The following is a 62,465-nucleotide window of genomic DNA, read 5'->3' as shown; positions in this document are numbered from 1 at the left end:
TCGAAAGTTTATTTAACTCGGTTTCGTACACTAAAAAGTACATTTTTTAAAACGAAAGTTAAAACAGAGAATGTGATTACGAGATAATAACCAAATCAAACTGTAAAAAAAACAGTCAAAGGCTCATTAAATTAAGGGAGAAATTTCCCACATCTACAGTCTGGTACCTGAAACGACAAATATACCGGTTCAGCGAAATGGGCATCACGTCTGCCCACTTTATTTTGCTTTGTTTTGCTTGTGTCCATGTTTAAAAAATCGTTTAATTCGTGTGTTCTGTAATTAAATCTGCTGATTGTAATCTCTTAAAAATAGTAAGAAAAATTAAGAACACATGCTGAACATTTTGAAAATGATTGTTTTAGGATTTATCAATTAATTTCGACATTACTGTAACGGTATGACTTATTGCATATGATAATAGAAGATGTGGTATGATTGCCAATGAGACAGTCATCCACCAAATGCCAAGCAACAATTTTGATGCATCTTATTTCCAGAAAATTTAACACGAGAAATACCTCTTTCGGTGGAAACAGAAATAAAACTTGTAAAGGAAAAGTCAGGCTTTTAACGCTACGTTGCGGAAATATATGTGGAGATTATTTTTGCCTGCCACATTTAATTTTTTTCTCGATAGACATTACTGTTCCATTATTCTATTTTGTAAGCTGTTGTTTTGTGGCATGCTGCAGCATGCCCTGTGGTTTGAGGGTTTCCTCGTCGTTCATTAAAGACCCATGAGTGGCCTTGAGCTGACATTTTTATCTCGGTTGTGGTGATGTCTTTTTGACATATTCACGATATCCATTCTCGTTATATTAATAATTGTTTATCCTGCCCAAAAGCTCTTGGTGTTCAAAAATAAACTTATTCGCAAACTAGAAGCAATGCATTTGCACCCGAGTATAAGACTAGTGTGAGGACTTTAGAAATTTGATCCTGACCATTTTAAGCGAAAATAGGGATTGTTCGATTTATATACCTTTATTAGTATCCCTTGATTCACATGTGCTATTCGATACAAAATACCGTTTAATTACTTTTTAATACTATTCATGTAAAGTTTAGTCTAAATCCATTGGCAGGCTTTTCGGACGAAGATACAGACAAAGGCTTTAATTCCTATCTAAAGTATTTAGAAACCAAAAACGATCATACAAGATGTTGAAATGTCAAGCTCTGCTGGTCGATTTTAAATTACGTGTGGTACAAACTCTGATTTTAGGGCCATACTACGCCACACATTAACGCCACACATTACTTCTACAATGTAAGAGGTAGGAATTGCGTTCCTCCAAAGTATGGCACCAAGTCAGAAAATAGCTTGCCAGACAACCTCCAGCACCGCTGGAGTACGCCACACATCAACCCATATATTTTAACTACTAAAATGCCAAATACCGAAACTTAAATAAGTCAACATTTACAATCATATTTTTTTTTCTAAATTATGTAGAAGAATACCCAGGCTTCGTGTCTAGAAACAAAACATGTCAATCAATCATTGTTATGAAGTTTTGTTCGAGGCATAATACTTAGACCATCGGTATGGGTTAATCCATTTTTTGTATCAACAGTCAAGTTCACATTAGAATTTCAAATTTTGAGAGTATATTTTGATTTTTTTAAACGATTTTAAACTTAAAGGTGTTTAATTTGTTTGTACGTACTCGTTACTTTGTTTATCGTAATAAATCTTTTGACAAACGAAACGATTAATATGTATCGAGTTCGAAATTTGTCTATTTTATTTTGTTCTCACCAAAGCCAAAAGCTGACGACTACTTCCGTTTGTACACCGGCTGGAAAATGAACACAGTTTTATCCAGATTGAATACGGTTTTCGCCTTCACGCTTAGCGTGATGGCTGGTTTAACATTTTGCTGTTTTCTCACGACGTTTTTCAATGACCACAAAGCATCAGTATATTTAGGGACTGGACGAGTGATCGTGTTAGTATTTTTATTTACAAAATGTTTTCAATATGGTTCGATCTTCCTGCACGCTGATCGCGTTATCAGATTGTCTTCCCTCCGATATTAAAGTTTCTGGGTTATTTGCAGGAGTGTGGCTTATGATAATGAGAAGTTTTGACAACATTAGTGGGATTTTTCTATTATTAACTTGGACTGTATATCGGGATTTTAAGGAATACAGTAAATGGTAAACTTGTATGCTCCCTTCTACACTCTTGTAGGGAGCGTAAATGGCTGTATAATCAATTGGGGCCTGCATACTTATGGGCTGAAAAAAAAACCATCAATATATGGTCTGTACATGTAAAATTGGGAGCTTAAAAACAGTATAATGGCTGCTTCATTTTCGTATACTTGGTAAAGCGATTGAGGACCACACCAGTCTAGGAATCAAACTAGCTTCAATGATTAAATACAAATTGAACCTGAGCCTTTTCTAAGATAGAGATGGTCAAAACATGTCACCTGAATGTTTACGAAAATTATGTAATCAATATCGAACTATTCAATCTAAAGACATTTGGGACCATGACAACCCATAGTTCTTTACTGGAGCTGGTAATTTCGGCCCATACATATTTCAGACCAATACAAGTCGTTTCAGCCATACTACCACTTCAGCCATGGTCACTTAGACAATAGTTGTCTCGGTCACTATATTTCGTCCATACATTTTAAAGTATTGTCCTCAGCTTTAAATATTACACCAAAAAGGAGCCCAACATGTTAATCCCTTTCACTGTTACAGCCCAAGGATACAGAGTCCTCTTAAGTATATGTAAGAGGTATATTATTTTGCTCCACATATCATTCTTTACAAAGATTTGACGTTTATTTATCATCGATTCTGTATAACATAAAACACTTTTTAATGTATTACATAATGAAATCAATTAAATGTTAATTTACTTATGATATATCAAATGAATACATATTGAAAACCATGGCCAAAATGACTATGGCCGAAATGGACTATGGCCTTAACGTTCTATGGTTGAGATGACTAGAAAGCTTTTAGACCATGACAATAGGAGAATGTATAAGTACAAAAAAAACATAAATCATTACACATTTTACCAATTGCAAAAATGATGAGAGGATGTGGGCGTTTGAATTCACATGTTTCTTTGGGGGCATTTAAGGTTTCACCTTCCTCATATTAAAAAAGAATATTATACCATACTGGTCAGGGACTAGAAAGACTTTGTCGTTTTCAAGACAGAAGCAATTCTCATCAATCTGCTCAATTTTGAGAATAAAATATCAGCAATCTGTTAAGACTTTTTTCTTAAATTTTGGGCATGAACTTATTTCACAGGAGCAGAAAATCGATTGGCAAGAACTACTCCTCGACCAGTGCATTTATATGTAATGTTGAGCTGATTTGTATATGTTAGCTAAACACCTCAATGATGTATTTATATGATTTGCATGGGGAGGCCCTCCTTCTTCATTACAACAAAGTCAGAATTTGTGATTGCACCAGAATGAGGTACATTTTTTTAACTGGAAAAAAATGGTTGAACCAGTATATCCCAGTCAGTTTGCCCTATTTTTTTTTTTTTTTTTTGCCCTATTAGCCATGAATCTGTCTGTCCTATTGATTTATAATATGAGGAAGGCAATATCTTTATGTGCAAGCTAAGCAGTTGGTAGGTTCCCCCTTAGATAAAGTGGATTCATGTCATTAACTAGCTTTGTTAAATTTGGTTATAGTGCTTGCCTTTGGCCACTATCCCCAAGTCATGGGCTAGTAAAAATTGATTTGGGCTTGTGAAATGATGTGTACATTTCTTGTTGAATCCTATACAGTCTTCTATTAATCGGGCTAGTCATGGAGAAATTTGAAGGAACGAACTGATTAAGGATATTTTCATCTGTAGGGGCTGGCAAAAGATATCCAAATTTTTGGGAATGCACTCTGCTGTGCGCTTTGCCAATGTCACAATTTGTGATTTTTTATTTGATCTGTTTACAAAAATAACCAGTTGGTGATTTTCTTGGCACCTAGGTTTTGTATATTAAAATTGACAGGAAATTTGTCAGCAATGGATATTTTCTCCAATTAAACAATAGTGTTGACACCTAGTAGGCCAGGTGACCTTGACTCACAATATCCGCATGGGAGGTGTCAATCATATGTAAATGTAATATTGGACCAATCAAAGCTTTTATCATCTGGTCAAAGGTAAACACAATCATGGCCATGTGCAATGAAATTTTATCTCTTCAAAAAAGAATCAAATTTGTTGAAAATTTATCAATAAAAAATCAAATTATGTTTTAAGATAAATTTAATTAGAACACAAAGGACAAAGGTCAATATGTTTTAAAATCAGGGACTACATTGTATATGAGCAAAGTAATATGCAGTCTATGATAGAAGAAAAACACTCATTTCTGGAGTAGTACGTTATTATTTTGCATATAAAAAGTGTCAAATGGTTTTAGATCCTGACTAAGACTGGAGCTAAAAACCTGCTTTATACATGCATCAAGAGTGAATCTTGGGTACATGTATGTCATGAATGAAGTGGTTATTTTGATGAATTGACAAAGGTAACTCATCAGTGGATTAAATACCATCATATTTTAAATACACTGTAATTAGAATAATTTTTTGGCACATATTTTGGCGCTAATGTCTGAAAATTGGCAAAAAAGGTTGGCAGCTGTTGATTTTTCTGGCCACAGAATTTTGGAAGCCAGAGCAGCCCCTGAGTGCCAGATTTTACCACATCCGAAATAAGTTTTTGAAAAATGTCCAAGGAGTTCCAAAAAAAATACGTCTTTGAAACCTTTTGTGTAGTGGATGTTTTGACTACATTTACATTTTGAAGCTTCAGTAGGTAGATGTGGTGTTTTGCTTTGACAAAAGTTTCTGATGAGGTCAATATATGAATTTTTAGACAAATTTCTATACATCAAAGAGCGAGCTTCAGTCGCTTTATATGAGAAAAGTATGAAGTACTTAATTTGCTTTGAGGTAGATACAAAGTACATAAATGTATCATGTGCACCCATTGAGGCAAGTAAGCAGTAAAATTTTGACCAAATGCGATATGGAGTCTTTGATATTTCTAACTGAGTAAGAATAATTTAAGTATATGTTGTTGAAACAGTGGAATAATTATTTCTTTATATGGATTTTCCTCTGTGTCTGCCCCCTGCATACAAAATTTCCATGGATAAAAGTTTCAAGATGACATTGTGAGTTAAAATAATGTAGGCTTGGAAAATCCAACAAACTCACCATACAATTAACATTGTAGTTCCATCTCATTAATAAAAACGAGAAATATGCTCCCTTAAAAGTTTTGGGGATTTATCTGTTTCTCTTTTCTAAGCCGTAAGTGTGGATTCCTAGGGGTCAAGGCTTGCACATCCCATAAAATTTGGAAAACTTCTTTTGCATGAAATTTGAATTTTCACAAATTTTACCACAAAAAGACTTTCTTGCCTGGCAATGCTCATCCTTTAATTCTAGTTATATACAAACTTTACACCACCTATAATGAAATCTTGGTACCACCCCTGGTTTGAAATGCATGTAGGACAGTCCATGGAGGCCAGAGGACCACATTGAATTTTGTTTTTTTGTATTTGGCTATGTTTGTGAAAAAGAAGTGCTAAATTCTGTGAAAAATTAAGGTCCATACAAAATGTACGTCACCTATAAAGAAATTGTGGATCCATCCCTGGTTTGACTTAAGTCAAGCCCCAGGGGGACAGTGGACCACATTGAATAGGTTTTATGGATTTAGGTCTTTCTGTTGGTAGTGCTCCATGTCATTGTCCAGTTGATTTCCAATAGAAACAAGGTCAACACTAGAATAAAACAACCTGTGCATGCTTAAAATACTCTCATTTGCTTACATTTTGTGTATACATGTAGTTCATTGTGGATTGTGGTCCTTGAAATTGAAATTCATATTTAAAACTGAAATTTTAAAGATCCCTAAATATTATACTTTTTAAGAAATGATATACTTGAAACAGGAGAAATTGACAATAAAAATAAAAAAAAGATACATGTATCTCTATGTTCTGTCTACTTTTAGTGGATCTTCATACTTTTAAAAGTTTACAGTTTAAAGAGAAATGAACTGATTATTATTTATTGTGTGATTTTTTTTTCAGAAAGAATGTACCTGACTATAGTGCTGGGAGAGAAAAGAATGATTTAGGATTTGTTGTTTTTGATATGCAAGCTGATATCCTTTTACAATAATTGGTAAAATGATTTTCCCTGCTTACATGTGCAATGTACATGTATCTTGATTGGTTATTCATATAACAAACCTTCCCCATGATTTATGGATTTGTTAGTTTAAGGCCAATATACATTTTTGTAACAAGTATCCTAGAAATTCATCCCCTCCTGACCTAATTTTTCACCCTGAATAATTTCTCAAATTGACAGTATTTTTCACTTGAATTTATAAAATAATAAAATTCGCCCATCCATCCCAAATTTCGAAAAATTTTGGATAAGAATCTAGGAATTTTTTTATGATGGCCTTAATGATCAGGCCGGAATTATAAAGGTGAATCTCCGTTTCTGATTGAAGTAAGACAGTAGGGCAGCAATTCATTTGGGAGACAAATTTGTTTTACTTAATGTATAACTCAAAGGCAATTCTTTTACATGTATATAATAAACATTGTATGAACTTTTTATCTTATTTTTTCCTTAACTCTATCCACATCTTTCAAAAATTTTTAACTGGAATGTGAAACAGCTGTTTTTATACTTAACAGCAGAATATGAATCTAAAGATCATGTAAGTATTCCTTACAATGAATTAGGACAAAATCATATAAATATTGTGACGGTGTTTATAAATAGATAAATTCTATAACTTAAATCTTAATCCTTCTCCAGCCAAAAATCACAACACTTTTCTCTCATTATTCCCCCTCTCAGCAAGTGGGTGATTTATTGGAATCACCATGTCTATCCGTCTGAATTTTTGTAGCAAGTATCGTGGCTCCCAATGGATGAATTGATTTCAAATTCGGTGTGTGGCTTTGTATAGATGGGGCATATGTTGTAAGATATTTTAGTTGCTCTCCATTATTAATTTCCTGTTTTGTGGGACTTTGCCATTTTTCAGTATATGGAATGATAGAGAAAATTTTCACCACAAAAATCTTGTCTCCCAATGTATGTATTGATTTTTAAATTTGGTGTGTTGTTTCACACAGATAGGGCATGCATGTTAGTTGTAAGCTTTTTTGGATGCTCTCCAATTAAAGCTTGTTGTATGGGTGGGTATATACATAGCACGACACGGCATGCAACTTCATGTTTGGTATATACGACACGGCATGCAACTTCATGTTTGGTATATACGACACGGCATGCAACTTCATGTTTGGTATATACGACACGGCATGCAACTTCATGTTTGGTATATACGACACGGCATGCAACTTCATGTTTGGTATATACGACACAGCCTGCAACTTCATTTTTGGTATATACGACACGGCATGCAACTTCATGTTTGGTATACACGACACGGCATGCAACTTCATGTTTTATTTTGGGAAATCTCAGTTTAGCTACGATATAACATAACCACACATATTAGATTTGTGTAAAGAATTAAATGAAAAAAAACCCAATTAGTCAATCTAGTTATGAGTTAGTTTTATTTTTATCAGACTACAGTTGAATTGTGGTTGTATTATGTTATGTCTTATGATATTGCCATTGTCATTGTTGTTATTTTTTATACTTCCTCGAAAAAAAGCATGCCAGTTACTAAACAATGTATCTCTATTTATGCCATTATATGCACCTCACTGACAGTTTTAAGTGTAAAAATTTCAGTTAAATGGTTTTTTGTGAGTGTGTGTGTATGTGTGTGTGTGTTTATATTTTAGAAAAGTTAAACCAGAAACTGCCTAATGGCGTAAAAAATTTGTTCACAATGACATACCTATTTCATAAAATGTACTGGTATATACCAGTAGCAAGGGGAGATAATTTCTAAGTTAATGATTTACCTGATACAAATCATTTCTTTTTTTTTTCAGTTATTAAACCAGGTAGTTATATGGGATAAGATCATCAAGAGAGGAGAGAATGCTCTGCTAGATTACAGAAGTAGTAATACCAAATATTATTTCTGGGATTATGGAAATGGATTAAAGTAAGTATTGGTAAATGTACATGGAATAGGCTAAATCTTTCTGGTATTTATACGACCTACTTGAAAAGCGGGAAGTATATAGTGATCATGCAGTCTGTTTGTCTGTCCCAGTACCATAACATATTCCTATAAGCAGTTTGAGATGAGTTTTAGTTCCCTATTATTTTCTTCTTACCCTTAATATTTTATGGCCATTTTGGCTTGCATGGGAAAAGTAAAATAATTTCTCTACCTACCTATCATAGTCTTCTTGCTAGAATCAGGAGAAAGGACTATTTTTTTTAGCTCACCTGGCCATAGGCCAGTTGAGCTATTGCCATCACTTGGTGTCTGTTGTTTTTGTCTTTAACAGATTTTCTTAACTCGTCTCCTTTGAAACTATGGGACTAATAAGAACAAAACTTGGTATAAATGTTCTTTGGGTATTCTGCATGGAACTAATTTGGGGTTTTTGATCAGTCAAAAAATTTGGCTACCATTACTAAAAATAGAACACAGGGGTCAAAAAAAGTTTTAGCATATATCTCCAAAACCATTCAGTTTAGCCAAAATTTGACAGAACATAAATGTTCAGCATGACAAGATTTTTTTGTCAACATTTCTTTGATTTTTTTTTAATGTTATTTCTATCAAAAATCTTCTCCTCTGACACTTTTTGACTAATTAGAACAAACCTTGGTCTTAATGTTTCTAGGTATTCTGCATAGAAGTGATGTGTTAATTTTTGACCAGTCAAAAAACATGGCCATTGTTACTAAAAATAGAACATAGGGGTCAGACAGGTTTTTCTCACTTATCTCCAAAACAGTTTTGCCAAATTGATCCTTTTGATAAGGCCTAGAAAAGTCTGCTATTGATCAAAGATGGATGACTCTTTCTTAGAGTTATTGCCCTTGAAAGTGAAAAATGAGGGTTTTTTTTATACCTTTTAGTCGATATCTTGAAAACTATGATAGATAAAGAGAAGGTTTCAATTGCTAAAATGATCTTAATGATAAGGCCTTCAAAAGTCTGTATTGAATCAAAGATGTCAGATAACTTCTTGTTAGAGTTATAGCCCATGACAGGTGAAAAAAATGTTTTTAGCAGTTTTCAACTTATATCTTGAAAAATATAATAGATAGAAAGGAACTTTCAATTGTTGAAATGATCCTTATGATGCATTCTTCCTAAGTCATCTTTTGAGTCATAATTGTTGGGCAACTCCTTGTTAAAGTTATAGCCCTTGAAAGGTGAAAATTGAACCAGGTGATGATTCAGGCTCCTGGTAGCCTCTTGTTTTGTTTTTTTTTCCTTAAGGGTTTGCATATTTGAGGAATCAAAATGTGTAGCCTGCATTGATATTGGTTTTTTTTTTACAGAGGGAATAAGAATGTCACCTTATCTCTGTCATGGAATGTGATACCCAATGCTGGAACACTACCAAAGATAATGGGTGAAGGACATCACAGAATCAAATTCCCAGATGAATACCAGTCTACTAAATACTAAATACATATTGTAAACATACTAATTTTCATGGTGTACTAATTTTCGCTATTTTTACAGTGGACAGAAAACCAGGGAAAATATTACAAGCATAATTGATTTTCAACACTATACAATGCTAATCATTTTTTTGAAACCACAAAAATTGATACCCATGAATATATACAATTGACAGAATCAGAGAAAATTAGCAACCCTGAAAATTAATACATTTACAGTATATGAAAAGTGCTGGAAACTTTGTTATCTCTAGTCTGATTGAAATAAAATCATTGGTTAAAGTGCTTACTTTAGATCTAGTAATCATCAATGCTTCTCACATTTTATCCTTGACTATTAAGTATTAGACCATATGAAATAAACAGCTGCTCTAAAGCACATAATACATGTATATCTATTTTTTGTGCTTGGTGTTTTTAAAGTACCATAACTCTAAAACATTAATTGGGAAAACGAATGATAGACTGAAGAGAGCCTTGTTTTTCATGGCAACAACATTGTCCAAGCAAAATTTAATTCTTTAAAGTATCTTCAATCCTTCAATGAATACTTTATTATATGGTCAGTTGAAAATATGCTGAAAGATGAAATATAATTAATGACCTTATTTCAATCAGAAAGTCTAATCTCATTTGTGTTCATTTTAAGGGGTTAGATAGGCTTTAAACATCGGATGTAAATTGAAGTCTATCTCACTAATAATTTGTATATTTTGGAGATTTTGCCGCCCCAAAGCATTATAATGCAGCATAACATTAGTTTTTTTTGACAAATATTCATAAAAGTTTTACAAATTCTGGAGAGGTAACTAAAACATAATTAATAAAGTAGAAGAGTGAAATAGTTCTATTTTGAATACATGTAATACATAAAATGTACATCCTGAACTATATATAAAAAAGATGCACATGCAACTCACAAAAGGTGAGGTGGATGAAGTAATATTTAAACCAATTGATGTGTTAGGTGCAATTGTACTTTGTATTGTTGATCTATAGATGTAATTATGTCATGAAGTACTATATTTTTTGGTTTTCTTTTGGCAGTTTGGTTCATAATATTACCAGATTCCATGGCTGAATGTAATCAATGCAAATCTGTATGATCAAACTGTTCATGTAAAAGTTGTTTTTAAGAAGAAATTAATGCTAAAAGTGGATGTCATACAACTTGTCATGCAAAGTAGGCTCATAATAGTGACATGCAGGGGCTATGAGCCATATGGCCATTGAAGCCAAAATAGCCTGTTCAAGTTGTAGGATTTTACATAGATTGTTAATGAATGGTCCATTAACATCTTGAATACTTGTAATAAATGCTAAAAATGGCCCACTTGCAACAATTTTTTCCCAACCACTGTATGCAATATTATTGAATTGCTTGTATATTGCACCACCTTGTAAGCTTGTGGATAATGAATTAATGCATCTTTTGTTCCACATGTCAAATCCTTTTTATACCTTTGAAGTTAGTGCATTATTTCACACATTTACGTCATGGTTATATGTGATTTTGTGACTAATTGTGAAGTGCCAATTCAGCAATCCTTTTATAGCAGCAAATCATTTATTCATTTACAGTGGTAAGTATCAGTTGGTAAAGTTTTCTTAATCTCAGTGGTAGAATGAGAGAGGAAGTGCTGGATGTAAAAACATTAGGAAGTGTCTGTCTATGTCTGAATTTATGTTGTTAGAATACTATCATCTTACACTAATCACATTGTAAAAAATAGTTTAATCATGTAGTATTTTATGTCATTTGAATGGAATTTCATGTTGAAGTAGTCCGTTATTCTCTATAATTACATCCCATTTTTACTAGTTTTGGTATTTGTAGATTGCAAGGTCTACCAAAAAGTTTAGCCGAGTCTAATTATCTGATTTTATTGTTGTAATGAATTATGTCAGAAATTTGCTTTGTTTTAATTTCGTTAGGACTATTGTTAACATTTTGTAATTATGTTTTTTTTTAACCTTTAGACGAAAGAAACACTCCGAACTATGTTTTCTATTCTAAGAATGGACATATTTTAGGGACTATATTCATTATGGAAATATATTTAAAATGTACATACATGTATGTATTGTTAAAAAGATATGTTTTAAGATGTGTAAACTCCTTTTAATTTTGAATGACACTGAACTTAATTGATCTTTTCTGTTAGATAACATACATTGTAATTTGCAACTTCAACAATTTTCCATTGATATTTTCTATCTCAGTCTATATGTGTTATACTAAAAAAAAATTAGGAGTTGCCTAAGACAATGCAACATCAAATTCACTATGACATTACCAATAAATTTGATACAAGATTCTTATTTTATTTTAGTTGCAAATTGGTTCTGGTGTGATGTGAAAATGTAAGAGTTGACATTATGTAGTATTATGTAGAACTCTAAAACAATGTAAACTACTTTCAAGGTAACAAAGCATCAGTATTAAAGGCAAAATCTCACATTTATTTAGTAAATAGTTGATCATCAATTACTTAAATACCATAACAATTAAGCTTATCAAGGGATAAAATACAAGAAAATTACATTATAATATTTCCATGTGTTCTGATATGAAGGAAAAACAAGTAAATTTGTGCTGTGAAAAATATCTTATATAAATATGTATGGTTGGTGGTTGTCTGAAAAGTATGCTGGATAAAATTTGAAACATGTTTTGACTTTTTTTGTATTTTGAAAGAATGAATTGGAACTCATTATAATCCACATTGACAAGATAAATGGGAGTACATACATGTACCTGTTTTTCTTACATGTGAACTTGACAAAATTTTTTCTCTGCAGATGTCTTAATATGTTGAATATTGGTACATATATGTACACCCCTTCAGGGTCAATTGTTCTTTTCATAGTTAGGATCTTTATTTCAAAAGTCTTGCTGCAATATGTATTTTCAATCAACCAATAGTATTTTGTGTGACAAAAAATTGTTATCTTTGATTAATAACGGATATTTTGGAAATTGTAATGAGTATTTAAGTTATTGAAAATAATATGAAAAAAGTTTAATGACCCCAATTTTTCTTTTAAGGTTCTGTAAGCATGTCAAATTGGTGTTCTCACAACACAACACTTTTTATATGATTGCTAAAAATTGCAGTCATATAATTTTGTTGGCTTTGTTGCCGTGAGCTTTGGTAAATATTTCATTTCTGTGCAATAACTTTAAGTGTAGTGGACCAAACTTAATGAAATTTGATATATGTTTACTTGCTGCTTGAGGTAGCTAGCTATTTAAAATGGGGTCACTGGCCCCTACTATATTGCAATAAAAGAGCCAAAGGGGTAAAATAAGTGTTTATTTAAAATTGTTAAAGGTTTACTTCTCAGTCAATTTTGAATGTTCCAAACTTGGTATAAATGTTCCTTATGATATTCTGCATAGAACTGTTGTGGGGATTTTTAATCCGCCAAAAACATGACCGCTGTTACTACAAATAAATAGAGGATCATACTGATTTGATTTGCATATATCTCCAAAACTGATAGATTTAGTCAAATTCTGATGTAGGTAAAAGTGTTAATCACGATGAGATCTATCAGTTGTCTGATTTTCGTATGAATCTGTTATGCCAAAATTGGAGTTTATTCGACATTTTTTCTATATTTAATGTTTTATCTTCAAACATCTCTTCCTCTGACACAACCAGACCAATTGGAACCAAACTGTGTATGAATGCTGCACAGAACTGATGTGGGGATGCTGGATCTGTCGGAAACATGGCTCCCGATATAGGGGTCAGACAGAAGTTGAAAAACATGGCCACCGTTGCTAAAATATAACAGGATCGGACAGAAGTTTTTCACATGTATCTCCAAAGCTGTTAGGTGCAGCTAAATTCTGACATAGGGTAAAATGTTCAGCATGATGAAATCTATCTGTGATGAAATTTGGTAAGGTATATAAGAGTTATTGATATTTAAATGTTTTTACTTTAAAAAGAAAAATCGATTTTTATTTTAAAGAAAAAAACATGAGGCTTTTACGTATACAAAAATAGAATGTTACTTACGGAACCAGGTGAGCGATTTGGACTCTTAAGAGCCTTTAGTTTAAATCTGTATTGAGATTATTGCACCGTCGTTCACGCTAAGGGTTTTTCATCCTTAGGATCCAAATACTTTCACCGATTTATTTCTCGAACTTCCCTCCTGTTTCTGAACAATACCCAGAATATAATCCATAAATAATTCCTTCAATATATGTTTTCAGGCATTTATTCAGCTTAATAATATATTGCTCAAAATACAATAAAGAGCTAGTATATAAATTCAATAGGGATTGAGGGACTTCTTTTTGGCCTTGAAAGTTGTTCAGTAAAAAGAAACGCTTTAAGGAAATTCAGATATTGCAAAATATGTAAAAGGACATTCAATGTGTTGAGCATGTTCTATTTAACACAATTCTCAGTCAAAATCTTCATTTCATAATTGATGAACAGGAAGTGGAAAGCAGTATTTTTTAACCAAGTAAAATTGGTGGGGAAATTCAAATTCATAAAAAGTGGGGGTTTTTTTGTTTTAAATATTATGTACACCTTATTTTTTTTATGCAAAATGTTTGAATGTGATTGCAAATTAATTTTAGGCAGGTTTAAAAATTGTAAAACGGTGATATGAAACAAAAATGGTTAATAATTGGATATTGCTTTCTATTGATCTACAGGTCATATCCATACCTGTTAACCACTCATGTAAAGGGGGTATTAACTCCTACAAATTCAATGAAAAATGTAGAATATCCCACATAAAAATGTAAGATTTTAGGGACTTCATTTTCTGTGGAATGTACGAAATAATTGAATATTAACATAAATTTTGCCTTTACACAAAAAATCTCCCAAGTAAAACAGTGTCAATGAGGGATAATCTTTCACATCAACTGTTCAATTGGTTAACAGGTATGCATATCCGAAATCTATGAAATACAAATGTATTTACATTCACTTTAAACATTTAAAAAATCAGTTCTTAATTGTATAGAGAATGCAATACAGTTTTATTTTTCGTCATATAATTTTCAAAATAGATTGTGTTAGCTACTGTTTTCAGAGGAATTAAACGCTCCCACTGCTAACTTCTTAAAGATTGTTCAATATATATAAAAAATTAATTTCTGTATGTATTGTGTATTAAATGCCTATAATTAAACCATAAACAGGTAGATATGGTTAATATGTACTTGATACAAATGTCTTTGTGTTAATATTTTTAAATTTTAGGTAGAAATCTACATTATCAACATTTAATATCCATCTGCTGTACATAGAAATTACAACATGCGGATAGTGCACAAGTATTTGACAATAATGATGTGAAGTTATTAAGAAAATATTTTAAAGAGACCTGTGACAAGTTATCATACATAAAAGTGATTTTATCAAATTATTTCAATGAATGCATTTAAGTAACAACGACAAAAAAAATTAAGAAATAGTTTGATTTATCACTGTTTCTACTTTATCTGTAGACAGACGGTAGTTAGACAAAAATATGAATAACAAAGAATGTATTAAAAATATTGATATACTGTACAAGTGTTTCAGTGATTAACTTCTCACCAGTAGCACTAAAATGTAATACATAGGAAGTTCTCAATCCAAAAAATAAATGGTATGCAAGAAGTATTCAAAACCAAAATTATTAAAGTAGGAAGCCAATTCCCTCACTTAGATGTTTTACCATGTCCAATACAAGGAATGAAGCCTCTAGTCATCTTTATCTGACGTAACTGATGTATAGTTTATACAATGTTGTCTAAGTTGAAATTTAGAAGACACATTACATGTCACGCGCTTGATATCATTGCATCGGTATGTCTTTGTATTTACTTCACTGTACCGTTGTATTTACTTCACTGTGTCGTTGTATTTACTTCACCGTGCATTTTGTAGCATACTGTAAAAATTAAGTCAAATCACATGTTATGAAAGAAACCAATTTCCCCCAATATTTTGTAAAGAAGTATCGAAAGTTAAAAGGAGAACTAAATTGTATTCAGTGTTACGGTTACGCATGTAAAATTTAGACAGTTTTGAATTTAAAACCACGAAAATCTTAATCAAGCTGATGACCATATTTATCTTGCATATATTTAGATTAAAATATACGTTTTTAAATTATTTTATTTAGTTATTGTTGAAACCCTCTATTGTTTACCATATGTCGCACATCCTATATCTCACTACTAGGCTTTTATCGTATATCCAATATCGCACACACTTGATGTGAAGTTTATACGGGAAGTTTATATACATATATGTTCATGACCTGTCCAACTCTGTATCGCATTCCGTATTACCCTTAACCTTTATAACCTCCTCTCGGGGTGATATAGGAGTCTCGGGTTGAAATTGCATATTATTGAGATTTTTTGCATGTTATATTCAGTATAAACGTTTGTAACATATTGACATTTAATCGATGAGCTTCTTATGCATGATGTGTGAACCTACAAAGGAGAATAAATCTTATTGAGCAAGGTATATATGTAATAACTAAGTAGATTTAAGGTACAGACTTAACAAGAATAGCCGAGTTTACCAAATTGATGTTAATTTCTTTTACATTTGCAAAAAAGGGTGTACGATTTCACTGAAAAAATTGAATCATCTTTATTCATATTCATTTATTCATCTTTATTCTATTTATAGAACGTTTATCTAGATCATTTAAAGATTTACATAACGTTTTGCAACGTGGATATGGCTTGCCACGTCCAAAGAATTTATTTTTTACACAATGGATACTGATAATTGTAAATGTAAAACCTCTTTTGTGAATGGCATTGGTTAATTACTCGTACATGCAGTAATCTGGTGAATTACTTGAAGTGTTCATTGTTGCCACTGTTCTTAGTTGTGATCCACATGGTCAAGCTTAGTAACAATAGTAACGAAAAGTTTTATATACTGTTGTGATCCATATACATAAGCACTATACAATCTTGTTTTCATTTGATGACACTATTCATAGCATTGCCCCTCCTTCTCTCTAGGAAGTTCTTGAAATTAGAATTAAATAATAAAAAAAAATAACTTTGTTTGTGCTGTTTTATTTGGAGATTAAAATATACATCAGATTCGAATCATTTGTTTGCATGAAATCTTGCATCATGCGTTGCCGAGAAGAAACCGATCAGTCATCACTTTGTAGTTAAGTGGAGATTTGGATACAGGTCATTTAGGTTCAAAGTGGTGTTGACCAAGATGGGACAGTGTTACGTTGATCGAAGAGCGATTAGATTGAGGGTAAATCTTTGAAGTGAAAATAGCATCTCGTTTAGGATATTATCGAATCGTTGTGAATCTCAGAGGCCCTGGTTGTATTTCGTGAAGATATTGGAAACAAAAAGGAAACAAATGCTGATTTCAGTGAACAATATTAATTTTAAGTCGTATCAAATTTAAATTTGAATTTACTGCATTGAAATTTTCATGGTTGTTTGCCAAATCGCGTTTTTCATTATTTATATTGCTTTTATGCACTCTTAATTTCGATTTATTTCTTGATCCACCACTATGATGAAAGTCAGGACATAATAAGATATTGCCGAATTTTATGGAAATAGTTACTAATTAGTATTACGTAATTCAATAATTGTAAATAAGCTCTCTTTTACGTCAAGAACGTTCCATAATTTACTTTAACGGTTTGGCTTAAAGGTTTTTTTATCATGTTGCTTATGTTTTTTATGGTAATAATACTTAAATTATTAAAAAGAGAAATGAAGGTTATAGCGGTAATCAAAAGAATGCAATCCAGGGACAAAGACCAGACATGGAAAACAGACATACACAACAAAGAACATAAAGTAACTAAAATCATACATACAAAGTAACAAAAGTAAATGAGCATCTCGGACTCCACTAAAAACTGGGAGCATGGACCAGGTGCACCGGTAGGGTATACAAATTCTTGATTCAGTAAAAATGATCAAAACATACTTTATCTATTTATTTTCATTAAGATTATCAATTGAAGCAATTAAAATATCATTAACACAGACACACACACGTACTCACACATGGACATATTTGTAACATAACCTTGGTAGTCACATATTAATTCAGTTAAACAAAATATTGAATGCAAGGGCTTTCAGTATTTTGTTTTCCTAGAAGACGTATGGATAGTTGTTTTTACCGAACTGAAAATCTTTTCTTTGTTGTTAAGGACCTCGAACTATTTTATGATTTTTTGGTAGTCTATTCAAAGTGACAACGTCGTAGTACATGTTAAAATGCCGCTGAAGAATTATACTCACTACAGATTTGTCGAATCTGTGACATTGATGTAGTCTCTGACTCCGTCCACAATACAAAACAGCATTTGGGTTAGAATGAGACATACAGTTTTCTGACAAAGCACATGCTATCCATGGTTGTATGACAAACTTCCATGTAAAAGCTGTTTTCCATATTGTTATGAAAGTAGCTTCAAGTTGAAAAAATTCAAATTTACACACTGATTCACCCAATAAGTGAAAAGTTTGAGATTTAGTGTGCGTAAAAGAACGACATTCACAGCCAAGCTTTTGAACTAATACATCAACATCTTAAAGAAAATATCTGTTGATTATTTTGTTCCATGAAAAATCACTGATGAATCTGCCCACATTACAAAATTATATTCTTTAAGCATGGTATATATAAACAGAGGCTTCCGTACGTAGTTTCGTAAAATAGAGTCGAACTTTGGATATTTTTTTAATACGAACGTACGAATTTCACAGTTGCAGAATGCTTTTAATTCTTCTCTCTGTACTTTTTTCAAGCCTAATTCATAGAACTCTAGCTTCATTTCTCTATAGTTCGATATGAGATGTGTTTGTGCGCTTTTTATCATCTTCGCTGCCCCTGCGAAATGATTGGACGAAGCAGCTGTATCTAAAACAGGGTATTCTGCTTTACTTGGAAAAATTGGCTCCTCAAACATATTGACGGAAACCTCTTTTTCATTTTATGAATGACAAAATAATTTGACACAAATCTCATGTTATCCTCTATTGTAGGTAGAAAATGTTGATTACACGTTTTGTTGAAATGATACTTGTAGGGTTTTATGTTAAGATCAGATATAATGTTTCTATATTATTGTCCCCATTTCGATTCCTGGACTTCATCACGTTAGAACCAAACTTTATTCTATACCTCTCACTCTACTACACTCCCTTTACAAAACAAGTCTTGACACTCCTGTTTCTGACCCCACCTCATCATTATACAGACTTGTTGCCATCATTTTGGATATTGGTTTCCACAGACTCTTTAAACCAGTTTGTGTGAAAAGTCAAGATGAAGAAAAACGATCATTTCTTCCACTACCGTTTGTGTATTTAGGTATAGATGCAATTAATTTGGCTAACATACTCCATCACAAAAACGGTACCAAAAAAATTCCCCCATATTTCAAAGACAAATCCATACCAATTATTTCATATTTCTATACTTCACCCATCGCATCCAAAATTTTCAATTATAAAAGGCTATTGCAGAATCTTGAGATTGAGGACTTCAAGGCTAAACCACCTGACTGTTCTTGCAAAACCTCTACATTCAAATACGGTCCTTCTGGTCACGTCGTTACGGGAGATTTAACCATTATCGAAAACGAATCTCTGCGTAATATCCTTTCTATAGGTCCCAAGTACTGTGAACCACGCTCCATAAATTGGAATTATAACTTTAAAGTTCTTATGGATGCCGTCGAGGACTATGCAAGAAATGGATAAAACGAGAACAAGAAGACATTGATTCTCTATCAGAGTGGTTAAAGGCCGTGATGTCTTTAATTTTGGAACGAATGAAAGTTTTAAGTAGGTCAATGAGTGTCAAGACATCAGTTTTCAAAGACCCCGATGAAGCAAAAACATTGTCTACTATACATGGCAAATATGTTGTCGTACCAGCAGACAAAGCCCAAAACAACATTGTTTTTGTCTGCAAAACGTTTTATATCCAATGTTTATTATCAGAGGTAGACGTAGAAAATAATAGCAGTGATAAGACCTACACTGCTACCACTCTCTCCAAAAAAGAGATTGCGGAAAACCATAAATCTGTGCTATTCTCTTTTGGTCTCTCTACCAAGGACGATGACTGTGATTTACTGTCTATGTACTGGATTCCTAAACTACACAAGATCCATACAAACAACGTTTCAAAACTGGATCTGCAAAATGTACCATCAAACCTCTTTCAAAACTTTTAACTTCTATACTCACAACTGTCAATGAGGGTCTACAGTCCTACCACAATACTTGTTACTCCCGTAGTGGTATTATTTCAATGTGGATCCTGAAAAATTCGAAAGATCTTTTGGAGACAATCAGTTCAAGACTATTATCTGAATATAATAGCATTAACCTATGATTTTTCAACACTGTATACTTCTATTCCCCATACTTAAAAAATCCCGACTTAAAAACATTATACATCGTTGTTTTTCCAAAAAAGATGGTACACCTAGATACAAATATATAGTTCTTGGTAGAGATTCCTTATCCTTTGTAAGAAATTATTCCAAATCATCTTCCAAATATACAGAGGAAGATGTTTACAAAATGCTGGAATTTTTAATCGACAACATATTTGTCCAGTGTGGTGGACGTGTCCTTCAACAAACGGTCGGCATTCCAATGGGAACAAATTGTGCTCCTTTACTTGCTGACCTATTCCTTCACTCTTATGAGGTTGACTTTATAGCTGATCTGATCAGCAAGAAAGAATATCGTTTGGCTAGATCCTTCAATCTCAGTTTCCGCTATATAGATGACGAATCATCTTTAAACAATCCTAATTTCGGGGATTTGATACATCGCATCTACCCAAAAGAACTTGAGGTAAAGGATACTACAGACACTGTGAAGTCAGCCTCATATCTTGACCTACACTTAGAAATCGATGGTAAAGGAAAACTATTGACCAAACTTTACGATAAACGTGATGACTTTTCATTCAGAATTGTTAACTTTCCTTTCATCTGTGGCAACATCCCTTCGGCTCCTGCGTATGGAGTGTTCATATCACAACTCATACGTTATGCCAGAGCTTGCCGAAACTATGCAGACTTTTTGTATCGCGCTAGAACTCTAACAAATAGGCTTCTGGAGCAGGGTTATGTTGCTACAAGATTGAAGTCATCACTAAGAAGTTTTATGGTCGTTATCATGAACACGTGAATCGTTATGGTGTATCCATCAGTACCATGGGAACTGATTTATTCAACGGGTCATAGTTTTCCTTTCCTCGTTTGTCTACCCCGGACTTGACTTTTTATGAGCAACTCGGCGGGTGTTTCTAGAAAAGCAGAGGACGCTTACCCTACCGGTGCACCTGGTCCATGCTCCCAGTTTTTAGTGGAGTCTGAGTTGCTCATTTACTTTTGTTACTTTTTATGTATGATTTTATTTACTTTATGTTCTTTGTTGTGTATGTCTGTTTTCCATGTCTGGTCTTTGTCCCTGGATTACATTCTTTTGATTACCGCTATAACCTTGGTTCCCTTGATTACTCTTTCTGTAATATTAAAATTCACAACAGCTTTTGAAGTTATGTAAAACCATACGATAAACATCATCAATTTAAAAATCAGTTTTATTGAACAAATTGTCCTAGCCATGTCAAAAACTTTCCCCTGTAATGTAATAAAAAATTACGTTATCTTAGCCGCATGTAAATGAAATACAAAGCCAATGATTTACAAAAAATCGTACAATTTTTATATAAGTTTTAGCGTACGCGTTTCGGGGGATTTTTATATATTTTATAAAATATGAAAAAATGTTATGTCGAAAATATAAATTGAAATTTTGTCAAATATTTAGAGGTACTGGTTTTGTAGAGTATCAGCTGTGATAAACGATTGCACTTATAATTAATGATTCAACATCGATTTATTGATTTTTTTTTCGCATATATCATGAGAATTTAATAATAATATTACACAATTGAATAAACTTTTGATTTTTTTTATTTTGGTTTTCAGCTTACAAAATAAATTAAAGCTTGGCAAATTAAATTAAACAGTGTATGATTTAAATTCTAAAGAATTAAGTGGTTTATGTACCAACTCGTCACAAACAGCAGGAAAGTTGATAACAATTTGTGCGACAAAATCACTTTATATACAATTAAAAGTGTAACATCGGGCTTGTAAACATTAAATGGCGGTGTGCACCAGATTCTGGGTCGATGAGTAGGATATTTTGATTTGAATAGCAGGAAAGGTGTTTTATTGAACGAATTAATGCATGACAGCACAGTTTCATCAAACAGACAAACAAACATTAGTAGACAAGGACAAAGTCAATGATAAATAATACACAATTAGCAACAAATAAAACGCAACAGCTAGATGCCTCACAATGATGCTTTCAAAATTGACGTAGGATGATGGTATCCACTTACATGTGGAAGGTGTGTATCTAAAAATTCGTTTTAAGTTCTATAATTTTTAGCAGAAATAGTGATAACGATTTCAAAAGAAATCTAGGTATGCAATTGAGCGTTTTAAATAAAATTCCTGTCTAAGTAGAAATTTGCCATTTATTATACCAATTTGTCTGACTATTACAAAGAATACCTTCGTGATCTTTTGGACATTGTCTTTAAAATTTGAATAGCTGTCAATTTTTGTGTAAATTATGTAAAAATGGTTATAATTGATACCTATTCAAACTTGAATGACAATGTCAAAAGTTTTTCAGTTGTAATAAAGTAAGACATACTGGTAAAGTGTAGTCAATGAGTTTAGGAGTAATATACTACCAGGAACTACATATTTTATGTACGTTTAATGCCGCTACAAAATCAGTACATTGCTTTCACAAAACTTTTCAGTCAAGAATATCTTCATGGTTATTTCATTACTTGCCTTTTCTGCATTTTTACAGTGCTTTGAATTTCCAACATTTTTCAGTACTGTAAGTGCTGTAAATTATAGTTATTTTTCAATACTGTAAGAGCAAATAGGGGAAACAAGATCCTGACGGAAATCAAAAGAATGTAATCCAGAAACAAAGACAAGACATGGAAAACAGGCACACAATACAAAGGACATGAAATAACCAAAATAGTACATACAAAGCAACGAAAGTAAATGAGCAACTCGGACTCCACTAACACCTTGGAGCATGACCAGGTGCACCAGTAGGGAAAGCGTACTCATAAAAAGTCAAGTCCAGGGAAAACAAAAGAGTAAGAAAAACTATGACACGTTGAACAAATCGGTTCTCATGGTGCAGATACATCGTAACGATCCACGAGTTCATGATGACGACCGTCTTTTTGGGGGTGGCAACGATGCATAATGTTTTTGAGTCGGGATGTCAACTGAGTATGGGGAATAGAAGTATATAGAGTTGAAAAGTCCTAGGTTTAATGCTTTAGTATTCTAAAAATAATATTCAATTGAGGGTTTCTAGAAGATCTTACGAATTTTTCAGGATCCACATTGAGTTAATACCATTACGGGAGTAACATCTGTTGTGGTATGACGGAATGTCATCTTATACAGCTGTGAGTAGAAACTAGACATTTTGAAAGCGGTCTGGTGGTACATTTTGCAGACTCAGCTATGTAACGGTGTTTGTATGGATTATTGTGAAGTTTATGAATCCAGTGCATAGACGATAGATCACGTCTTTAAATTAATGCTTGGCAAATTAAATTAAACAGTGTATGATTTAAATTCTAAAGAATTAAGTGGTTTATGTACCAACTCGTCACAAACAGCAGGAAAGTTGATAACAATTTGTGCGACAAAATCACTTTATATACAATTAAAAGTGTAACATCGGGCTTGTAAACATTAAATGGCGGTGTGCACCAGTTTCTGGGTCGATGAGTAGGATATTTTGATTTGAATAGCAGGAAAGGTGTTTTATAGAACGATTTAATGCATGACAGCACAGTTTCATCAAACAAACAAACAAACAAACAAACATTAGTAGACAAGGACAAAGTCAATGATAAATAAAACACAATTAGCAACAAATAAAACGCAACAGCTAGATGCCTCACAATGATGCTTTCAAAATTGACGTAGGATGATGGTATCCACTTACATGTGGAAGGTGTGTATCTAAAAATTCGTTTTAAGTTCTATAATTTTTAGCAGAAATAGTGATAACGATTACAAAAGAAATCTAGGTATGCAATTGAGCGTTTTAAATAAAATTCCTGTCTAAGTAGAAATTTGCCATTTATTATACCAATTTGTCTGACTATTACAAAGAATACCTTCGTGATCTTTTGGACATTGTCTTTAAAATTTGAATAGCTGTCAATTTTTGTGTAAATTATGTAAAAATGGTTATAATTGATACCTATTCAAACTTGAATGACAATGTCAAAAGTTTTTCAGTTGTAATAAAGTAAGACATACTGGTAAAGTGTAGTCAATGAGTTTAGGAGTAATATACTACCAGGAACTACATATTTTATGTACGTTTAATGCCGCTACAAAATCAGTACATTGCTTTCACAAAACTTTTCAGTCAAGAATATCTTCATGGTTATTTCATTACTTGCCTTTTCTGCATTTTTACAGTGCTTTGAATTTCCAACATTTTTCAGTACTGTAAGTGCTGTAAATTATAGTTATTTTTCAATACTGTAAGAGCAAATAGGGGAAACAAGATCCTGACGGAAATCAAAAGAATGTAATCCAGAAACAAAGACAAGACATGGAAAACAGGCACACAATACAAAGGACATGAAATAACCAAAATAGTACATACAAAGCAACGAAAGTAAATGAGCAACTCGGACTCCACTAACACCTTGGAGCATGACCAGGTGCACCAGTAGGGAAAGCGTACTCATAAAAAGTCAAGTCCAGGGAAAACAAAAGAGTAAGAAAAACTATGACACGTTGAACAAATCGGTTCTCATGGTGCAGATACATCGTAACGATCCACGAGTTCATGATGACGACCGTCTTTTTGGGGGTGGCAACGATGCATAATGTTTTTGAGTCGGGATGTCAACTGAGTATGGGGAATAGAAGTATATAGAGTTGAAAAGTCCTAGGTTTAATGCTTTAGTATTCTAAAAATAATATTCAATTGAGGGTTTCTAGAAGATCTTACGAATTTTTCAGGATCCACATTGAGTTAATACCATTACGGGAGTAACATCTGTTGTGGTATGACGGAATGTCATCTTATACAGCTGTGAGTAGAAACTAGACATTTTGAAAGCGGTCTGGTGGTACATTTTGCAGACTCAGCTATGTAACGGTGTTTGTATGGATTATTGTGAAGTTTATGAATCCAGTGCATAGACGATAGATCACGTCTTTGATAGAAAGACCAAATAAGGATAATAAAGATTTATGGATTTCCACCATCTCTTCTTTGGGGAGTGTGGTAGCAGTATATGCCTTATTGCTGCTGTTATTCTATACGTCAACCTCTGATGATTAACACTGGATGTAATGTGTTTTGCAGAAAAAAAAAATGTTGTTCTGGGCTATGTTTGCTAGTACAACATATTTGTCATATAAAGTAGACAATGTGTTTGATTCATCCGGGTCTTATTTAAAATTCAGACATTGTCTGTGGTACAAGCGATTCATGGTAAGGAGAAACCCACTGAACAAACAAGATTTTTTCGTTCTTTAAATGCTATATTTTAGGGTTATATTAGTCTTTTCTGTATTCAGATCTACACTTTTGAGAAAATCACACTTTCATTCCGCACTAAAATCAACCAAATTATAGCAAGTCAAGAACTCTTGCAAAGTTTCTTGCTGTTTTCATGTACAATCCATATAAATTTTTATCTCCATCAAAACATCAATATGAAAAACTAAGACTGATTATGCATAGGAAATAAAAGTAAAGTTGATGGGTTTTTGTTTTGACATGCATGAATCACCTCCTGACTGATTGTTAGAAAGACTGCTATTTAAATGCTGTACTCGCCTAGTTTCCAGTTATAATTTTAATATTTATCAAAAGGTTGTTTTTCTTATTAGTTTGGTTTGGTTTTGTTTTGCTTGTTTGTTTCTTGTTTGGGGAGGGGTAAAATTACGTGTATGCACAGTTTTTCATGAGAAACATTAAACATTCCAAGAATCCAAAAACATTCTTTGGCGACTAAGTGTTTCCTTAATTGGAATTATAAAGGCACATGAAACTCGTCATAAAGTTGATGAGTTGTGGTCCTCGCTGGACCCTCCAAGCCCATGAACTACTATTAAAACTGTAACATATTCGTTCATTTTTCCAAAGCCATCACTAAAATAGACACTTTTCTCAAAGCTATTACAAATGATGAAGAGTTTAAATTGTTTATAAAAAATCGTTATTATATAGATGCCGGTGGCATATTAGTTTTTGTAAAACACTCAAAATCTGTAAAGATAAAACCTGAATCATCTATAATTAATTACATGTAACAAATACAGAATTTTCTTATTAGTACTTTCTCTTTTAAAATCTATAACCGGAAAATTTCTATTTTGATTCCTATTAATAATCACTTTTGCAAGACTCTCAACAACATTATGGAAAAATTAAGCATCATTTTAATAAATTTTATTCATTATGTGACACTATTCATTATAAATCTATAAATGAGATGTCTGAAACAAGGATTGGCATTCTTTCTGTGGGCTAATATTGTTTTGAAAATTGCATTTGGCAACGTCTGTTACATCTACATAGTGTATTACTTTTAAAATATGACTATACTTTTCGTAAATATTTATAAATATTTATCCTTTTTTTATCCTTCACCACTAGTGGTCACCTGGCATACTTGGTCAATCTGGACATGTGTATGGAAACTTTGTCCTTTGGCAGATAATATGATGTTATGCTGAGTTGAGCAATAATTTCGATCAATTACCTATATGTAAGCTATAAATATATTTTTTAACATATCTTGAATGCAAAATACTTAATTAGCTGCTATTTTCATTTTGATTACCGCTGTAAACTTGGTTCCCTTGATTACTCTTTCAGCTAGTCCTGCAGTTATTTATCCCACAATAAAAGAGTTTATTGACTAATGTTTGAATATTGGCCTATATATGATCAAAACTGCCAATACGGGAAATAGCCGTCCAATACGAGATTTAGCCGTCCAATACGTAATATTGGACTCTTTAAAACCCATATTGGCCTAGCGTATTGGACTAGTTAGTATATAAAGGTATAATTGCGTTAGGTTTTTCATATTTGCTGAGTTTTGGTCCTCGGCTAGAAATATTGGACTTCGGCTACGCCTCGGTCCAATACGGCTAGCTCGGACCAATAACTAAGCCAATATGGAAAACTTTACGCAATAATACTATAATATATGTCATTCATAACTTTAATTCCGAGCAATATTAAAATATTTACAAACAATCCCGATAAAAGTTAGTCCCAAAATTTTATTTATCTTCACCGTTCCAAATTTTGACTTTAAAATTGACTTGGTTTAGATAGGGTTTTGGTTTACAAAGGTTCAAAACACATTTAAATTGAAATAAATAGATGTCTTCAATTGTCTGGGTTGGACGGGTTTTCTGGGTTTGGTTAAGACAGAATTTATTGTATATTTATAACATTAAGTGACAGCCATAAATGGTCAATGTCATACCTAGATCTGGACGTAACTATTATAAACGTTGCCTTTTGGCAATAAATGCAATATTTTTATGATAAGAATGCACAATTCAGTTGTGCAATTACATTTATAAACTAGCCATTTGATTGATATTAGTCTTATTTTGGCGATTAAATCACATTTAATTTGTGATATTAAAAAAAAAGCAAAAAGCGTCCATGTCTAGCAGCCTGAAAATTCGACCGAAGTTTTGAAGATCTAAAACAAGAATTTGTATTTTTTTAAAACTTACATAGCGATGTTCCACCTATTAGTGTTAGTCTCTGTAAGAATCAGGCAGTATTTGAAACTTGGTATGAAAAAAAAACACCTTTTTAACAGTTTAATTTGACTTTTTCCACTATCAGAATCAAGGAAAAAACACAAGATGTGTCATATCACATTGGTAAATTGAGTTAAAATTTCATTGAAATGCACTGAAAATGAACATTTCAAAAACCTCATTTCCCTAACATTCAATTGAAAAAATTCCGGACATTGGAAAGGTCTGACCTCAGTGTAATAAGTCCCATTATGTTCAGAGATAAAATTGTAATAATTCGATAAACATTTTAGCTTATATCTTTATAAAAAAAAATAAAAGGAAATACTGGTTCGACAGTCGAAATAAATTAATTTTTATTCGTGTTAGTAAGATAACTATTCAATGTGTAATTGTTTAGGACTAAACTTATGTATTAAAGAACTTTGAATTTCGATAAGCTTTGGACAAATACGTTTCAAAAGTTCGACTAAATTTCTCGTAAAAATAAAAATAAAAAAGATGCTAAAGCCTTTAAATACACTTACAGATATATTGATGATGTATTGTTCATTAAGAACCCTTTTTGGTAGATGTACCTTCAATATATCTAGATAAAGAAGACTACAGGAAAAGCTTGTTCGGCATCTTTTAGGACCTACATCTCGAATACGACAATATTAGTAATGTCAATACTAGTACGATTTATGATAATAAAAGAGACGTTTTGAAATTATAACTTTCCTCTACCTGTTCATCAATATACTTTCATCTCCTGCATGTGGTGTTAATATTTCACATTTGATTTGCTATGCTAGAGCAAGTACTAACTACTCTTGCTTCCTTAAAAGCCATACATATCTACATAGTAGACACCTAAATTAGGGGTATCAGGAATTTTGTCTTAAAAGGGCTCTTACCACAATCTTTTTTTTTCAAATATCAGTTCTTGGTTTCCTCTAAAACAATGAGTAATGATTTCTTTTTGTAAAATATTCTTTGTGCTGATGTGACCACTGATTTACCGAATATGACATCATAGCACTCAATTATATTTAATTACTACCGGTAAATTCACGCCGCAATGGAAGAGCTTGGCTCGCTACTCCGTTGGTGTAATATCAGTTTTGTCAGATTTACTTTGGACTTGACTTAATTATGGATCGGATAAATGTTTGGTAATCTTGTTATTTTATCTTATCTTATGTTAATATTAGCCTTATTTTCCAGAATTTAACTATGCGAAAAAATCGGACCTTCGACTCACAAACCAAAAACAAGGACTTTTAGATCTGTGAGAAAATTGTTCCATTTTAACAATGATAAGTCCTGGAAAACAGTGTTTAATCCTTTTACTTATAATTCGAGTCAAAATGTTTATCGCTTACCTGAACTGTGAAATAGAAGGGTTTAGTCAATGGGCTAGGATGGGCCACCGTTCATCCCCTACTGTTGCGATCACTTCTAACCTCTCTTAAATTCTGTCATAATCTGTCAGGATTTCTGTTCTACGACAGTAGATAGAACAGACATCCTGACAGTTCCTGACAGGGTCTGACAGAGGCTGTCCTGGGTCAGGACACATTTTGCCCTATTCTTTGACAGATCCTGACAGAAACAGTCCTGGGTCGTGACAAAAAAAATGCGAAAAGCTGTTCTAAAATGTCATACCTCTGGACAGTTCCTGACACTAAATCTTTCTATTCTGTGTGACGAAATTTAGAACAGGAAGTCCGCGATTAATAAATGAAACTGTGTGACTAATGTAAATTAGCTAACCCGATTAGGAAACAAATCTTGATTTCAAAATTTACATTGAATTTCCTAATATATATAGAGAGCTCGTCGTGATCATCATCCCACAATCCCTCGATCGTTGTTCAAGTTCCAATTTTCGTCGATCACGGTCCAGTCACTCAACGTCCAAAAATTATCTTTTTTTTACTTGTATAATTTTTTTACATTCTGTCATATCGTACACCTGTGATATTAATTACATCATATTATTTAATTATAAAAGTGTAAGTCTATGTTTCTGTTCTAAGTGTAAAAGTCATAACAGATAACTTTCAGATGTTCGGTAATTCTCGCGAAGTTCAAGATTGACAAAGTACTTCTTGAGTGAAAGCTACTTTTAATAACATAAGGGTCAAAAGTCATTCTAAAAAATGTTACAATTGACAATTTTGCATTAAATGGGTGACTGATACCTAAATATTTCGGTCAAAATTCTTCAAAATGCCACGGATATGAGTGCTACATGTAAAACTTCAAATTTCCCTACATAGTCTTATACATGTATGTAGAAAATGTAGAAGCTAAAATGTTAGTTTCATATTAGTGACTGTGACACCATTATTTCAGTAAAAATTCTGTAAAATGTATGAGTGCAGTCATTTTTGTTTCATGAGGGTCTAAAACTATTGACTAAAATGCTTATTTTTACAACTATCATGTGGGTGACTGTGACTCCTATATGTCTGTCAAAATTCTACATGAATGTCATATTCCTGCATGTGTATGAGAGCCCACACTTTTAATTTCTAGGGGGGTCTAAAATTAATGACTAAAATGCTGCATTTTCAATATAACTATCATATAGTGGCTCTGACACATCAATTTGAGTTAAAATTCTTCAAAAATGTCATATTCTTGCAAAATGTATGAGTGCGAGCACTTTTAATTTCCATGAGGGTCTAAAAATGATGACTGAAATGCTAATGTTTTCGATATAACCATTATGTGGTGGCTGCAACATATTATTTTGAGTCAAAATTCTTTAAAAATGTCATATTCTTGCAAAATGTATGAGTGTGCACACTTTTAATTTGCTTGAGGGTCTAAAAAGAATGACTGAAGTACATGTACTAAATTTATCAATATAATTATCATGTGGCTAGCTGTGACACATTAGTTTGTGTCAAAATTCTTCTAAAAAGTCTTATTCTTGCAAAATGTATGAGTGCGAGCACTTCTGATTTCCATGAGAGCCTTATTCTGTTTTTCGGTATTAGCCTACATGTGTAACCCACTGGGTCAAAAAACTAAGTTTTTGTTACTTACTTATTTTAGCGTATAAGCCTTCCAGGGACAGCATGCGTAAACAAACTAAATAGATTTAGGTATCATCACGTAGCCGAAAATCTCAGCTTTACAATGGTACCATGAAAGTTGCGGTAACACTATGGGTTTTGAGGTGTCTAAACTTTCAAATGAGCCCGAGTTAAAATATATTTGAACTTTTCCAAATCCAATTAGGTGAAAAATTGTCACTCCTATCCATGGAAAAAATATCTCAACATGAACTAAAATGTTAATTTTTATTATATAATCGATGCAAAAAAAGACATGTTGGGTACTATTAATAAAATTATCGATGTATCAAACATATCCGCTCATTTCAGGCGGGTATTTCCAGTTTCAATTTAACAATAATGAGTTTTTTCATAAAAGAGGGAATTTTCGGAATTTCATGCTTTCTTCCATTTCACCTGTAATGGGGAATTTTTCAAGCTTACTTCAAACAAGTTTTTGTATTTTCAAACACATTTATGTAGTATCGTAACGTTTTAATAAGCCAAGGCTTTAGTTGAGCATAACTTGTAGAGTCAAATTTATGTGATTTTTAACAGAAAAATCGAAAATCCCATTTTTTGCATGTTTTGATAAATTCTGACTACGAGAATCTTCATCAAAAGAACCCCAAAAGTGTTAATTGTGATAATATCTAACAGAAAATACCAAATAAACCATTTTTACTGAAGCATAAATACTCAATTTAAGCGATTTTTTTCGGTTGGATATGGGTATATTTTTTCATTTTATCCCTAAGTGTTACTGCAGCTTTCCTGATACCATTGTAAAGCTATTATATATATATTTGTATTGATTTGTTTTGATATCTACCATTAATTTGATCCTCAATCCTACATAATAACACCTAGATGAACTGTCCCGTACTACCATACATCGTGAAATAAGTTACAGCCCTCGATTAATCCTACGAGGAGGAATGGCCCGGCCAGCGAAAGCTATATTTTATAGCCTAGCTGGCCGAGTGGTCAAAGGCGCTGGACTTTGTGAAGGCGGTGTTGACAGTTCTAACATCGTTGGGAATTTTTCAGACCCTTCTAAGTTTACATTATCTTCCCTGTATCAATTTGATTCGATGGAGCAGTGTAGCGAATAGAGTCGTCACATTCTGAGACGTTTGTATAATTTTGATTTGTTTTGACATGCATCATTAATTTGATCCTCTATCCTACATCTAATAACACCTAGATGTACTGCCCCGAACTACCATACATCGTGTACTAAGTTAGAGCCCTAGATTAATCCTACGAGGAGGAATGACCCGGCCAACGAAAGCTATATTTTCATGTAGCCTAGCTGTCCGAGTGGTATAGGACGATGGACTTTGTGCAGTGGTGCTATAGATGTCACAGCGGTACGAGTTCGAGCCCCGCGGAGGGAACGACCAAAAATTTGCATCGCAAATTTGACAGTTCTCACACCGTTGGGAATTTTTTAGACCTTCTTATTTTTATATATTTATATATATATCAGCTTACTTCGTAAATAAAACAAAAATACTTAGTCGGTACACCTAGTTCATGCTCCCAGTGTTTGGAGGAGTTCGAGTGGCTCATTTACTTCTGTTTCTTTGTACGTGTTATTTTGGTTATTTCGTGTTCTTTACTTTGTGTCTGCTTTCCCTGTCTAGTCTTTATCCTTGGAGTACATTCTTTTGATTTCTGTTCGAATCTTTGTTCCCTTGATTACTCTTTCAATATTACTCCTTCATTGTTTTTGATCCTCATGTGTACTGTGGCATAAACATTAAAGATCGTGTACTGTGGTATAGACATGAACGATCGTGCCATTTCTTTGTCAGGTATCGCATAAGTCATGAAAATTTGACATCTACAGGATATATGTAAATTTAATGTACACATGAACGTTTACTACAGGGTATCATGTAGCACACATGTTGTTATTAATGTATTAATCGTCAAAAAGGAAGAGACACGTACCTTGCGACAATAATTAGTATAAGATTAGATGACATTATTACATTATTGATAGGATTAAGCCATTCCAATGTATTTCCGTTCGTCTTGAAATATATCAACACCTGATATTTCCAAACAAATTCCAATATCATTCCAGAATAGAAGTTATAAACTCAAAAGTTATTTGAAAGATTATTACTTCATACATTCATTTACTGTCGACGACTTGTTAATTGTACTTTCATACGAGATACAATGGTACTAATACGAAGTTTGACCTGGCTATTTGATGGACTAACTTATAGGAATCATTTCTACTTAGAAAAGGTGATAAGATGTATGAGAAGACCATGTAAGTTTTTTTTCTGATATTTAACTGTTATGTTATTTTGTTACTCTTACTAAGTTTTGTCCATGCTACTCAATCAATCACACTTTTATTCTAACAATATTTGCTTGCATTTGTCGATGTCTTATTGGAACCAAGTTCAATATGTGTACGAGTTTTGTATCGTTTAGGTTTGTTCATAAGTAGGGATTATATCTGTTTCAATTAAGTTGGTTCGCCAATTTTTATTCAATAATTTTTCAATGTGTGTGTCAAGTACAACCACTTTTACCCTTTGTCAGTTAGGAAACAAACGTCTGCTGCTTTGTGAAGCTTGTCAGAAGAACATTATTCTGGAAACCGGGGTACCTTATCTGGTCTTATTACTGACCAGTATTTGATCATTGATCTCTGAAAGTTCAATAAATGCATGAATATGGGGAAAAAGACGAGTTAAATGTTCATTTATTAGTTTCCAACCTTCTGTTGTTTATGATTTCATTTCAGGTTTTTGGAACATTTTTGAAACGAAACAGAAAAGTTTGTTTATATTTATTTTCATCTTAACTGGGTTATTGGCTATTACCGGATTAGATTTCAATGGAAAGGCTGCTAAATTCCGTGTTTCAGAAAGCGAGAATTTAAAGTGGGGAACATTACACTCTACTATCAAAGCTGTTGAAAATTTCATGGACGAAGAAAGAGAGAAATTGGACTTGGGACGGTACAACTTAACTGGCAAAGGTGTTACGAATGTTAATGCTACTGAAAGCGAGGAAATGAAATGGGGACGGTATTATAGAAACCTTATAGCTGACCTTGATATCAAACCTTACAAAAATGACTTCAAATGTAATCAACGTTTTCTACCATCAATAGAAGAGAATATGAGATTAGTCTTAAACTATTCTGTGATTTCTAACATGAAAAAGAAATATCCAGAAATTTTTAATAAATTTTCCGATACGGTTACTCCTGCGGATAAAACTTTTCCTGTTCTAGTCACAGCTGCTTCGTCCAAATACTTTTTTAACACAGTTAAACAAATAAAATCTGCACAAATCAATCTTTTATCTAAATATAAAGATATGAAGCTGGTATTTTATGATCTAGGCTTGAAAAGAAGTCAAAGGGAAAAGATAAAAGAATTCTGCAATTGCGAAATTCGTACGTTCGCATTTAATAAGTATCCTAAGTTCGTCTCTGTGCTAAAGAACTATGTCTGGAAGCCGCTTATCATATACACTATGCTTCTGGAATATAATATGGTAATGTGGGCTGATTCATCAATCATTTTTCAAAGAACAAACAAAAGTGAAACTGATATTTTCTTCAAGAGGGTAAAAGATGTTGGTATACAGGTTTCAAGACTTCCGCGGGAGTTTCGGGTATTTATGTACACAAAATCGGAAACATTTCACATATTAAATGAATCTGTGTGTAAATATGAATTTCCAATATTCGAAGCGGGATTCACTACAGTTTTGAAAACAAGTTTTACATGGAAATATGTGATACAACCATGGTTAGCCTGTGCTTTGACAGAAAACTGTATGTCTCATCCAATCATTGACGCCGTATTGTACTGTGGGAGTAGTCAAAGGCTCCATAAATGTCACAGGTTCGACCAATCTGTGTTGAGTATTATTCTTCAGCGTCATTTTAACGTATACCATGAAATTGCAACTTTCAATAATTTGAATATAAATTTATACAAAATAGAGCGATTTGTCTGATTACACGTGAATCATTCGTAGTATTGGTAGGCGATTGCGTTGAAAATCAATGGAAGTTTACTATTTTCAATGCTTAATAAATTTTCTTGTTCTTCAAATGTTCTTTTATCAATTGATCATGTGATTTGTTGTTCAAAAAATAACAGTTTACCTTTAGGTACAATTAATAGATCACAAGATAAGACACCAAAATTTCATCAACTGTCAGTTCATACTAGCGCTATTACAGTTTACTTGAAGATCACTGGCGATAGCGCGCAGATATTTATAATAAGTGCTGATGGTGCTTTTACGACGAGTGCATAAGAATATTTTTTTGAAATATTTTCCTACAAATTGTTGAAAAGTTAAATATTTTTGCCGTTTGAAATGCAACGTAAGCCTAAGTTTTTTGTAAGAATCAGGCAAAATGGGAAAAATCAGAAACATGCATGTCAAATACCAACCGAACTGACGATATAATTCCACTCGAGGATGCTTTCTCTATTTGTCAAGACCATTGTTTGATCTCTACATCACTGGATTTGCTCAGAAAATTTTCAATAGAATGATAGAGAAATGAGGTTTTGACAGAGTTATCTGCCCTTGAAATGCTCATTTTCAGTGCATTTCTATGAAATTATAACTTAGTTTACCAAGGTGATATGAAAAATCCTTTTTCCCTTGATTCCTTGGTCCTGCAAATAGTCAATATAAACTTTCAAAAGGGTGTTTTTTAAACCATGTTCACCCGATGCCTGATTCTAACAGAGACTGACACTACATAAAAACGCAGGTTTATCTGACTTTGAAAAAAAAATATCACAAGTCGATGTGTAGGTGCTTTCCTTTCTGCAGCTCATTCCACTTGAACCACAGATTCGTGTTCCATTATTGGGTCGTACCTAGTTCAGACGACCGGAAAGAGAACTAGTAAAAGATGGTTTGTTAATTTACCAGGTTAATGGAAACAACCACGAAAACCTTATTAGAACGTTAATCAAAAACAATTATATCCAGTGAAAACGTCCAGACAATAAAAAATAGACACAAAAACAGATGCATCGGTAGGGTAAGCGTCCTCTGTTAATTATTACAAGTTGTTTATACTTATGTCGGCTTGAAATTTACAATTTTTCAAGTTCAAAGGACATCAAGTAATTGGAAAATAATGTTTCATATAAATGGCTAGAACATGTTGTAATATTTTAATGTGATACCATTGAAGTAGAGAATAAAATTCCTTGTATATTTAAGTTAGAGCAAGGATCAAGATCAAAGAAAGATAGATCGTCCTGTATATCTGTTTGACTATATCACACTTAGTATGTATCCAATGGAATTTAAAGATTAAATTTTCAGATTTTGAAAAACTTAAAATAACATTTTTACTTTTTTCTATATAATTTGATTATTTTATTACTCAACAAAGAGTAATCAAGGGAACCAAGGTTATAGTTATAGGGACAAAGACCAGGCATGGAAAACAGACACACAACAAAGAACATAAGGTTACTAAAATCATACATACAAAGTAACAAAAGCAAATGGGCAACTCGGACTCCACTAAAAACTGGGAGCATGGACAAGGTGCACCGATAGGGTAAGCGTCCTCTGCTTTTCTAGAATCACCCGCCGAGTTGCCGTCCGGGGTAGACGAGAGAGGAAAAGAAAACCACGACACGTTGAACAAATCAGTTTTCATGGCGCAGATGGATACACCGTACCGATCTACGAGTTCATGATAACGACCATAAAACTTCTGTAATGATGACTTCAATCTTGTAGCATCATAACCCTGTTCCATGAAGCCAATTTTTTAGAATTCTGGCGCGATATAAAAAGTCTGCCTAGTTTCGGCAAGCTCTGGCATAACGTATGAGTTGTGGTATGAACACTCCATACGCAGGTGCTGAAGGGATGTTGCCTCAGATGAAAGGAAAGTTGACAATTCTGAATGAAAAGTCATCACGTTTGTCGTTAAGTTTGGTCAACAGGGTATGTAAGTCTCGTTCTGGTTTCCTTTTCTTTACCGGAATTTCCGACGTAGAACGTATTGAAAACCGAAGACCGGTCTGCATTTAATTGTTTACTTCTATATTTGTAATTTTTATCGATATTTTTTACACAAAAAGATGTTTTGCCCTTAACACTGAACTCAATGCTCTCTAAATGACTTATCTCCATGCTTTTGAATGGTAGACTATGACCCATTCTCTTGAAATCACGGGGTCACATGACGAGACTTACATACCCTATAGTTTTCCTTTACCATCGATTGCTAAGCGTCGGTCAAGATATAAGGCTGATTTCACAGTGTCTGTAGTATTCTTTATCTCAAGTTCTTTGGGGTAGATGCGATGTATCAAATCCCAAAATCAGGATTGTTTAAAGATAATATGTCATCTATATAGCGGAAATTGAGATTAAAGGATCTCTTTGTTTCGTTTAGCGATCTGGTTTCTGGCAAAAGTTACGTAAGTCAAATATCAAAGGAAAAATATTTAATGAAATCCATAGTAAATATCAAAACACCAAATCGTTCATTAAAAGGGATGAAGAGATTTCGATTTTTTTACGTCAGATATTGGTGTAAAACAAAGAGAAAGTTTTTCTCCTTTTTTTATTTTCCCTATTTCTGTATATGATTTGGAAGATTTTTTCCACAGAAAACAGTGTCGAAAGTCTTAAAACCTTTTCTGATGTGTGTTAAGAGTCTACAGGAATATTTGTAAAATTGTTTATTATTCTTTATGCTGATGATACGGCATTATTATCAGAGAGCGTAAATCATATGCAATAGAGTTAGATATAGTTTGAAAGATACTGTGAGCGCTGGAGATTAAGTGTGAACACGAATAAAACAGAAGTTGTGGTTTTCAGTAAAAAAACAATATTAAATTATAAATTCAAACTTAATGGAAAAGATATTGATATTGTAGAAACTTATTCATACTTAGGTGTGTTATTTAGTTACAATGGAAGTTTTCACAAAGCAAAGAAAGGGTTGTGTGATCAAAGCCAAAAGGCCATTTATGCTTTTTATGCAAAAAACAAAAATTTAAGTATACCAATTGATTTACAGCTTAAACTTTTTTACTCATTAATAAGTCAAATACTGCAATATGCATCTGAAGTTTTGGGTTTCGACAAAACAGATGAAATGGAAAGAATTCATTTACAATTTTGTAAGAAATGTTGAGAGTTCGAAATACCACGCCTAGCTATATGATCTATGGAGAATTAGGTCGATTTCCTTTAAATATTAGTATCAAATGTAGAATGGAAATGTTTTGGAACAACCTTCTGCTCAAAATACAAAACTATCCTCAATCATGTACCAAGTAATGTTTAAATTACATTGTGTAGAACCAGACAAATTCAAGTGGATTTCCCATAATAAACCGAGTTTTGATAATACTGGATTATCGTTCATCAGGGATGACCAAATACCGTTAGAAAAGCAAGTATTAAAGTCAATGCTTTCAGTACAACTGAAAGATTAGTTTATTCAACATTGGCAGTCTAGCATGTCTAACTCAAGTCGTGCGACTTCTATTCAAAATTTAAGACTACCTTGGGCCTAGAAAATTACCTGCTACGTTTACAGCAAGTAGATAGACTGTTTATTTCTAAATTCAGATGCTCAAATGTGAAGATCCCTATAGAAACCGGGAGATGGTCAGGAATTCCACGAGATGAACGAACATGCCAATTATGTAGAAATAAAACAGGCGATGAATTTCATTACCTGTTCGTTTGTCAGAAAAATGAAATTCTAGAATTTAGGCAAAAATATATACCTAGTTATTATTTAAAATATCCAACTGAACAAAAAATTATCAATTTACTAAAACTATCATGTCATACTGAAATGTACAAAGACCTCGCTCATTTCATAAAAAAGATTTCAAAGTTTTCTGTGATGTGATTGAATGTATTTGTAACAATTGTGAATGTATTAAGTGTGGTTTATAAAACATTTTTATGTTGTAACTATGTTTGAATGTGTGTATATGTCCTCTTGTACACCTGTGTGTCTGAGGTTTATCAAATAAAGTATTGCCTTGTCTTGCCTTATTATACCAAATGCTTTACAGCATATAGGTCAATTGACATGACAGAAGTACTATAGAAGACATGGATTTTTTAACACATAAATGTAAATTATATATAATCATGTACAGTTAAATGCAATTTAATAAACTATTAAGTAAGTAACAAAAAGTATACCAGTAACAAGTAAACTCTTGAAAAAGAAAGTCACAACGAGTTTTAATAGTTCTATAAATAAATATTCTAAGATTGCACAATTGTCTGGTACTTTCTAAATTAAGCAGCTGCAGTAATTTGTAAACAGAAGGTTTTTAAATTAAATGGGCAATTTTGGATCTTTATAAATTTTCAAAAACAAGATTGAAAATGCAGTTGTAACCATAACAACCAGGTAAGAGAAGAAAAGAGACTAATACATGTAATTAAATAAGTTGTTTAGGGTGGACTTTATTTAATCCGTTTTTTATTGTGTTTTGTTTCAGTTTTTATTTTTGTTTGTTTTTGTTTTTTATCTTTTTGTAGTCTTGTTTTGTTTTTGTAGTTGTTGTTTTTGTTTTGCTTTTATTTTTGTAAAATATATAACCAGAATCGGTATGGTGTATAAGTCAATGGGACAACGTACCCACCATGATGAAAATTTCAGCTCAAGGCCACCCATTGGTCTTCAATGAACGACGAGGAAATCCTCATACCACAGGGCAGGCTGCAACTGGCCCCACGACATCTTTATACACAGATGCAGCGAAAGAGTTGATCCTATATACTCAAGTAACATAAGAAATAAACTAAATGTGAAAACGAAACAAGTCATACAGATGCCAGATTAAATTCCTGGTGGGACAGGCGCAAATGCGGTGGGGTTAAAGTACTTTGGCGTGATCACAACCCCAACCCCCCTTTAAAATGTTGTCACTGTGAAAAAAAATTACATAATTAAACTCATCTAAAAATCAGTTCAAAAAGATCTGAGCCTTGTTATAACGGAAATAATGAAACTGAATATAAATTACACAAACATACAAACTAAGGACTACCAGCATTTGACTGACATGTATATTTACATCGAAATCACGCACGAGTTGTCTCCCCTCCGAGGTGAAAAGTGGTGTTTACGAGGCTCCTGTAAAAAAATGTTTTATTTGCGTTTCCTGGTAGTAAAATAAGTTGTACAACAGTCAGATTCAGTCAAATATGATTTGGAGTAAATTGGCTGAAACAAACCCAGAAATTATTGACACTTGTGAAGACCCATTAAGTCAAAAAAGTGCGATCGATTTTGTGCAAAAAGTAATGGCGGCCACACAATTGTTATTACTCCTACAACGTAAGAGGTTGGATATCCGTTCCTCCATACCCCAACCTCTTACTTCCGACCGCCATATTGCAAAACGCTCGTTCCGCCATTCTTTGAAATCGGCAGAATTATAGTTAACTATTTGCCATTTAAAACTTATTATATAGTTTCTTTATCATAACACGGCAGAATGTGACTAAACTGAAGAAATACAAATGACCTACATGATGACAAAATCCAGCAATCCTGGAAATCCTTTGTTAAATCAGTTAAGATGAACTTCATATTTGGTGTAATTCCGGTTGATAAAATTACGAAATTTAAAATTTGCGAAACGAACATATCAAATTAACCAAAGAATTGCCTTTACCAACTTTAAATTTGTTTTGTCAAGAACATGTTGTATTCCGTAAAATGTGTGACATAATTCAAAATGGCTGGTCATTTTGACAACTGTCTTCATTACAAATGTTTTCTTGGTATTTAACAAATATTTACGATTTTTATCGCTCGATTTCCGGTAGGTTAAATTTCTTTTATACAAATAAAAGACTTAAAATATTTCAAAACACATGTTTAGCTAATTCACATTAGCGGTGGCTTTCAACATATCAGATGCTAGAGGTAAGGATGGCACGAAGTCAGAAAATTGCTTGCCAGACAACCTCTAGCATTGCTGGAGTAAATTGTTACCTGTCGACTCTATAAATAATAGAAATATAAGGACAACAACAATCATAGAACCCAGCCCAACACCCAGAAAACGGTCATTATCTGTGTCCGAGGACGAAGAAACATCGGTCTCAGAATGTAAGAAAAGTAAAATGGTAGTAAGTGACAAATTTAGACCAGTGTCTAAAAACGTTAACCCATTGTCGAACGTATGAGGGTTTCCAACCCATATCACCAGCTACTGCATCATTAGGGGTGTATTTTCCAACCCCCATATGAAATCTCATGGCTCGGTTCTGAACTGTGATTTTGATCAGACGACCGATTACAGGTGTTTTGTCATCAAGTCACTAATTATTACACATGGTCACGACCAGCTTACAAAGCATTTCTGGGAAAGTGACAAAAACCGAAAACCCTACCTCACCCCCCCAAAAAAAAAGTAAAAAAAAAATCAAAAAAAAAACCAACCAAACAAATTTAGATGTTAACAATTTAAGGCACTCAGTTGTCTTGGTGTGATAAAAACTATTTAAAATGACCTCAGTTATTCCTAAAGCAAACAAGAAAATGCAAAAATAAAACAAAAGTAGTTAAAACCAGCTTCTTTTTGTTAATTATGCACTTTCATTTTGAAATCAAAACTTGCTCTCACGAGGTTAACACACCGTTAGTGGGAACTCAACTTTTGTAATGACTCGGGGATGAAAAAAAAATAAGTAAATTAACGCTCATTTGGGACACCATATTATTTTCTGGATCCGCCATTGTTTCCAGAATTACAACTGGGATTTATTATCTCCATAATACAGCAAAACCTGAAGACGCGAGTCCTAAACATTAAGTTTAATGTTGTAAAAGATATGAAACTAAAAATGATTCCTGCTTTGTATTTCCCGTTTGGTATTACAGGTTACCTTCCTGTCAGACTGAAATCATGCTCTCAAAGTTTCTAGGTTCGCATTTATTACCATTAATTGATTGATTAATTGATTGATTGATTTCCTCCATAGTTGAACATTTGAAATTAACTATAATAAAGACAAAACTATGTAAACATTATATACACAAATTAAATTGTCATTACTGACACGAAACAAATTTCAGTGCAGTTGAATTGCTATGAACTCGAAATATATCAACTAAGTAAGTGGTAAAAAGGAAAATACGAAGAAGCTGAGTTCAAGTTTGTGACATACAGTCAGCTTAATGCCACATGAGGCGACCCCATTTATCGGACGATAATTAATGCTTCCATGGCAGCTGTGACTTCAGGCAGCCTTGAAACGACCAGGTCGTAATCATGCTGATAAAAAAATATTACTCGTTGACAGGAAGCATGTCAACGATCTTATAAAACATCCCTGACCGAACATCTAGAAGTTGTTAGATGACTAAGAACTAAGTACATAACATCTAACCATGTCTGTTGAAAAAAGACTTGCATAAAGAACATACGCTTTGTCTGATGGGAGTCGAACCTAATTTGACAAGTGTCATTAGTTTTGAGTTCAAAAATGGTAAAGAAACGTCAATCATTCGAAGCCTATGTTCAATCGAATTGGTATCAATACGAGCGTATCAAGTCAAACTTTTTTCATGGATGTCTATTTATATCGACTGTATGGCTATTTTTCTCAAAAGGGATTTAGATAATTTTCGAAAAACAGGAGCAAGTCATATTTGCACAACAGTTCAACAAGCTGATGATTTAATACAGTCACCAGTTAGCACTTGAGCAACACGTAAATTACATAACTGCTTGAAAAATATCCACTTTTATCGTAGCAAAGTCTTCCAAAAAGCCTAAGTTTCATCTTGTCACAAAAAATCGTCTATAGACGATAGACCTACATTTGCATTAAATGATTCTATAGGAATCATTTTGAAAAATTCAAGAATAAATCTTGGGAAGCACCTCAGTGTTATTCCTAGCAACACATATTAAGTAATTGGACCCGTAATAGCACACGCGTAAAGTGCTGTTTGTAAAATGAACAGTTTGTTAGAGCACTTATTTCTTGAGGATAATGTCTGGTGTTGTAATGAGCAAAAGTTTCTGTTCGAACCTGTGACATTGATGGATTTTCTGACTTCCTTCACAGTGTAACAATGCATTAGGGTTGGGATGTGACATGCAGTTTTCTGTCAAAGCACACGCTATCCATGGTTGTATTACATATTTCCATGTAAAAGATGTTTTCCATATCGTTATGAAAGTAGCTTCAAGTTGTTGAAATTCAAATTTACACACAGACTCACCCAATAATTGAAATGTTTGGCATTTTGTATACATAAATGAACGTCTTTTTCTTCCAAGCTTCTTTACCAAAATACCAACATCCTTTACTCTCTTGAAGAATATATCTGTTGTATTTTTTGTTCCTTGGAAAATCATCGAAGAATCTGCCCACATTACAAAGTTATGCTCTAGAAGCATGGTGTATATGATTAGCGGTTTCCATGTATAGTTGCGTAAAATAGAGACGAATTTCGGATAATCCTGCAAGGCAAATGTACGAATTTCACAATTGCAAAATGTGTTAAGAACTTTTATCTGCCTTTTTTTCAAGCCTATATTATAGACCACTAACTTCATCCCTCTGTAATTCGAAATAAGATTTGTTTGTGCTGTTTTTATCATCTTAACCGCCTCTGTAAAATGAGTGGATGAAGCAGCTGTAACTAAAACAGGATACTCTTCTTCCCTAGCAACAATTGGGTCTTCAAACTTCTTAAACATTGACGGAAACTTCTTTTTCATTCTATGAATGACAGAATAGTTTGAAACAAATCTCATGTTGTCCTCTATTGTAGGTAGAAAATGTTGATTACACGTTTTGTTGACATGATACTTGTAAGGTTTTATGTTAAGGTCAGATATAATGTTTCTATAATATCGTCCCCATTTTGATTCCCCACTTTCCATATATCGGTAACTGAAATCCAACAATGCAGTTGCAGTGTAGTATAATCCAGTTATAGACAATATCCAAATCAATCTGAAGAAAGCCATTTATACGATTTCCGCCAAATACTTGAATAAAAAAAAACATTAACTCAATGTAAGTAGTGAGTAATTATTTGAGTAAGAATGATCACTGAAAACATTTCTACTGCCGACAAGGGGTGGCCCATCGTGCACCGTACCACACCTCTGCCGAACCAAATTCAATGGGCTTGTTGAAATGGGAAATACTAACTAGGACTTAAATTCGTACTTTATCAAAGTTTTTACATGAAAATGCTGAAGTTGTAAGAAATATCGTATAATTCTCATTTAGTTGTCAAATGTATAGTTTTATATCGGAATCAAAACATGCGTTGACGAGGTTAGAGATTATTCTCTCTGTTGATAATAAGCACATTCTTAGTGGGAACTCGACTTTAGCAATAACTCAGTTATTGTTTTTTTAAAAATAATCGAGCCAGTTAGGCATTCATTTGGAACCACTACCATTTTTTTCTGGATCCGCCAATGTCGACAGTTATTAACTATAGTTTTCAGTCGACAAACTGTTAGTGTTGAAAGCAATAATGTTACTTTCAATATTTTACGACATTTAAAAAAGATCCTTTCCTAACTTGGCATAAGAATGTGTTAGACATACTCTACTCAGCCATTTCTGCTCCTGTTAACACTTAATAATAAAGGAGGATATCTTCAAGAAAAATGCCGAAATTTTCACCTCAGACTGTAACGAGGAGGGATGGGTATTTCCGATTGTGTCATAGAAATAAAAGATAATCTCAATTTGACAAAATTTAACTCTTATTTTTATTAGAATGCTTCTACTTGTATTTCGTTGCAAAAACCACAACATGCTTAATGTGATGATGAACAAATGTAAACATGAGATTGGCAATAAACTCTTTGGTGACAATGAGTATTAAGCCAAACAGATGATGCATTAAATGTGCGCTTCCAGTTTCTCGACCTATGTCCTATATTTGTATCACATTGGATAAACAAGTCTAGAATTTTGTGTCTTAACTTTTCGAGCATCTAATTCCTCCTGGCTGATGAGTGTTGTGGAAAGTATCTCAGCATACGTAATTACATTGCTTTTACTTCTGTGTATCGTTCATATCTGCTTCTTTTATATACACATTACAAAAAAAAACAGTAGTTCAGCACTTTACTAACTTTATGTTCTATTAACGACCTCGCATGCGAAATGTTTTGATAAGAATTGTATTTTTCTACGATTCAAATAGTACGGGACAGATTCCCACGAATGTATGTAAATCTTCTTCACACAGACACTGTCACGGGCACGTAAGTTGTGTGATTTTTCTTAAATTTACTGGGAGTGTCCCATCGAAAGCGGACAACTAAACACCTTTGAATTTCAGACTACATCTCAATAATGAGCTACAGTACAGCTCGCAGCATAGTCTGATAATTGCCAGGTACACGTTCAGTACCTTACGTACTTGGCACAACTCTTAGAAGTTTACCTCTGTTATTTCTAATATACAACTCATCAATTAATTGAAATATGAATGAGCATGAACTGGTGAAGAAATTTGCGGCGGAAAAAATGAAAGATAAACCACAATAATTTTCAGTGTACCAGCAGTACCCGAAAGAAATTATTGACAGGCGCAAACCTCTGATCCCTAAACTCAAAGAATTCCGCCGTCAGAAGAAAAATGCAAAGTTTGTCTATGATAAACTGATTGTTGATGGTGAAATATTTGACCCAACCCGTAGTGAACCTCTGTATATACCTGGTCAACCTACTAATGAAAACTAGGACAATACATCAGGCATACTTAGAGGTCAAGGACATAACAATAGAGAGAAAATTAACATCACCTGTCTTAATGAGTGCGGTTTGAAAAAGAAACTACTGATCCCTGACTTCATTTACCTACAATAATTGTATGAAATTCTTGTATTTACAGAATCTAAACTCGGTGAATTTAATGAGATCCCCTCAGATTATAGTTACTTTTCTAAAATAAGAAAAAAAAATGTAATAGAAAATCTGGAGGAATTTCTATTGTATATAAAAAAAAATCATTGTCAAAATATTTAACCTTTTTGAAATCAGACAGAAAATCTTTCTGAAATCTATCTGCTATGCTGATAGATTTATCACATTTCGCTCTCTGTAAGTATCTGTATTTATCTCTGTATTTATTATTGCTCATTTCCGTGTCGTTTTTTATGTATTACTGATTGACCTCATGTAACACATTTATGTATGTGTCTGAACGTATATAATATAATCTGTAAATCTGAACCAAGAAAGATAGAAAGTGAAATGTTATTGAGTTTCGGTTAGAATTTTATGACACAAAAGCATGTGAAGAAATTAATTCAATAGTTTTTCATTAAAAAGGGGGGGACAAGAATATTGACTTTTTTTGTCCTTATTATGGCTTATAAGAACATATCAGGATACTGGATAGTCATTTAATTAAAATATGTATATTTAAAATCACAAAAAGTTGGGTTTTTTCTGCTTTTCTTCCAATGCAGGCAAATGCTTTTATTTTTCAAATTAGTAAGGAAAAGTTAAAAAGTTAATTTAAAAGTTACAAATGTCAAGGTTTTGGATTTCTATTTTATACCATGATGAAATTGAAAATAATAGAACAATAAATTAATAAAAACCAAAATAAAAAATACATATAGGCATATTCATCAGTATAAGGTTGGAAATAAAAAGGATTTTGACTCGTATCATTTTTTCAAAAATTATTGAAAATTGAAAATAAGTTACGCTTCATTCTCAGCAAGTGTAACAAATGTTATAATGTATAATGCCATTTTCTTCTCAGGAATCAAGACTTAAAGCCCCCTTTTTTTTAAATAAAAATGCAATATTTTAAAAATAATTTCATATGGATACACTACAAAGTAAAATAAATTTATAGATTTGATAAGTAATATCACCTATCATGCCTAACGATTTTCCTTTAATATGTAATCAGTGACTGTGTTTTATCACCACTTTTTATGACCTTTTACACATCATAGCAAGATTCTAAATTCTCAATTACATGAGCACTGAATGTTTGAGTTACATTTAAAAACTGAATCAGAAAATCTCGACTAGTAAATTTCTATATTCAAAATTAAAACAGTTTATTTTATTGCAATTAAAATCTTAAATATGTTAAGTAGCTGTCTTTGTAAGAATCATGCAAAATCTGAAAAATGTGATACACCCCAAAAAAGGCTACATATTTTTATTTTTGTAATTAAGTTAATTTATGGGTCTATACTATGAAATGTGTAATTATTCATTCAAATCTGCCTGCTCTTAAGAGATAATCCACATTGAAAATACAGTAGATTCTATTGTATTTGAGCACCATTTACAGAGTTATCTCCCTTAATTTTGAAATCTACAGTGCATTCTATATAATTTTTATCTCCTAAGAGTACGGGTTATATGAAAAACCATGTTATTTTCTGTTTACTATGACATTTCAAACAAAATATCAAAAATAAAAATATGTAGGCTTTTTACCCATGAATCACATTTTGCATGATTCTTAGCTGGAATGCTACTTAATTACAATTTATGAAAATAAATGAATATACGTAAGATTTTCTTTCTTGATGTTTGTTTAATTTTAGCATCCATATATAATTTCAAAGGGATATGTTCAGAAAGTGTCAAAATCTGCTCCCAAAAGTAAAAATGTTTCACATAAATTGGAAAATGGCATTATACACTAGTTGAATATGGGCTTTCGTTAAAATCAAAGTTTCTTTTCAGTTCATGCATGTGTTGCATTTAAATTAAAGATGAAAAATAAGAAAAAAAAATTAAAAATGCCAATTTGTGATGAAATTGCTTATCTAAAGAGACATTCTTATGTAAAAAATATAGAGCACGTTTTTCAAACTCATTAATTTTGATATACATATAACAGGGGTAATTTCTGCATAGGACTATTTTTGCATACGTTCCAAGTGCTCATTGGTTGAATTGGTGGTCTGTAACCTTAATTCTTAAATTGTTGTCACATTTTGGAAATGTACAGCATGTAATTAAACACCTAAAAAGTCTTTCCAATACTTTCAATGTTCGCTTGATTGAAATAATTATATACAACATTTGCAAATGGAAATTCATCCTTAAAAATATGTTTTAACATAATTTTAAAAATAAATATTAAAAATTGAAAATAATTATATAAATCTGATAAAATCACCCTGATTTCTGCTTATGTAAACTTTCAATTCTAAAATGTATATGAACATATACATGTACACCCAAAACATTAAATGCATTTATTCAAACAAAAATACAAAGCTTTTTTCTTCTGTATTTTGTATGGCCCAAATGTAACATTGACCTGAAATTATTCTATGAATGACACCTAGTACAGAGGGGAGTCACCTGTTGAAGAAAGATTTTCCTGTATTAATGAGTTAATTACTCATTTTCTGTTGTAAATTGGAACCACATGTGATGCTGTGAAATGGGGTCTTGTTAATTTAGGGACAATAAGCAATAAATACCTAGTATTGGATGCTAGGTATGAAGTATGCCAGGTATTTATCAGACTATGCTATGAGCTGTACTGTAGGCGGAAACCGTTCGACTGCATTTTCACTTGAAGACTTCATTTGTGTTATTATCACCAGTTCCGGTTTCTTTACTTTCAACAACACCCAATAGAACTATATATTATCTAAACTCCAGTATTTGTATTCTTCAAAAATGAAGTTGCTGTAATAATGTCTACTGACGTTATAGTTGCAATTTTCGGAAATTTGTTAATTGTGACATGGGAATCGAATTTCACAATCATTGTTCTTTGTAAAAGTCAGAATTCTCCATTTTCGACATCTTCATGTTTGAAATAAACCGATAGTTTTCCTTTGATTGATCCAAAGGGTGTATACTTGAACATGTTTTAGAGAGGTATGAGAGAAAAAACGCTTGTAATTTTATCTGTAAACAAATTTATTGCACACTGAGGTTTTTTTAAGTAAACTGTTTTTAGAAAATTAAACTTCAGATCGATCAAAATTGTTTTATATTGTATACATAATGATAGGATGATGTGTAGTCGCACAATTTTTTTGAAGTCCGGTGAAATAGGAAACACTTACTTTTTTTGTTGCCTAATATCATTGAAAAAGTAATTGTGTAGCTCTTAAGAAATAGAATAGATAAATATATAGAATTTACATATTATTGTGATGCACAAAAATAGAACACTGCAATTTACAGATCTTGGTAATATTTAGCTTAGCCAAAGGACAAGCTGAGAAATCACAGGTAACAAACAAGCTCAAAAGGCTACAGAAAAAGATATTTTTCCCCAGATTCTGTCATCACATAAAATACATTCTTTTCAAAAAAATTTCGGCTTAATTAATTTCAGCATTTTGAAACTCTATTTTCAAAGTTTATCATGTGTACAAGTGACTATCCGAAACATGGATGAAATAGAATTAATATCTTGTTTCTTTGACTCTTTACATGACGCTCGTTTAGATGTACATATATATGAGAATATGTCTGCAGCAAGGATTGCCATTTTGGGGAACGATAACAAAATTTTGAATATAGCATTTGGTAACATCGGGAACATACAAATACATATTACTATTTTTATATGACTATACCTTAGTAGGATTTATTTTATCTTTCCACTGAATGTCAATTTAGATACTTGGTCAATCTGGACATATATATGGAAATTATGCCCTTTGGCAAATATATGCTGTTATGCAATTTTAATGTATGAGTTGTATTTTTTAACGTGTAAGATTGAAAATTTTAGTATAGGATATATATTAAATGTAATTTTTAGCTATCAATCATTTGTTTTGTAATAACTGATATATTGAGTCTTCCAAAAAAAAAAAAAAATACAAGCTGTTTAGCCTAAAGAGAGAATCTTACAAATATTATCCCAGAGTATATGAGTACACATTTTATTTATTATACTACATGTACCTCAAAATAAAGCATGGTAACCAATGACAATTTAATTTTCTCAATTTATTGTCGTCTCTAAGATCTAAGATATGTTAAAGTCATCTTATGGACATCTTGGAACAAACCTACGGTCTTCTTAGGACAAATCTGGAAAAGTAATCAAGGGAACCAAGATTTTAGAGGAATTCAAAAGAAAATATTCAGAAGATAAAAACTTGACAAGGAAAATAGATACACACAACGAAGAAACATGAAATACCCAAAAATAACATGTACAAAGAAAACAAAAGTAAAAGACCAACCCAGACTCCAGAAAAAGTTTCATCTTTAATTCTCCATTGAATATGGCTAAAATGTAATTACAAGTAAAGTTGGTTCGTGTATATATATATACCAGAGATTATTTTGGCTATAAAGTGAATTTACCCCCACATTTAAAAAGTCCAAAAAATGTTTTTTAGGTTTTTTTAATCTGTTTGTTCTTTTTTTTTTTCATTAATGTCAGGTAAAATGTATCAAATCAGCATCTTTTTAGAAGTTGAATTCAATGCCAGTACAGATATTCATGAAGGTATGAAGGTATGCGCTTTTGGAGGTAACTGTATCTTTTTTTCCATTTTTTTTACCAAGAGAGTAAATTTGAAAGTATGCTAGTATGTATCAGTAGAATAATAAGAACAATTCAAGTGATGACTGTTTTACATTCTATATTTCTTGCTATGGACTGTCCTGCCCCTATATCTCTCCAAATGATGTGACGCCCCTGTACCCCTGATATGACCTTCCACCTCAGTATTCCCCATATGATGTAAGTTTGTTGATGACCTTATTAGCAGTACAGTTGCATTTGAAATCACAAAATGTACCTTGAAAAATGGAAAAAAGCCTTTACATGAAAACAGTTAAAACCTTTTAGATACTCAATTTATGCAATTTGCCTAATTAATAATGTCTGCTTTTAAATTTATAATGAGGTTAATTATACACAAAATGCACAAAAGATTTTAAATATATTTTACTGTTCATTTTAACAAATCACTACAAGTGAGCACATAATTTTAAGCACATTTATAAACCTCCACATTGTGTGAATACAGTGAAACCTGTCTAACCTGAACTCTGAATAATTCAAAAAACCTGTCTAAACTGAATACTGAATAATTCAAAAACCTGTCTAAACCCAAACACTGAAAAATTCAAAAACCTGTCTAAACTGAACCCTGACTAATTCAAAAACCTGTCTAAACCCAAACACTGAATAATTCAAAAACCTGTCTAAACTGAACCCTGAATACTACAAAAACCTGTCAAAACCCAAACACTGAATAAGTCAAAAACCTGTCTAAACTGAACCCTGAATAATTCAAAAACCTGTCTAAACCAAAACACTGAATAATTCAAAAACCGGTCTTAACCCACACACTGCATAATTCGTAAAACCAATCTAAACCAAACATGTTTTTTAAGTCCCTATATATATACTTCAATGTATTCTTCGAACGTTAGTAAAATAAACACCTGTCTAAACCAAGCATATTTAAAAGTTCAAAAGGAATTCTGTTTAGACAGGTTTCACTGTCTGAAAAAAAAACAACACAGACAAGCAGTCAGTCATATTTACCAATTGATATCTTTAATATTACATTTCACCATATAACTGTGTTGCAAAGTAAATTAATTTATCACAATCTATATAAATAAATAAATAATACTTTACTACAGTCATAACACTGTTTCAAACTTATTTGTAAACAAGAAATATTTTAGTCAATAATAGCATTTCATCAATAAAATAATAATAAAATTTCAATAAAATGAAAATAAAGAATTTTTTTGTTTACCAATATTTATTAAAAAGACAGACATATGAAAACTTAAAAAAAAATAAAATACTTCCTGTTAGGCATAATTAATGAGAAAAATATAACAAAAACAATTGAGTACTTTGTACCTTTAGTTAAAAAGATTAAACATGACAAAAAGATCCATGATCTATATGTTCATAACATTCTTCACACTGTATTCTGGATAATCACTTAACTATAACAATTGTCTACAACATTTGATCAAACCTAAAAGTCATCCATGTCATCAATAATTTCTCCATCAGACTCCATGCTGTCAATGTCATCTGACTCATCACTGACATCAGGAGTGTCAACTTCACCAATCATCTCTCCCGTCAAGGCCACACGAGCATAATCATCAGTGTCTATAGATTTACAGAAATGTATAGCATATTTGAGTTTTTCTTGAAGTACAGCTTTACATGAGTATCTTGGCATCTTTAGTAGAAAGAAGCATGTATAACTCTCTGGCAAGAAGTGGTCTGGAGGGTTGTATTTGTCTAGTACCTGTAACAACAGTTATCATTTCATTAAATTAGAAATATCACTGACCTTATATGACACATATAGTCAAATACTGTTGCAATGCAAACATTTGCCTCTGAAGTCTTGACCTTTGAACTCTGACCTTGAAATATCGATAAGAATCTTAAATCATAATTGTCAGATTTATTTCTAAATGTGGTCAAAATCAAGTACTAAAAAGGGTGTTCTGAAAGAAAATCATATAGAACATCTCCACTCATGCTCACATACTTGATGAAATATTCCACATGATATTTTCAGTATCAAAATTGAAAGTAACAATCATTCTATATATCTTAAATCATATAGAAGCACTATTCAGACATGATTTAACCAGGTCAACTAAGTGGAAATAGGCTAAATCCAAAGTAAATACACAGAATGCTAAAATCTAGATTTGAAAAAAGCTGAGTTTCACTTTAAAGCAGAAGAAAACCATGTCTGGATATTATAGAGAAAAAGCTTTCTTTAAAATTCCTTCATTATTCAAAGTAAACTTTAGGAGAATATTGGTAAAGAACTTTCACACAACTTACACATCTGCATTTCATTTGACAGGTAAAGCTAACATACCTGAAGTACAAAATCTCTTCCTCTAAAGTCAGCTATAGTTCTTGGTAGACGGGTCCTACCCCACACAAATCTGAGGAATAATGACCTCTCATTGTTTGACAACTCCTCCATTACCTCCCAGAACCATTGTATCAGCGAGGCAGAAGATTCTATACCTTTATAAGTAGCTACCGACTTGAGCAAATTTAATGGAATGTCTGGACTCCCACAAACCTGTAACACAAGATATACTAAAGGGAAATCAAATGTATGGCATTCCTTTGTTGCAAAAATATTAGACTATTTTAACTTTACACAGAAATAAAAGGCAACATATGTTTGTCATGTGATTATGATAAGAACCAACATGAAATTCTATATATACTACTGTAGAAGGTGGCAAAATCATACAGTACTAGTAGAGTTTTATACAGTACTATGCATGTACAAAAATGAAAAATCAAAGAATCTGTTCTGAAAGTTTCCTCTGACATAAGTTCACAAGGTCAAACATAGTTATGTTAAATTAATAACATAATGGGTAATGAGGACATAAAAAAGGAATGACAAAAGATTTGAGATAAGATTGAAAGTAAGTGAAAAAGGAATTTAATTTAAAATGAAAAAAAAAAACACTGATGGTAAAAACTATATCGAAACTAGAGGCTCTAAAGAGCCTGAATTGCTAACCTGGCTTCATAAACAACATTTAATTTTTTGTAAAAGCACCCATGTCTTTTCTTGGATAAAAGAACCCTAACGCTAATATGTGTACCTATGGAACAACTATATCAACTTTCAATGAATTCTGTCCAATAGCTTCTGAGGAGATTTTTGAAAGTATTAACATTAAAAATAGCGAAAAACATCCAAAAAGGGCAATAACTCCAGCCAGGTTTAATAGAATTACTCAAAAATTTGACAACAGATAGATCTCATCATGCTGAACATACAAACTGTAAAAAACAGAAATGTAACAGCATCATCCAGACAGAAAAAAAAGGATTTCTGCTTTGATGAGGAAGAAAATCATGTCTTACAAAATTTACTAAAATTGAGAAAATTAAGAAATTTTTTTGGATGTAAACTGTTATGTATGCTCTACATTTAAATTTGAAAAATAATGTTTGCTTCATTGACCAAATAAAAATATGTTTTCTGTGTTTAGACTGGACAAAAATTCTATAAAGAAAGTTTACATACCATAGTTTCTAATTCCAGTCCTGTAAATAGGGACAAAAGTGGGACAGGAACTACCTTGGCCATACCTTCTCTAACCCACTTAATCTGGTCATCAAATTCATGCAACCTAAATCAAATACAATACATTGTCTCAATGTTAGAGAGGCAGAACAACTTAATTAGTACTGGAACCATAAGTCAGGTGACCTATTCAAAGAAAGTGTCAGTATGCATGCTGAGTCAATTTTTTTTCTGCAAATTTTAAGGTAAGGCATGCTGTACATACAAAAATTATTGGTCCACAGTCTACACCCTGTACTAAAATGGAACAATGAAGTTGACTTTATTGAATGATATACTTCAAAAAAAGTATGTCAATAAAGTGTGAACAGGCAGACAGACAGACAACAGAATTGCAGTATAGGTTTGAAAGGGCACCGTTGTGTTCCTCAAACATCATACATGTACAATTAAAAATGTGCAATAAATGCAATTTGCTTAAGATACATTTAAGTAATATAATTATTATTATGAAAATGCCCTTCATGTCAAGTTTTAAAATAATTGTTAAATTAATTTGGCGCTCCCTGGAGCTCCCCAGCCGATTCTGCTAAAATAGCAGTGTCACCTGCGTGCAAAATGAAAAATGTTTGGGAAATATGCAAGAGATGTGTTGTAAAATTCATTACTTTTCAATTTTTAATCATTATTTTTTAATTAATAGGCAAGATTTTCTGTTTATACTTCATCCTTTTTGTTCATTCATACAAAAGAAAACACTCCAATGTAATGTTTTTTTTTTTATTTTAATGAAAAAAGATTGCATATTGATGAAAAAATCTAGAATATTCATAAAAAAAATATTGAATAAAAATTGAAAGGTGATGAATTTGATTGCACTAACTGCATTTTATACCAAAGTGTTTCTTAAAGGCATTTTCAAAATCAACAAAAGTACAGAAATGTTTCTTTTTTTCTATAATGTTAAATTCAATTATAGAATTTGGAACAAATATGCAGTATTTGGTAAGACTTCAAAATGTACATATGCTGATTCTGCTCTAAGAAAAATGGAATTTAGGTTTTAAAAAATATGAAAGTCTACAAGAATACCAAATTGTAACAGCATGAACTGTTGTATAAGTGCTATTATTGATTTGATGTTTTAATGCTTATTTATGAGAAGAAAAAATTAATGAATTTAATAACGTTTTTTACTATTTATTTAAACCATTAAAGTGAAAATATCACAGAATTGAACCAACATGTTTTTTTTTCTAGAAACAGACAGATAGCATTTTTAAAAACTTTCAAAGATACACATTTTCTTCTTAATTTCTTCATTTATGCATAAGTGTTACAATAATTTTATGTGAGTGTCCCCAACAATTTTTGGTGATAATTACAGATATTTACCCCCTTGATGGCCTCTTAATCCCCTTCCTTAATTTCATGTTTATTTTGCCAGTAGATGTTCGGAGAATAAACTGTTTAAAAATAGGAAAGATATCAAATCTGAAGTAAAATTAAAAAAGAATTTTAACAATGAAGCAGAAGAAAAAATGAACTTTATTTGCTGTTTTAAAGCCAATAAAAATCAGGAATGCCCATACCTGTAGTTCATAGCCAGTCTGATATAATCAGCTTTATTTTCTGGTGTGATCTTGGTGTATTTAGAACTAAGATGGATCTCCTGACCTGTAGCACTGGGTATACTAAATGGCATATCTACTGATTTCAGGTTACCTTCTTCCATCTCTTTGATAAACATCAGGCCTGAAATTGGCAGCAAAATCTTAAACACATCTTAACTCATAAATATGTTCAAAACCATAACATTAGAATTCTCGTTTTTTCTTGCTTTTGAAAATGAAGTAATAAATGCAGCTGTTTTCCATGTTAAAACCAATTTTAAATGCTTGCGTAAAAACTAAATCACTAAATTCTTAATTTTCAAACATCCAGACACAATGAACTGAAATTAACAGTAGAATTTGACATCAGGCAACAATAAAAACAACAAGCTCAACTACCGTAAATAGTGTGGCAAAAGATGGGGATCCAATAGGGCATTAAATGATATACTGCCACATTGTGGGACAAGAAACTATGTACCACATCAAAATAAAAACTGTTCAAAGTGGGATGGTAAAAGTATAAAACAATATAGCTGGAGAATTAAAAATGGGTTGGTGCCAAAATTTCCAAGTAGATCTGTATTTAATAATTCTGTGTTTGAATTAAACTATTTAAACTGGACTCTTTAGATAACAATAAAAAAACTGCATTATGTATTCAAAAAAAGAGATTGGAATGCACTGAAAACATATCTTTGGTTTTATATTAGAGTACTAAACAACTGTTAAAATTAAAAAAAAAATTCTTCCATCTGTTCTCAAGTTTTCATATGGAAACCTTCAGGGTATTAATAGATGTAAAAAAAAAATGGACATATCGAGAGGGGGGTTTCAATAAAGGTGTTTCTCTCTTTTGACTTTGGGAATACCTACCAGGAACAAAATCTTTATCAACTTCTGACAAATCACTGACAGTTAGTGCAGGCATTCCTGCCAGTTGTTTCCATACAGGTTCTGCTATATTTAGACTTAGGGGACTTCCACTTCTTATAGCAATACCAAATAACATTCCTGTAAAAAGTAAATCAAGAATTAGACAGTTTAGATTTTACCTAAATGTTACTCAATAGCAATATAGAACTACAACATTTTTCATAGTCATAATTCCTGCTTATAACATAGAGGAGTTATCTCCCATTATCAGATTTCTTTACAACAAGTATGGTGTAACTAATGATCAAGGCTTATGTAGACAAACTAAGTTCTTTTTTAAATATTACTTCCTCCTTCAACTGACATTCCCAGGTAAAATTTACAACTTTGGAAAATGGAAAGAAACTCAATTTGCAAATTTTATAGGGAATACACAGATCAGTAGAAACCAAGGAAACCCTTCAACTGTATCATAACTAAACATCTAAGAAATTGATCATACAATTTTAGTGCACAGTTCTATTTTTCTTCATAAATAACAGGAGACTTCATATTCAACCATTTCTTGACTTTTCAAATAAGGCATAAAATAAATACAAATTGATTAGGAGATGTGTAACTAATATATTTATGTATCAATTCATATAAAATTTGACACTGCGATTTAGATGCGATTTATGGTGCAAAAAAAACCCCGCCAAAGATACAATGCTTTTTTGATCAACATTCCCAATATTTTTATGTACCTACATTTTTGGAGAAAATCACACCTTCATTTCCCTCTAAAATCAACCAAATCAAGAAAGATAACTCTTTAAAACACCTATTAATAGTATAAACTATAGTATTCTTCTCTCTTAAGTCTCTATATTGGAAAAAAAACAATTACAAACTTTCCCCGGTAATCAGGTCTGTAACTGTTTCTAAATGAAATACAAGTGAAAGTTGAGTCTGATATTAATAAAGACTGTGATAGTTTTAGTAAGCATATATATTATAATGTACATACACCAATTTTAGACTTATGAGCATTTCTCACCTAAAAACCTAAACATATTGATATGCTGTGGTGCCTTCAACATAGGGTTGAGTAGATAACAATCTCTGTTTGCTCCAGACTCACCCCTACCATTTGGGGTAACTATGAGAAGGGGGAGTGAACCGTTCTGTAATTCATCACACATCTCTGCTATAGATTCACTGTAACCACCACCACAGTCATCAACACTCTCACCTAAAATCATAACAAAATTAGAACAAGTTCACATTACATAAATGGCATAAGCTATTCCAATATCTGTTTGCTTATTTTGAAGTTGTATGTTCATTAAAATGACAATAAAATATTTCATTCATATATCAACATAATAAGTACCTATAAGAAGTTTCATTGACAGTTTAATCTATCCATATCTAAGGAAATAACCAAAAACAATCAGATAGTCTATATAACATACCAACAAACTTGACTTTCCACACTCTATGTGGTAACATCAAACTATCAGCATTAAACACTGTCTGTTTAGCAGCTAACTGACCAAATACTGACTTAGAACCATCGGGGCCTGCCAAGCCACCTTTACCTCTTGCTCTTTTTACCTGTAGATCAGAACAAAGTTTGACTAAAACTAATGATATGTAATCTACTACTGAATTTTTGTTTCAACATTTAATTCATTGAGGTTTGAGTAAAAGAATAGGATATTTAATTGGAAAGAGTGAATAACAAAAATACAATTGCCAGTGCCAAAGAACACCTAGTTTTAACAAGTGTGCAGAACTTGTTCCACACAAAGAGTTAAATCTTAATGCATTCTTTGTACTATATTCAACATAAAATTTAAATTCTGCGAACGACTGATTGATATACATGTGATGTTTTGCCTGGAGAAAGTCTAAGAGTGAAATTACCAAATTTATTTCACAGTATGAGTTATCAAAAATAATGACACAGAGAAAATTTTGGTAAAGCACTGCTATCTATTTAATAATATTCTCATCATAAATGCATTAAAACGAAATCTTAAAAAATCTTAATAATATTTTTACTTAAAGGTGTCCTTTTCCTATCTGAATTATATTTACTGTGAATATCATTAAACTATGCGAAACTAATTGGATAATCTGTTTTATACATGATGTTTCAAGAGTCGGTGAAACACATCTTTGAGCTATTTATATAGGCCACAACTACAATTACATGGACTAATTTTACTGATTACTAAGTATTGCTTATTTTCTAAGCATGTCTAAAAATAAAATAGAAATGAAATAGGAAAAAACAAATGAAAAGAAATGTAATTATAAGATTTAAAAGTTTTATTTTTGATGTTTCATCAGCATGTAAAACCACTGACCTGTCACACATGTGCACAATGAACCCTAGCACGCCTCATTTAAAATGTGTTATGGTCAACACTTATACATGCTGATAAAACATCAAAAATGAACCATCTGAATTTATCAAAACTTATAAAATGGCCTTCAGTGTCAATAAATACATGTACCTGAATTCTATTCAGTTCTACAACAGGTCCATGCTGTTTATCCCTCACCATTGTAGCCTGTACAACCTTCCTGAATGCTGTCTCCTTAGCCGAGGAGACCAGTATCCCTCGTAATTTATTCAGTCCAGCCACTCCCTCCTCTACAGATTCCTGTTCCTGCTTGTCCTGGAGATCAAACATTGGAATGGAGGGACAGAAGAGATCAGAGAAGTGATGGAGAAGGACAAGTCGGTTCCGTAGAACAATGATTGGTACATTCTGTAGGTGGTTGTACTCCATTGGAATGGATGTTGGTATTTTACCGGCATTGACTGGTTTATTGGTGGACCAGGCCAGACTGTGTGCAGATCCACAAGCGACTCTGTTTATTTTCTTTCCTTAAAGGTATTTGCAAAATTATTTCTCATGGAACACATATTCATTGAAATTTTTTATCTTTTTTTAGAAAAATATTATCAAAAGAAACAGTCAGTTATGAGAATGTGACCCATTTGACATCCCTACTTCAAAGCAACCACTTGCATACCAAACCAACATTATTCATTATATCATTAAATTTTACTTTCTCTTTGATCTCTGAATATATTGATGAAATACGAGTAAATTTAACCTAACAACTAATCTTGTTGGAACTAATTAGATTACTTCAGGTAAATATCTGGCCTCTAACCATGATCATTGTAAGATCAAATTGGGCATGGCACACTTGAATATTTAGGCTGATTTTATAGAAAAACACTGAAGCAGACCATCGTTTAGGCCAGTTAGCACCCCCCTTTTTAGAACATCTGGATCTACACAGTTTAATATTCCACCTATCACCAGGCAAAATCTTATATTGTAAAGCAACCACCAGTTTTGGTCTCTGCATGGCATTAGTTGTACCATCACCAACCTGTCCCTCATCATTATCACCCCAGATAACACCTTACCTTGTAAAGCAGCCACCAGTCTTGGTCTCTGTATGGCATTAGTTGTACCATCACCAACCTGGCCCTCATCATTATCACCCCAGGTAAAGACTTCACCTGAAATAAATTATTCCTATACATGTGTCTATAAACTGACGTTGTGAAAAATTAATAGCAAATAATTTGTTCTATGACATTGTCAGTAGAAATTGACATCCCATACACTTCAGTTACTTCTGACAAACTATCAAAAAATATCAAAATCTTGCATCAGACTGTAAGCAATACATGAACAATAACACTGCTAACTTTACCACTACATAAAAACTTTTTTATCAAAAACCCAGTGATTATAACTCAAAACAAGGGCAACACAGTGTAAATCCTTTCCCAATACACAAATTAGAATCTGAACTTTTGACCTTGAAAGATTATTCTGAGCACAAACTAGAAATACTGTACACATTCTAAAAAAACAGGATACCCCTCAATTCAAACTGAGTTAAATACACCCATCAAGTTCAACTATCTTCCTTTTGAGTCCTCCATTAATAATTACAGTCAAACTCGTCCCAACGATCAACTTTGATGAATGGACATTCAATCCTATTCTAATGCCTTCCCAATATAGTTTAAATAAACTTTCAATTAGTTTGAATTAGTTTGAGACAAAATGTCTCAGTCAGGTCAGTAAATATTGACTCTTGTCCTACAGCACAATTCCGTTACAATAACTTTCTTTTGCTAAATAAAATACAAATTAGACACATGCATGCACATGTATTCAAATTTTAACTTTGGACTTTGAAAATTGTAGCATATGAATGAACCTTTTCTGAAAGGTCACCTCTCTAGAGTGGTCACTTTCACCATTCCTCAACTCTGACCTCCTAATAGAGGTCGCACTGTTCATCTACATATGATGCCTTACCTTTCTGTAATTCCCCTAAGCAGTTTAGGAGTAGTTTTGCTTTCAAGAAATGGACACAGAAAGAGAGATAGTGTGGTTTCTATGTACCCAAAGACATTGTTAGCAGGGAGTATAATAAAGTTTGGTCAAAGTCCAAAGGACAAGGAAGAATTTTACATCCAGACATCTTGACAGAGGATAGCATTATAATTGTACACTTACCAGCATCTGTACAAGCAACACAATGTAGAGATCCACAGGCTATATCTATGACCTTTTTGCCCTGTAAGGCAGACACACGCCTTGGTCGCCTGACATGATCATCTGTACCATGACCAAGTCTGTGGTAGTCCCCCTTACCCCTAAAACGGACCAAGATATGTGCAAATATATAAAAAGGATACAACTATGTAACTGGTATATCTTTTATCAAACTTTAGATGCAATAAGATTGACACAAAAATGAGACAAACATTTTTTGATATTTTGGTTAAAATTCAGAAGTGATTAAAAAAGTACACAGGGTAATTCAAAAGAAAAAAAACTTTTGAAGACAAATGATGAAACTTTTCAATCTTAACTGATCTAAATTTTATATTGATAATAAAATAAAAATCAGTTTAAATTCATGCTTTTTGTTCCCAGCATTTGACATACCATGTATAGACAGCACCAGATCTTGTCAGCGCTACAGAGAATTGAGACCCACATTCCACTTTCATAACACCTTGTCCATAAAGGGCATCTATCTTCACAGGGATCTTACAGCCATCACTACCACCACGTCCTGTAAACAGAATAACAGACATACATCTAACCACTTTCATACAAATATATATATTACTGGTGTATCTCAAATTTCTTCATACAAATATATATTACTGGTGTATCTCAAATTTCAAACAAATAATTAAAAGAAGTATTTTTAGCATATATATATATCCACTTGGACTCAAAATGTATGAAAAAAATTTGAATTGCACTTCTTCCTAAATTCTTCTGTCTATACATTTCTTACTCAGATTTAAAACATCAAGGATATGATTTGTAAGGACTATGACTGAAGCGCCTTACGATACTACCTAGTTTGCCATAGTCTCCATCTCCCCAGGACCACACATTATCATCATCTGTTATACACAGAGTCTGGGCATCACCACTACCACATGCAACATCTATAACTCTGTATCCCTTCAGTGCTTCAACTAGCTTGGGTTTTGATTGGTCCTCACTGTCACCATGACCTAACCTTCCATAACGACCTTTGCCCCAAGTGTAAAGTTCTCCATTGGCTGTTATACAGGCACTGTGAGCTCCCCCTGCAGCAATGTCAGTCACTTCCTTCCCTCTCAGAGATTCTATCACTCTTGGTCTATCACAGGTGCTGGTGAATAAGTAGATTGTAGAATTAGCTATTACAATACAACCTAGAAATTGCAGATTCAAGTATGACATTGTCAGTGATACCTTCTTTCGACATCTAAATTTCATCTAATTTTCTGACTCGTATTATTATTACATACACAGTTACTCATAATTCAAATACAATGTCTTAAATGGAATCAGAAACAACAGTATACAGAAATAAATGAGCAACTCAGATCCCATAAAAAACAGAAGCATACACCATATGCACTGGTAGGGTAAATGCTCTTCTAGAAAAACCATCCGAGTCGCAAATGTTATGTTTGGTATAGCAGAGAAGTAGAATACTGAGGATTTTATTGAGTAAAATCAATGAGGACGCTACTCACCATCTGTTTCCATGTCCAAGTTTACCATCCTCTCCCTCACCCCAGGAATAAACTTCACCATCAGCAGACAAAGCTAAACAGTGTTTACCACCAGAATTTACAGCCAACTTTTTAATAAAGACATGTTGAATGGATTCTAAGAGAGTGGGGTGGGCTACTGAGTCTGTGCCTCCTATACCAAGTCTACCGATTGCTCCATATCCAGTAGCATATACCTGTAATATTTATCAAATCAAATGCAATACAAAAATTAGATGAT

At 32.6% G+C, this 62,465-nt stretch overlaps 3 protein-coding genes and 1 long non-coding RNA gene across 9 annotated transcripts in view; 2 read left to right on the top strand and 2 right to left on the bottom strand.

Moving 5' to 3' along the window:
- Positions 1-1,769: 1,769 nt before the first annotated feature.
- LOC148604469 (signal peptidase complex subunit 3-like) lies at positions 1,770-11,943 on the top strand. Its single transcript, XM_088548106.1, has 5 exons — positions 1,770-1,955; positions 6,120-6,195; positions 6,689-6,763; positions 8,025-8,140; positions 9,502-11,943. Exons 1-5 carry the CDS (start codon positions 1,813-1,815, stop codon positions 9,629-9,631), a joined length of 540 nt encoding a protein of 179 aa, XP_088404232.1. The 5' UTR covers positions 1,770-1,812; the 3' UTR covers positions 9,632-11,943.
- Positions 9,502-15,917, bottom strand: LOC148604468 (uncharacterized). Its single transcript, XR_015915815.1, has 2 exons — positions 15,805-15,917; positions 9,502-15,543 (listed from the first exon to the last, which is right to left on the bottom strand). It is a non-coding gene; the product is annotated as an uncharacterized LOC148604468 (long non-coding RNA).
- Positions 15,918-16,067: 150 nt separating this feature from the next.
- LOC148604467 (uncharacterized) lies at positions 16,068-34,647 on the top strand. Of its 2 annotated transcripts, XM_088548103.1 has the most exons (4): positions 16,068-16,127; positions 26,399-26,510; positions 32,680-32,874; positions 33,358-34,647. In XM_088548103.1, the coding sequence occupies exons 3-4, from the start codon at positions 32,778-32,780 to the stop codon at positions 34,584-34,586; spliced, it is 1,326 nt and encodes a 441-aa protein (XP_088404229.1). In that variant the 5' UTR covers positions 16,068-16,127; positions 26,399-26,510; positions 32,680-32,777; the 3' UTR covers positions 34,587-34,647. The 2 variants fall into 2 exon arrangements, with proteins under 2 accessions (XP_088404229.1, XP_088404231.1); XM_088548105.1 differs by lacking the exons at positions 16,068-16,127; positions 26,399-26,510 and having other exon boundaries at positions 31,333-32,874.
- Positions 34,648-50,505: 15,858 nt separating this feature from the next.
- LOC148604466 (E3 ubiquitin-protein ligase HERC2-like) overlaps positions 50,506-62,465 on the bottom strand; it is an 89,901-nt gene continuing 77,941 nt past the window's right edge. For all 5 annotated transcript variants that reach the window (XM_088550446.1, XM_088550448.1, XM_088550447.1 and 2 more), the window contains 13 exons: positions 62,207-62,421; positions 61,535-61,836; positions 61,110-61,239; positions 60,675-60,814; positions 59,564-59,659; positions 58,632-59,008; positions 57,582-57,723; positions 57,164-57,358; positions 56,125-56,262; positions 55,228-55,390; positions 53,636-53,741; positions 52,454-52,666; positions 50,506-51,862 (listed from right to left, as the gene is read on the bottom strand). In XM_088550446.1, the coding sequence (XP_088406572.1) occupies positions 51,581-51,862; positions 52,454-52,666; positions 53,636-53,741; positions 55,228-55,390; positions 56,125-56,262; positions 57,164-57,358; positions 57,582-57,723; positions 58,632-59,008; positions 59,564-59,659; positions 60,675-60,814; positions 61,110-61,239; positions 61,535-61,836; positions 62,207-62,421 (2,499 nt within the window). In that variant the 3' untranslated portion in view covers positions 50,506-51,580. The remainder of the gene's footprint in view (positions 51,863-52,453; positions 52,667-53,635; positions 53,742-55,227; positions 55,391-56,124; positions 56,263-57,163; positions 57,359-57,581; positions 57,724-58,631; positions 59,009-59,563; positions 59,660-60,674; positions 60,815-61,109; positions 61,240-61,534; positions 61,837-62,206; positions 62,422-62,465) is intronic.

Source organism: Perna viridis, chromosome 10 (assembly GCF_037379345.1).
Source record: "Perna viridis isolate PV_CMFRI_1.1 ecotype Kerala chromosome 10, ASM3737934v1, whole genome shotgun sequence".
Classification (NCBI taxonomy): Eukaryota; Metazoa; Mollusca; class Bivalvia; order Mytilida; family Mytilidae; genus Perna; species Perna viridis.
This window is presented reverse-complemented; position numbering and strand designations above follow the sequence as displayed.

Coding starts and splice junctions, on each gene's coding strand:
- LOC148604469 (XM_088548106.1), top strand. CDS start 1,813: ATGAACACAGTTTTATCCAGATTGAATACGGTTTTCGCCTTCACGCTT. Junction 6,196..6,688: donor TTTTTGATATGCAAGCTGAT/ATCCTTTTACAA, acceptor CTCTATCCACAT/CTTTCAAAAATTTTTAACTG. Junction 8,141..9,501: donor GATTATGGAAATGGATTAAA/GTAAGTATTGGT, acceptor TTTTTTTTACAG/AGGGAATAAGAATGTCACCT.
- LOC148604467 (XM_088548103.1), top strand. CDS start 32,778: ATGGTACTAATACGAAGTTTGACCTGGCTATTTGATGGACTAACTTAT. Junction 32,875..33,357: donor AAGATGTATGAGAAGACCAT/GTAAGTTTTTTT, acceptor ATTTCATTTCAG/GTTTTTGGAACATTTTTGAA.